At 43.3% G+C, this 72,089-nt stretch overlaps 1 long non-coding RNA gene across 1 annotated transcript; it reads left to right on the top strand.

The window, feature by feature from the left end:
• The first annotated feature begins 37,883 nt into the window (after positions 1-37,883).
• LOC120995734 lies at positions 37,884-65,913 on the top strand. Its single transcript, XR_005777658.1, has 4 exons — positions 37,884-38,031; positions 51,859-51,867; positions 64,580-64,586; positions 65,903-65,913. It is a non-coding gene; the product is annotated as an uncharacterized LOC120995734 (long non-coding RNA).
• Positions 65,914-72,089: the final 6,176 nt, after the last annotated feature.

The raw sequence follows: 72,089 nt of genomic DNA, 5'->3' as shown, positions 1-72,089 counted from the left end.
TCCTGGAGAATCCCTTTAAGCAATAATATTATAAAAAAAAATATGTCTGAAAATCCTATGTACTGTAGGTCAAAGGAGTTTTCCAGGAGTAGAATACTAATGGCCTATGCTCAGAATTGGTCATTAAAGGGAACCTGTCAGCTGCAAAAACCACCCAAACCGCCAGCAGTACCTTCAAATAGCCGGCAGTGTGTTTCTAATGATGATTTTCTTCCTGCAGTCAGATGCGGTAAAAGAAGGAAAAAACAATTTTTTTATCCCCTGAGTGCGCTATTTTCGAGTCACTCTTAAAGTCAAGCGGGCAGCGGCCTCCTTGCTTCAAGTCAAGGTAACCACGCCCCCTTCCCTGCCCCTTCGCTGTGACTGACAGCCGGCTTATCGGAAAAGCTAGCCGGCTGTCGGGCATAAGCGCTGTCAGTCACAGCGAAGGGGCAGGGAAGGGGGCGTGGTTACCTTGACTTGAAGCAAGGAGGCCGCTGCCCGCTTGACGTCGCAGAGCTTACTGGAGTGCTGCGGCCCCTTCAGACAGCTGATCATCAGGGGTGCTAGATGTTGGACCCCCACTGATCAGAGGATAAGCCATCAATATTAAACAACCGGAAACCCCTTTAAAGGCAAGATTAAAGGAGTTGTCCCATTGGTGTCTACGTTCTCTTTCAGGGTATATGGTCATTACAGAGACCACTGCTTGGGACCCTCCGCAATAAGCTAGAGATGAGTGTGGCTAGCTCTGGACCATTCATACATTACACTGACAGCCACTCATGTGAACGATCGCCATGTAATGCCACACTTCCCCTGCAGTGGCCGCTAATCCTCCTTTTCTTTCCCTAAGGAAATCCATGGGAAAGTTTGTCATCTAAGCCCAAGAAAGAGTTAAAAGAAGAGATGTGAACGTTTCAAAGAAGGGAGGGTGTGCAGCGGTAAGGCAAGGAGGGAGCGGTAAAGGCAAAAATGACACCAGCATTGACAGGACATTGACGAGCCTTCGTTATACTCGGCACCTTGTGGAACCGGTTCATTTACTTTCTCAGGTTAGTTGTAGGTGGAACACCGTCCTGTCCGAAAAAACAACTGGTTCCCTGTATCAGATCAAGTAAATTTGACAATTGTTAGAAAATTATAAATTTACTGCTGGGAATATGAGAAAAACCCTTCTTAGGGCTCATGCACATAACGTTGCTAAGCCGTTCCACACATTGGGGACCGTGATTTGCGGTCCCCACTGTGAAGATTCCGCAGATGGATCCAGACCAGTTCAACTTGAATGGGTCTGTGAACCATATGCACCTCAAAAAAATAGAACATGTATCATTTTTGCGGTGCGGAGGCACGGAGAGAAACCCCAGGGAAGCACGCCTTAGTGCCTCCGTTCTGCACTACACCTTCCGGACTGTGAAGTGAATGAGCCCTTAAATAGGAGCCGTCTCCTCTGCTTGCATTCGCCGTGTTATAACAATTCTGGAGCATCTATTCTTCTGGCTCCATGTTGTGCTGTTCCTCTGTTATTTCCACTAGAATTTTCTGAAATGAATTGCCAGCAGCTTGCAGTAAAGGTACAGATGGGTGTCACCAGTTGAGGGCGTGTCCCTATACAGTTTGACACCCGCAGCACTGATTGGAGAGTCAGACACACCCACTACTGGTAACACCCAGCAGTACTTTTACTGCAGACTGCTGGCAACTTATTTGTAAACTTCTAGCAGGAATAATACAGGAATGGCACAGCACAGAGCCATAAGAATAGATGCTCCAGAGTTGTAATTACACGGGGAAAGCAAGTAATTACTAAAGCAGAAATGTCAGGAGAGGGGAGAGGTCATCTTTATGTTTCCCTTAGAAATAGGTGACCAGATCCGTACTCTTAGAGCTCATTGAAGAGATTCACTATTAATGGGGTTGTCCACAAGTATGTAGGTAATGCGTAGAGACTGTATGATGGAGGCTTCTCCTGTAATATTCTTTGTGGTTCAATCCCTCACATCTTTGATAGATAGTTGCTTGCTGTCAGTGAATGGAAATGGTTTGAATTCTTGGCCAGACCCTCAGTGTAGAGACAAATGGATATTCATGTAGGTTACTCCTGATCAAAGACTGTTTACCGTGCACGTATGATAGCTATTATTTATTGTCATCTGGTGCCATCTAGTGGCGGATTTATGAAAAACATTTAACAAGACACATACAAATGACGTTTTGCTGCCATCTTGTGGTAGAAACATAGAATGTGTCGGCAGATAAGAACCATTTGGCCCATCTAGTCTGCCCAATATACTGAATACTATGGATAGCCCCCGGCCCTATCTTATATGAAGGATGGCCTTATGCCTATCCCATGCATGCTTAAACCCCTTCACTGTATTTGCAGCTACCACATCTGCAGGAAGGCTATTCCATGCATCCACTACTCTCTCAGTAAAGTAATACTTCCTTATATTACTTTTAAACCTTTGCCCCTCTAATTTAAAACTGTGTCCTCTTGTGGTAGTTTTTCTTCTTTTAAATATGCTCTCTTCCTTTACCGAGTTGATTCCCTTTATGTATTTAAAAGTTTCTATCATATCCCCTCTGTCTCTTCTTTCTTCCAAGCTATACATATTAAGGTCCTTTAACCTTTCCTGGTAAGTTTTATCCTGCAATCCATGTACTAGTTTAGTAGCTCTTCTCTGAACTCTCTCTAGAGTATCTATATCCTTCTGGAGATATGGCCTCCAGTACTGCGCACAATACTCCAAGTGAGGTCTCACCAGTGTTCTGTACAGCGGCATAAGCACTTCACTCTTTCTACTGCTTATACCTCTCCCTATACATCCAAGCATTCTGCTGGCATTTCGTGCTGCTCTATTACATTGTCTTCCCACCTTTAAGTCTTCTGAAATAATTACTCCTAAATCCCTTTCCTCAGATACTGAGGTCAGGACTGTGTCAAATATTCTATATTCTGCCCTTGGGTTTTTACGCCCCAGGTGCATTATCTTGCACTTATCCACATTAAATTTCAGTTGCCAGAGTTCTGACCATTCTTCTAGTTTTCCTAAATCCTTTTCCATTTGGCGTTTCCCTCCAGGAACATCAACCCTGTTACCTATCTTTGTGTCATCAGCAAAAAGACAAACCTTACCAGCGAGGCCTTTTGCAATATCACTTATGAAGATATTAAACAAAATCGGTCCCAGTACAGATCCCTGTGGAACCCCACTGGTAACATGACCTTGTTTTGAATGTTCTCCATTGACTACCACCCTCTGTTGTCTGTCACTCAGCCACTGCCTAATCCACTCAACAATATGGGAGTCCATGCTCAATGACTGAAGTTTATTGATAAGTCTTCTATGTGGGACAGTGTCAAAAGCCTTACTAAAATCTAGATATGCGATGTCTACTGCACCTCCACCGTCTATTATTTTATTCACCCAGTCAAAAAAATCTATAAGATTTGTTTGACATGATCTCCCTGAAGTAAACCCATGTTGTTTTTCATCTTGCAATCCATGGGATTTTAGATGTTCCACAATCCTATCCTTTAATAGGGTTTCCATTAATTTGCCTACTATTGATGTCAGACTCACTGGTCTATAGTTGCTCGATTCCTCCCTACTACCTTTCTTGTGAATGGGCACGACATTAGCCAATTTCCAATCTTCCGGGACGACTCCTGTTACTAATGATTGGTTAAATAAATCTGTTAACGGTTTTGCCAGCTCACCACTAAGCTCTTTTAATAATTTTGGGTGTATCTCATCAGGCCCCTGTGACTTATTTGTCTTCACCTTAGACAGCAAACTTAGAACATCTTCCTCTGTAAAGATACATGCATCAAACGATTTATTAGTCATTCTTTCTAGTGGAGGTCCTTCTCCTTTTTCTTTTGTAAAAACTGAACAGAAGTATTCATTAAGGCAGTCGGCTAGCCCTTTATTCTCTTCTACATACCTTCCGTCCTTTGTTTTTAATTTAGTTATTCCTTGTTTTAATTTCCTTTTTTCATTTATATATCTGAAGAATGTCTTATCCCCTTTTTTCATAGACTGAGCTAGTTTTTCTTCTGCCTGCGCTTTAGAAGTTCTTATAACTTGCTTGGCCTCTCTCTGCCTAATCTTGTAGATTTCCTTATCTTCATTGCTCTGGGTTTTTTTATAATTACAAAATGCTAGCTTTTTATTTTTAATGATTTGGGCCACTTCTGCTGAGTACCACAGTGGTCTCCTCCTTTTTTTGTTTTTACTGACAAGTCTAATGCAATTTTCTGTTGCCTTCAATAATGCACCTTTTAAGTAGTCCCATTTCTCCTGGACTCCATGTAATCCGTTCCAGTCTGATAAGGACTCATTTATGACTAATTTCATTTTTGAAAAGTCTGTTTTTCTAAAATCTAAAACTTTTGTTTTTGTGTGGTGGGACTCTTTCACAGTTCTTATATTAAACCACACTGACTGGTGATCACTAGATCCCAAGGTTTCGCCTACAATGACATCATATACCGAATCCCCGTTTGTGAATACCAAATCCAAAATGGCCTCCCTCCGGGTTGGCTCCTCAACCACTTGTTGTAGAGATAACCCCAGTAGGGAATTTAGAATATCTGTACTCTTGGTAGAACTTGCTATTTTGGTTTTCCAGTTTATATCTGGAAGATTGAAATCTCCCATAATGATAACTTCTCCTTTCATTGTCATTTTAGCTATTTCTTCAACTAGTAGATCATCTAGTTCTTTAACTTGACCAGGTGGTCTATATATCACACCTACACGAGTTACTGCATGGTTAGCAAACTGCAACGTAACCCAAACTGACTCTATGTTGGCCTCACCAACTTGTATTAGGTTAGATTTAATGCTATCTTTCACATACAGGGCCACTCCTCCTCCTTTCTTGCCTTCTCTGTCTCTTCTGTATAAAGAGTACCCTGGTATGGTTATGTCCCAGTCATTTCTTTCATTAAACCATGTCTCCGTAACAGCCACTAAATCTACATTCTCAGATGCCATTATTGACCCAAGTTCATTGATTTTTTTACCTAAACTGCGAGCATTTGTAGACAGGACTCTGAGCTTATCATTTCTTAACCTCTGTGCTTCTGACCTGTTCTGGCATTGTTTCGGGGGGGGGGCAATTGGACTCTTTTATTTTCACTCTTTTGCCCCCCCTTCCTAGTTTAAATACTCTTCCGCAAATTCTTGGAGTTGTTCACTAAGTACATTTGTTCCTTTGAGAGAAAGATGCAAACCATCTTTTTTGTACAGTTCCTTTCTATTCCAAGTAGAGCTATCATGAGAAACAAAGCCAAATCCTTGCTCTTGACACCATTTACCAAGCCATATGTTGAACTCCTTTATGCGCCTCTGCCTATCATTCTGAACATTATGCACAGGCAGAACTTCAGAAAATGAAATGCTGGATGCAAAATCCTGTACGTCATTACCAAGTGTGATAAAAGATTTTTTCACCTCTGACACTTCATTGCAAGCCAGGTCATTTGTCCCTAGATGGACAAGAACATCCACGTCCCCTTCCTGCTTTGCTTGCTTAACAATATTAATAATACGTCTTCTATCTCTTCTAGCAGTAGCCCCAGGGAGACATCTCACAAAACCATTTTCTTTAAGCTCCACACTTCTTATGATTGAATCACCCAGCAACAGCTGCTTCCTTTGAGACTTCACTTTATCTTTTTTGTTGCATACATTAGACATAGGAGTCGATGGTTTCACACCCTCTGTGCTTGAGTCCATATCCATGTTGTCCTTACATTCTGAGAGTGCTGCAAATGAATTATGGAGAACCACCGACTGTGGGACATGTCTTCTATCCACCACTCTAAGACTTCCAGAACCTACAGTAACCCATCTGCCATTTCTGGGGGTCCTCTGTGGCAGTTGCATTGCAGCAGTCCTAGCTGGAGTTTGTTTAACAGATAATTTAAATATTTCAGCTTTCAAAAATGCAATTCCCTGCTGCAGTAAGGAGAACTGTCTACAGATCTGACAGCATCCGAATCTCCAAAGAGTGGAACATGAAATAAATGCACAACAATTCCTGCACTGAACCAAGTCTGCCATTTTAAAGAGGAGAAAAAAAAAAAAAAAAAAAAAAAAAAAATTGTAACTTTAAATCAAACAAATCAATATCAATATCTGGTAGGAGTCAGATATTCTGTCAGATCTTAGCAGAAAATCTAGTTAAATACAAAGACTCAAAACTATCTTTTCTCATACATACTTACTGTACATATTGGTGGTAAATGTAGTTATTGGAAAGATTCGTAGACAATCAGAGAACAGCGGTGAAAGTGTGGATATCACCGAGCACCTACCTGTATAAGGTCACAGCTGGTAGGTCTACAGCCTCAGGACTCGTTCCTGCTCCAACCAGTGTGGAAGACTGTGCGCACCAATTAAACTGGGAAAGTAGCTAGTTAGGAATGTTGTCAATGGGGTCGTAACTAGAAACAGATTGGGACACATTTTGGCTACGGTCTAAGAGTTGCACAACAATACACACGCACATTCATACAGGCACATACTGTACATACTTACATACAGCAGGTAAGTTCCGTCATACTTAATGCTTAAAGGGGTTGTCTGGGATTTTAATAGTGATGACCTATCACTAGGGAAGAACTTGTGGAGGGACCAGGGGTGTTCTGGAGGGGCTGGGGGTATCCTGGAAGGGGGGGGGGGGGGTTGTACTGGAGCCAGCCAGTCCCCCTTTCACAGTAGTTATTAACCCCTTTCAGCAGTCCCCCCAGTGAAGGGGGGACTGCCGATGATGGGGTGAGTGGCACAGTTAGAGCTGGGCACTGGGCAGTGGCAGAGAAGTCCGCAGGTGCACACCCGTGACGGTCCCGTCCCATCATGATTTGCGCTCCTCTATTCCCAACTAGTTCCCGCCAGGCTCCAGCAGAAACCAGAATTAATTGGCCGGTGCAGCTTGATGTCACGTAAGCGCGCAGCCAGTCACAGTGTGATCCAAACGTGGCCCTGTCTCCTTAAAGTGACCATGCCTAAGCGCCGTGGCCCCGGACAGAGGACCAGGACTCTAAAAACCGGACTGTCCAGCCTAAAACTGGACGTCTGGCCACCCTGTGTCGGACCCCCGCCGATCTGAAATTGATGATCTTTCCTGAGGATAGGTCATCCATATTAAAAGCCCAGAGAACCCCTTTAGAAAGGGGCACAAGAGTTAAAAGGTAATTCACAAAAAGTGGTGTTACGCTGAACCTTTTTTAAAAAAAAAATGTTCTACATGAATGCATTTTCCATTTTTCCAAATCTGTATTAGATAGGGTGGGTTCAGCAACCTGTTCTTAAATTACAAATCCCTTTCACTTCTATGGCAGTTACTAGAACAGCGGAGTAAGGCTACGTTCACATCACCGTTCAGCCTTTCTGTTCAACGGAGCAGGAGAATGGAAAGCACGGATTTGGCACATAACTGGGCCGAACGGAACCTAAGGACCCCATAGACTATAATGGGGTCTGTTAGGTTTCCGCTCAGAAGAATATTTTGGAGTGGAGACAAAAGTAGTGCATGCAGGACCTCATTATAGCGAACCTTATCTAACGGCCCTTTTTATAGTCTATGGGGTCTTTAGGTTCCATTCGGCTCAGTTATGTGCTGAATTCGTCCTTTCCATTCTCCTGCTCCGTTGAACGGAAAGGCTGAATGGTGATGTGAACGAAGCCTCAGTGTGCATGCTGGGAGTTGTAGTTTCACAGCAGCTCAAGTGCTGAAGGTTGCTGATCCCTGATATAGTGCAACAGTCAATGAAAGGTTAAAATGATGTTTTAATATATGCAAATGAGCTTCTAGGAGCAATGGGGGCGTTGTCATTACACCTACAGGCTCCACTCTCTCTGCAACTGCCATGCCCTCTGCACTTTGATTGAGAGGGCCAGGCATGATCATAGTTACACTGCCTGGTCCTGTCAATAAAAGTGCAGAGAGAGCAGAGCCTCTAGGTGTAATGGCAACACCCCTGCTGCTCATAGAGGCTCATTTGCATATATTAAAACATAATTTTAACCTTTTATTGACTGTTGTACTATATCAGGGATCAGCAACCTTCAGCCCTCGAGCTGCTGTGAAACTACAACTCCCAGCATGCACACCTTTCATTTTAAAAAAATTGCAAAAAAGACACCCTTTCCCTCTCTCACTTTATCTGACTTCATGAATGTGGCGCTCATTCTGAATATCAGATTTATCACCAGGCATAAATACGTTGAGAATCTGTTTCCCTTCTATTACAAAGCTGTCTGCCTGCAGCCACCACTAGAGGGAGCTCAGTGCATAGGAATTTATACAGTTACCATTTCCTGGATGCTGAAATAATCAGTTTGCATTGAGCTCCCCCTAGTGGCGGCTGCATGAAAATGCACTGTTGTCTTGTCGAGAAAAGTTCAGCGTCAGTCTCTCTCCCTGTGTGCTCTGCCCCTATTAAAGTACGCCACTGGCTGGAGGCTGTAAATCGCCTTCTGTGATGAGAACAGGATCTTTAAGGTCACACAATGTACCAGAAAATTGACATGGAGCCTCCCTCACCTGGAGTTGAAAGGAGCCGCTCATTTGGACACAGGTAAAGAGAGGTACAGAACATGTAGTACCGCCCTGTACTGTAGAGAAGTGCTGCTAGACCGCCACTCATTCTGCAATGCTGTTTGGTTGGATCTCCTAGAGAAACACATGTATCGCAGATCAGCAATGTTTGGTATTGTATGTGGTTTCAATAACCCAGGAATGTACATTGTACTGAGGTCATTGTGACGTGGGGGCCACTGTACTTATATACCATGGGGCAGCTATACCGATGTACATTTTACACCCATCTGAATGGCTGAATGGTGTACATTTTAGAGGATGGCCTATATAATAGGCCAGATTGTCATAAAGTTGCTTAAACATAACTATTTTCATTGTCAAGGAGCCAAGGATAATAAAGAGCATATGATGTGCAGCAGCAGAACCACTACAAAGCGGCTCCCACAGTTTATTGCCTTCCCACATAGGAGCCAGCATGAAGAAAACAATGGAAATTGGGTTGTGTTAAAACAAAAATATCCCAGTGAAGACACTAATGTCATAAAGAAAACAAAAAGGGCATTTCAGGAATGGCATGAATTATAGAGGACACTTGTGAAATACGGTACGTACAAGTGCATCTCAATAAATTTGAATATCATTGAAAAGTTCATTTATTCCAGTAATTCAATTAAAAAAGTGAAACTAATATATATTCTATAGATCCATTACACACAAAATGTTCTATTTCAAGTGTTTATTTATTTTATTGTCGATGATTATGGCTTACAGCTAATGAAAACCCAAAAGTCAGTATCTCAGAAACGTAAAATATTGTGAAAAATGTATTATAGACTCATGGTGTCACACTCTAATCAGCTAATCAACACAGAACACCTGAAAAGGTTTACTAAGCCTTTAAATGGTCCCCTCAATCTGGTTCAGTGGGCTACACAATCATGGGGAAGACTGCTGAGTTGACAGTTGTCCAGAAGACAGTCATTGGCACCCTCCACAAGGAGGGGGAGTAACAAAAGGTCATAACTAAAGAAGCTGGCTGTTCACAGAGTGCTATGTCCAACAATATTGAGGGAAAGTTGAGTGAAAGGAAAAAGTGTAGTAAAAAAAGGCGTACAAGCAACAGGGATAACCACAGCCTTGAAAGGATTGTCAAGAAAAGGCCATTCAAGAATATAGGGGGAGATTCACAAGGAGTGGACTGCGGCTGGAGTCAGTTCTTCAAGAGCCACCACACACAGACATATCCAAGCTATGGGCTACAACTGTCGCATTTCTTGTGTCAAGACACCCATGACCCAGAGAAAACGTTACAAGCGTCTTAGGAAAAAAAGGACTGGACTATTGCTCAGTGGCCCTGTTTTCAGATGAAAGTACATTTTGCATTTCATTTGGACATCAAAGTATGGAGGAAGAGTGGAGAAGCACAGAATCCAAGTTGCTTGAGGTGCAGTGTGAAGATTCCACAGTCAGTGATGGCTTGGGAAGCCATGTCATCTGCTGGTCCACTGTGTTATATCAAGTCCAAAGTCAGCACGGCCTTCTACCAGACCACTTCATGCTTCCTTCTGCTGACAAGCTTTATGGAAATGCTGATTTCATTTTCCAGGGGAACTTGGCACCTGCCCACACTGCCTAAGGTACCAATACAGTTATCCCTCAAGATACAATGGTCTCAGGATACAATATTTTGAACATACCATGGTCTTTTCTGGCCCATCGTAAGTTGAAACTAGACTCAACATACAATGGGCCAGATTTATCATTAGCTCAGGTCAGAATAATGGAGTGAAAAAGTCCCAAAAAAGTCCCAAACGCTAAAACTGCGCACAAATTTGCGACTTTTTTCTGCTCTGCACTATGCTCGCCAGTTTTCTGAAAGTGGGCGTGTCTTCTTATGTAAATGAATCTCTAGACAGATTTACTATTGGGACTATTTAAAAAAGTCGCAAAAAAGTCGCAAAAAAGTCCCAATTTCACTCCAGTGAGGACCATGCTTATCTTATGAGACTTTTTAATAGAACATGCGACTTTTTCATAAAAACGTGCGACTTTTTCATAAAAACGTGCGACTTTTGTAAAGCTGCTTACTGACGGATAAACTGCTACCGTCAAACCACATTTATTACAGTCTTAAAGGGCCGATCATAAATCTGATTTGGCTAAAACTGACTTTAGCCATATGTAAAAGTGGAGTGAGCTGTCAGAGTAATGATAAATCTGGCCCAATGTCTCTGACCCAGATCCAACCAATCAAGGTCACTTCTCTGGTAAAATAGCTGGATTAGTTGCTAGTTACAAACTACAAAAAATGGCGTGGTGTCAAAAGGCAGGAAGTGCTCAACCCCATATGCAGTGGTACATCTATACCCAGGGGAGCAGATCCTACACTTGTGGCCGATTGCTAATGGTGATCCCCAGCAAAAATGCATACAGTGGAGGATGCCTGCAGCAGACCACAAGTACCACAAAAAGACATCCTACACAAGATAGAAAAATGTGTGGCTATATGAAATAAACATTAATAAGGAAGGTGCACTACTGTGGATGCAAACAAGCAAGTCTGACTAAACCCCCAAACTGGTGTTAGAATCGAGAATTTAGCCAATATATCCTTATATGAAGGACATGTCTGAGCCTGAGCACAGCGCCAAGGTATCTCAAGTAACTTGGAACCTAACGCTAACGTACCTGTGCCGTATGGGCAAAACCAGGAGCCAGTGGGCAAATTACAGGGGCAGATAAGGCCCAGGCCTCACAGGTTCTAGTTAGCAGTCATTCCTGAGTGTTTTATGTAAGGATGTATTTTATCTGTCTTAGTTATCTGCTTATTTTTCTTAGATCTTCATTTTCTCTTATCTTGAATGACACTTTGGGGCTTTGGAACTAATTACTCAACTTACAATGGTTTCAAAATACAATGGCTGTCCTGGAACCAATTAATATTGTAACTTGAGGGACCACTGTACCTGGTTAATTAACCACTGTATCACTGTGCTTGATTGCCCAGCAAACTCGCCTGACCTAAACCCTACAGAGAATCTATAGGATATTGTCAAAAGGATGAGAGACACCGGACTCAATAATGCAGATGAGCTGAAGGCTGCTAACAAAGCAACTTGGGCTTCCATGACACTTCAGCAGTACCACAGGCTGATCGCCTCCATGCCACACCACATTGATGCAGTTATTCATGTAAAACGAAGCCAGACCAAGTATTGAATGCATATACTATATACCAGGGCTGGCCAACCTGCGGCTCTCCAGCTGTTGCAAAACTACAACTCCCAGCATGCCCAGACAGCCTACAACTATCAGCCTACAGCAGGGCATGGTGAGAATTGTACAGGGTGGGCCATTTATATGGATACACCTTAATAAAATGGGAATGGTTGCTGATATTAACTTCCTGTTTGTGGCACATTAGTATATGTGAGGGGGGAAACTTTTCAAGATGGGTGGTGACCATGGCGGCCATTTTGAAGTTGGTCATTTTGAATCCAACCTTTGTTTTTTCAATAGGAAGAGGGTTATGTGACACATCAAACTTATTGGGAATTTTACAAGAAAAACAATGGTGTGCTTGGTTTTAACGTAACTTTATTCTTTCATGAGTTATTTACAAGTTTTTCTTTGTTTACAGCCATTGACATGTCGCCGAGGTTAACACGTGAGGAGCGGATAGAAATTGTGTTGATGTCTGGTGAACGCAGTAACCGGGTCATTGCAGCAGATTTCAATGCAAGACACCCTACGAGACCACCCATCTCCCATGCTACAGTTAGCAAACTGCTTGCTAAGTTTCGTGAAAGTGGTTCAGTGTTGGATTTGCCAAAATGTGGACGCATGAAATCTGTCTCTAATGAAGAAACATCAGTGGCTGTCCTAGCTTCATTCAGCAAGAGCCCACAGCGTAGCACTCGCCGCATGTCACTGGAGAGTGGCATTAGTCGAACATCCCTTCGGCGGATATTAGCTACTCACAAATGGCACCCTTACAAACTCCAGCTACTGCAGCATCTCAACGAGGATGACCCAGATCGGCACACTGAATTTGCAGAATGGGCAAAACAAAAATTGGAACAGGACCCTCAGTTTACGCAGAAGATTTTGTTCAGTGATGAGGCAAACTTTTATGTGAATGGTGAAGTTAACAGGATATGTATCCATATAAATGGCCCACCCTGTAGTTTTACAACAGCTGGAGAGCCGCAGGTTGGCCAGCCCTGTTATATACTGTTCAGTAGTCCAACATTTCTGCATTAAAAATCACTTTTATTGGTCTTATAAACAGTAATCAAATTTTCTGAGATGCTGACTTTTGGGGTTTCATTAGCTGTAATCCATAATCATCAACATTAAAAGATATAAACTCTTGAAATAGATTACTCTGTGTAATACCTCTATAGAATATATGAGTTTCATATTTAGAATTAAATTACATAAACTGGGGGCAGTGAGAAGGGGAAGTAACTCAAACTTCGTATAGACAAGGCCTCTACACAGACATCATGGCAGACCCCTGTGGACTGTATTTACTGTGGACTCTTTTTAAAACCCTCAACCCTCAAGCCCATTTAAAAAATTTTTTTGAATCATTTGGCTTTCACAGGCTTAGAGACATCTGATGGACATGGGTTCGTTTTCGTCTGATTTGGAGGGGAATTGTTTGCAGTGTTTTGTGTGTATCATTCCTTTGTGTTTACTTTTGTGTTTTCAAGTTTTCTTTCTTTCTGAAAACAGAAAATGTGGATTGGTGGTTTAATAATCATTGATCAGATTTGGCAGTCCATAGATCTTTGTGATCCTTAAAAATTAAAAGGAATGTGTCAAATGTTTTTCTACAAGTTAAAACCAGATAGCAGCACATCTCCTTTTCTTCTAACCTATTCTTATTTTCTGATTGATGATTTATTTATTCTATTTCCTGATCATGATTACAGGGGCGGCCATTTTGCCTGAGCTCTTGTTAACAGCATTTAATTAAGCATTACGGCAGCCCCATGGGCCATAGACACAATGGTCAGGAGGGACCTCATTGACTTCTATGTGAGAGTCTTCTAGGCATGCTCTGTGATGCTACTATTTTAGGGTACATATGATTTTTGGTTGCTCTATATTACACTTTTTGTGAGGAAAGGTAACAAGAAATATCTGTTTTGGCACCATTTTTATTTTTTGTTATTTACAACATTCATCTGACAGGTTAGATCATGTGGTATTTAAATAGAGCAGGTTGTCATGGACGCGACAATACCAAATATGACTACTTTTTTTTGGTTGTTTGTTTCAGTTTTACATAACAAAGCATTAAAAAAATATATATTATTCTTTAGTGTCTCCACATTCTGAAAGCCATAGTTTCATTTATTTTTTGGGCGACTGTCTTGTGTAGGGGCTCATTTTTTTGGGGATGAGATGACTGTTTAATTGGCACTATTTTGGGGTGCGTATGACTTTTTGATCGCTTGCCATTACACTTTTTGTGATGTAAGGTGACTAAACATGGCTTTTTTACACAGTTTTTTTTTTACGGTATTCACCTCAGGGGTTAGTCATGTGATATTTTTATAGAGCAGGTTATTACGGACGTGGCGATACCTAATATGTGTAGTTAAATGAAAGAGCAGGCACACCACCTTCTGGACAAAAATATGACAGTAATTTATTCCAATACAATAAAATAAAATAATATACTCAAGATAAAATGTGAGTGAATACTCAATACATCATAGATACTCAATACGTGATATAAGCATAAATCCAATACATGATAACAGTAATAAGAAAGTCAAATGACTGGTAGGGGGAATTCAAATAGAAAATGTCTCTGAATAAAAAGTGTCAAAGGTCCATTTCATCAAGGATGGAATCAATGTAAGCAGTCTCCTAATAAGGGACACAGCAGTGGCAGTAAGAAGGAAGTCCCACTATTTGATGTGTAGATTAGCAGCTCTGAATAAAGATCACCACCAAATACATCTCATAGACAGCCCAATATGGAAAATCGCACAGTGTGATATATTGCAAGGTGTTCAGCGATTCTGGATTGTCTCACTGAGACTCTTACCGCTTTGTTGTAACTGGAATATACGTTCGGTGTATCAGCATATAAGCCTACTCACGTGTATACTCGGGCATAGTATCCAGAAAGCGGGGAGTGAGAACCATTCACCAGAACGCTCACTTCACATGGTAGTAGCGCTCAGCTCCGTTGCTTGGTGGGAGTGTCTCGTAACTGTGGAGGTCAGATGTTCCAGTTAGACAGATCAGGTGGTCAGGTCCTATACAACAAATAAAGGCTGTGTTTCGATGCAGACGATTAAAACTTATTTTATGCGAAAAAGTTCTTCTATACTTTAGGACCGGACTGGTAGTAGATATGGAGAAGACGCAGAGAAGGCGCAGTTTGCTAGATGCGTTTCGAGGCGACTTGCCTCTTCCTCAGTAGCTGCAGAACTGCGCTCCTCAAGAGATTCTTATAGGGCTCTTGTGAGACCCAGTGAGCAGTGAACCCACCGTTACCCATCCATCAAGGTGTTGAGCCTCCCATTCGTTTATTTCATTCTAATATGTAGTGCATTTAATTTTTTAAATTTTTAATCAATGATACATTTTTTTTTCCTTTTTCCTTTTCCCCCCACTTTTTTTTACCTTTTATTTTGACCCAGACCCACTTGGTTCTTGAAGATCCTGTGGGTCTGATGTCTGTATAATACAATACACTATATAGTGTACTGTACTGTACTGTATTTTCACTTTACACTTAGTCTGATCATACTTCTGCCTTTAGCAGAAGCCTGATCAGACTTAGCCTTACCATGGCAAGCCAGAAGCCTGTGAAGGCGTCCGGTTGCCAAGGTAACCATCCCCCGCTGCCACAACAGAGCAGCGGGTGATGGGGAGGGAGGGTGGCCCCCTCCCTCTGTGATCCCGTCAAGAATCGGGGGCAGAAACGGCACAGCAGCCCCCGATGGGAGAGGGAGGGAGCTCCCTCCCTGTTAACCCCTTCCATACAGCGGTCCCTACGGACTGCGGCATGGAAGGGGTTAAACGGCTGACATCTGTGAGCACGGATGTCAGCCGTTTCAAGCAGAGTGTCAGCAATGTGCTGACACTGCTAACCGCTCGGCCCGCCCCCCCAGCACTACCCGCACCTCCCCCCCTGCACAGCCCGCAGGCACTTAAGAATGAGGGCTGCAGGGGGGGGGGGTTAAAAATAAAAAGTTAGGTCATTTTGAAGTTTATGATCCCCACGGTCACGGACCGCGGGGATCAGAAACTTCCTAAAGCGCTGCAAACCGCAGGTCTGAATTGACCTGCGGTTTGCAGCCATTGCCAATACGGGGGGTTCACAGGACCCCCTCGGCATTATCACAGAGTGCCTGCTGAATGATTTCAGCAGGCACTCTGTCCCAATCATCGCCCGCAGCGCGGCGGTGATCGGAAATACACAGGACGTACCTGTACGCCCTGTGTCCTTAAGTACTGGGACAGCTTTATCTTTAACATTGTAAATCACAAATCCATGACTTCCTGGGATGGAAGATCTTCTGGCAATATGTATCCCTCAACCCCTTTTAACAAATAAAAACTCGACCACGTGACTTGGTGTAAAAAGGCCGTAGCTTAAGTTTATTAACAATATTAATCAAAACATTAATCCACCAACATGTAACTTTTCAAAACGTGAAGGGATCCTAGAAGGCAATCCAAGTGAACCATGTTCGCCCCACGCGAACCTCCTCTTACGATCCAGGTTTAATCCAACTTTACCCTCGTCCGCACTCACCGACCCAAGGGCACCAACTCCTGGAAATTAAACCCCTGCCAGGCTATTAGCCCAAACAGGATCCCCCAGCTTTCCATTCACCACAACATCCTAGGTGCACGCCGCAAGAGATGGAGCCATGCACCTATCCAAGTTTTGCCTCCCAGGATCCTTCCTCTACCTGCTCACTACAAGAGCAATTTAACAAAACCACCAAAAACATAAATTATGGGAGGGTGGGTGGGAAACTTCTCTACACTTTCAGACAGCCTAAAACTCCTCCCATCCAGCTTTAAGTACCTGGCGCGAATCTACCGCTCCACCTCCCCAAAACTCCTCCCCCGCAACCTCACACTCTCACAGTATTAACCCCATGTGCCACAATCTTCCACCAAAGTCAAGCCGCATTTCGCTACGGCTGCGCCCCGCTCAATTGCTTTTCTGAGGGCACCAACTCCTGGAAATTAAAACCCTACCAGGCTATTAGCCCAAACAGGATCCCCCAGCTTTCCATTCACCACAACATCCTAGATGCACGCCTCAAGAGTTGGAGCCATGCACCTATCCAAGTTTTGCCTCCCAGGATCCTTCTTCTACCTGCCACCAGACAAATATAGGGGATACCTTATCTATGTTTGTCCCTCCAAACCTTGAACGCCATTTCCAAACCCTCCTGCAAGCCCAAGGTCCACATATCAATCCCAATCTCATTCAAATGAACCCCATCCTGCCGTAAAAACATAGTGGATGATGCCTTCAAATCCTTATGACGCACTACAAAACCACCCTGACGCCTCACAAAATGGCCCACTTCCTTGTTAACTTTTGCCTGTACCCTGTTCAACTTATCAACCGACCTCGCCATCCTCCATGCTCGCCACGCAAAAATGTCCGACCATACTACTAACAAACCCGGAAAATCTGCCAACAATCTCAACACATCCAGCTTGATGTCCCTAATGACATCCCTAGAACGGCGGACGGCCAAATCATTTCCACCTGCATGTAAAACCACTATATCCGGGGGACGATCCAACGATGCATAAAAACAAAATTCCGGGAGCACTCGACCCCACAACAAACCTCGTAAACCGATTCAACGCACCTGCAACTCTCCCACATCAAAACCCAACTGCCTACCGTTCCTGCGCATATCCGCTCTCTGGTCCCCCAATACACGTAAGAGTGACCAAAAATCCAGGCTTAACACGGCGCAGGCCCTGAAAGAAATAAAACAGAAAAGCAAGTCAGCGATATAACACCCAAACCAATACCTTGAGATTCCACAAATACCACCAACTACTAACAGCCGCTCTCCAACTTCTCGCTATCAAACAACAAATGTGGGCGAATGTATGAATGAAAGCTTGCAGACTCCCTATGCCTATCTGCCAAATCACATCCTTCCCCAGGCCCCACCTTCCGTGGCTGCCCCGATCCTGAATGAATGAGATGCAAATTCATTCGCCGCCAATATCCCGGCTGCCAAGCATTTCCGAAATATCGCAACAAACTGAAAGCGAGACAAAGCTGCCCAATTCTGATTTATCAACAAAGGCCCAGAGATATCTGGCCGCACAGCCAAGAGATCATCAACACATCGAACAGGACAAACAACTGACCCCCCCCCATCGACCTCAACACAAAGTGCATCCCCTTACCCTCCGGGTCTGTTTTTGATTGCCGCAAAAAACACCGTAACCTATCTACACACCGCACCACGTCACCAAGCTACAAACCGCCTAACCCAAATTTGCTCAGTGCAACCAACTTCGACACTCTAAACGCACCAAAAAACGCCAACGAAAACGCAGCCCGAAACAAGCACACTTTATAACCTGACACACATATCACGCCCACCTGAATGCATAAACGTTGCAACAATTCGTAAGATACCGGGCGACGCCTATCCCTTGTAAGGGTGCTCCGCCAGTAACCCTTTAACGCTTGTCGCACCAGAAAGCATTTCGACACGTCCATCAAACCCCGCACACGTAGCCAAAATGCAACTGCTGAAACCCTCTAAGGGTACTTTCACACTAGCGTTTTTCTTTTCCGGCACTGAGTTCCGTCCTAGGGGCTCAAATCCGGAAAAGAACTGATCAGTTTTACCCCGATGCATTCTGAATGGAGAGAAATCCGTTCAGGATGCATCAGGATGTCTTCAGTTCAGTCTTTTTGACTGATCAGGCTTTTCAGAAAACCATAGCATGTTGTATTTTTACCTCCGGCCAAAAATCCTGAACACTTTGACTGAACGCCGGAACCGGTCTTTTTCCCATTGACTTGCATTAACGACAGATCCGGCGCCGTGTGTTCAGTCAAACCGGTTCCGGCTTTTGCATGTTAAACCCGAAAAAAGTGAAAAAAAAGTTAAAGTCCATAAATGGCGGATCCGTTTTTTCCAATGCATTTTGTCATTGATCAAAATCCTGATCAGGATTCAAATGTAATCCGTTTTCAGACGTTTTTCCGGATCCGGCGGGCAGTTCCGGTGTCGGAATTGAACGCCGGATTTAAACAGTGCTAGTGTGAAAGTAGCCTTAGCCACTACTGAATAAGACAAACCCTCACTAAATGCCAAACCTACCCAATAAATCAGTAACATCCGGTAGTCATCTGCCGTACTGCAACCCCCACGTACCCGTACTCACGGATTGCCTAATCAACGCTGTGGAAACCCCAATGCCACACTCCAGAGCTACTGAGGACAAGGACGCCCCCGCTCGACAGCCTCCGGCACCAATCAGCGAAAACGATCCCACTGAAAACAAGAGAGCGCGTCAGCTACTAAATTCTCCACACCCGGCAAATGGACAGCCACAAAGAACGCATTCAAAAACAAACCTTGCTAAACCAAATGCCGCAGCAAGCGAATCACCGACGTTGAACTGGCTGATTGCGAGTTAATAGCTTGAACAACCCCCATATTGTCACAGCAAAATCGCACTCGCTTATTCCGAAGCAAATCCCCCCATAATTCCACCGCCAAAACAATAGGAAACAGCTCCAGTAATACCAGATTAGAAAGGAAGTCTGCCTGCTGCCATTCATCGGGCCACGCCCTCGCACTCCATTCACCCTGACAAAAATGCACCATATCCGCAAGATCCAGATGCGTCAGTGAAAAGTTCTATATTTCGACATTAGAAATCTGCCCTCCCATCCACACCGACCTTCCATTGTACTGAGACAAGAATTGCTCCCAAACTGCCAGATCCACCCTCACCTCTGCAGACAATCTCACATAAGGAGAAAGGAGCCACCACCCCTGCCGTCGCCCTGGCCAAACGCCGACAAAAAACCCGGCCCATAGACAAAATCCTACATGCGAAGTTCAGCTTACCCAATACAGACTGGATCTTACGCAACTGTGCCTTCTTAACCCTCCGCAACCTCCGCTACCAGGTCACACAATTTCTCCTCAGGCAAATGACATTCCATCCTCATCGTATCAATGACAATGCCCAAGAATTTCACAGAGGTCGTTGGGCCTTCGGTCTTCTCCAGCACCAACGGGACCCCAAACATCGCCGCCACCCGTTCCATAGTGTGTAGCAGAATAGAACAGGTATGATCGCCAGCCGGCCCCAAAAACAAAAAATCATCTAAGTAGTGAAGCACATATTCCCTACCTGACTCCTGCCTGACCACCCATTCCAGAAAAGAACTAAAAGTTTGAAATAACGAACAGGAAATTGAGCAACCCATAGGTAAACAACAATCAACATAAACTTGCCCTCCCCATTTAAAACCGAACAGATGAAAACAATCCGTATGTATAGGGAGCAAACGAAAAGCAGCTTCTATATCTGTTTTTGCTAACAACGCGCCCTGCCCCAAACGCCGAACCCACACGACCGGTGTGTCAAAAGACGTGTAGGAAATGGAACAAAGCTCCTGATCTATCCCGTCATTCACCAAACTCCCTGGCGGATAAGGCAAATGGTGAATGAGCCGAAACTTATTCGGCTCCTTAGGTACCAACCCCAACGGCGATAAGCGCAACCCCAGCAGAGGAAAGTCCAAAAAAGGTCCCGCAACCCTGCCTGCCCGAACTTCCTTATCAATCTTGTCTTGTACGACTCCCGACCTAGCAAGCGCTGAAACTAAATTTCGAACATTACCCCAAGCCCCAACTGACGTGCAAGGTATCCTGAAACCCTCAACAAATCCCTTCCGCAACAACTCCGCTGCTGCCCTCCTAGAATACCTATTTAGAAACTGAAGCATCTCTTCCACCCTCACCGGCATCAGACCTCTTCTGAGCAGCCTCCTGTCCTTTCCCTCTTCCCCTCTTGAAACACCAACTAAAACTATGTGCTCCCCCGCATCCGGAACATTCGTGCTTAAATCGGCAGTCGGAAAGGAACAGTGCCCTTCGTTAAACTGCCAACAGCAACCTTTTCTTCCACCAGAAGGTGACTCTGCTGTAGCAGTACCTCCCTCCTGACGACCCACGAAAGAGCAGAGCACCACCCTTAGGGGCCGCCAGGAGCCGCATCCACAGACTAATTGTCACCACCAGACATCTGAGAAGCTCTGACAGACGTTCCTCAGAACCTCCCACTTGAGGTTTCTTTTGTTTTGCTTTAGTTTCCTCATCTCGTTAGCCTCTCTCAGCTGTCATGTAGTTGCACTGATTGCATCCCTTTAAATCCCTTCCCATACTGCATCACTTTGCGGTTTATACAACTTCCTGGAGTGTATGCATGCTGGATGCTACTACTGAGTCTTCTACAGATAAGTTTTGTTCATTCATTTGTATTTTCCTGTTTGCTGGATCCCAGGTGACCCTGACTCCCTCCGTATCAAGTGTAGGGAGCTGGTGGTCGTGTCCCCTCACTATTATAGGGTGTTCTGGGGTTATACAGTCGAAGTACGAGGATATGCGATCTTCTACCATTGATAATTTTGCATAGGCTGAGCAGTTAGGGAGAGAGCCAGGTCTATTGCAGGGCTATCCCTTTGGTTCCTTAGTTTTGGATCCAGTCAGTCGGATCTTCCTTTTGTGTCTTTTAGTTTGCTGTATACCTTCCATGACACTAATATCCTTGTGGTCCCACCTTAAACTAGGGCATACTGCCTTGCGCTGACGAAACTGCTCGTCATACCTCAACCACCCCAATCCGCCATAGGCTCTATACGCCTCGCCAATTGAGTCCATATAACCAAAAAGCGCGGAGCAATGCTCCGGTGCTTTTTCGCCAACTACACTCGCCAATATAGCAAAAGCCTGTAACCAATTTGCAAATGTGCGCGGAATCAAACAATACCGATGCCTCTCCTCCTCCTCCCGCTTGCTCTCGTCCAGCTCCACCCTATCAAGATTAAGCTTCTCCAATGGTAAGAACGAGACAATTTCTACATATTCATCCCTATATATCTTCTCTCTCACCTCTGGCCTCAAATGAGCCCCCAATGGCCCCTCAAAACACACATACACCTCCCCTTTCGCTGCATCCGCTAAACGCACCACATCAGTCGCCCCCGCCTTACCGGAGCTAGTAGTCGCCTCCACTACTGCTGCAGCTGACGGCGAAACTACCACTGTCTCAGTAACCACAGAGGGAATGCTACACCCCCCAGAAACCCCCAAACGCTTCTTTACCATATTTGATCCCGAACCAGCCCTATCCATCGACGCCCACACCGCCACAGGTGACGGCCCAGCTCCAGCCGTCGCCAACAAAACCGCCAAACCCTCCAATAATTCCTGCACCGCCCTAATTCCGCCTTTTATCATTGACACGCCAGACACCGCGACATCACCCACACCCCCACCCCTCTGCACCCTGTTCTCACCTAGCTGTCCCTGGGGCTGTATCCGCGCAGCCGCAGACCTCCTTCCTTCATTCTCCTGAACGACACTGGAACGGATAGCCGCCAAGGCCGGCCCAGCCTCTCTTCCCTTCGTCGCCTCCTGTCCATCTTCGGAATCCTGAGAAAGTTTGCCTTTTTCTTCTGAACGCTGCGACGGCGGCCCGCCTCCTCGTCCATCAGGAGCGGGGTCACGATCTTCCCACATAGTCCGGCCCACTGGTAGGCAGCTCTCCACCTCTAAATGTCCTGGCTGCCACTCTGGTCCTCAAATGGCTCCCTCCCCCCACTGCTGCAGAGGAGGAGCCGCAGAAGCCTCACTCCTCTCTCGTCTCCTGCAGTACCTCCGGCTACCTGCAGATGGCCCCGGCGCTTCAGAAACCTCCGTCTCAGCTTGCCTGACATCGCTCCTGTCCGCAACTGCATTTTTCTACTGACTCTGCTTTAACCCCGGCCGCCGGTCCCGCGCTGCCACTCCATCGCAAGGTGAGTTCCTGGCCCGCTCCCAGCTCACAGGTACCTGTTGGGTGGCCGCCGCTTCCTTCTGAATAGCCGCTTGAGATGAAGGAGAGCCCGACAGGATTCCTCCCAACTCGGCTGCGGGCAGAACAAGCGCCACTGCCGCGCTGCCAAGCTGGAGGGTCCCTAGGGGTCTCCTTAGGAGCCGCTGGACATGCAGCGTATTATATGGGCTTAACCGCATTGGTGGCCTAGATCTCCTAGCCCTCGACTCCACGCCTGGGGCCACCACTGCCTGGCTCCCCCTCTGTAAAGCTGCCCGTAATGTTTCCCGCATCCACTGAGCACCATCTCTGGCCGCTGCAGTCCTAACCTGTTCAATAAGGTGATCAATGGAGGACATGTTGCTCGGCAAACTTCTCCCCCGCAACCTCACACTATCACAGTATTAACCCCATGTGCCACAACCTTCCACCAAAGTCAAGCCGCATTTCACTACGGCTGCGCCCAGCTCCATTGCTTTTCATACTTAAAGCTTGACAAAAGGAGTTGGAGTCTCCTGAAATATGGCTTCATGCATGCTCTGCATGTGGACTCCCTCTGTACACATGCTTTAAAGGCTATGTACACCTTCGAGCAATTTTATTTATTATTGTATTTTACTTATTTTGGGCTAAAAGTCATTTTTTCAATTGATCTTTATTAAAAATTTTCATCTGTGTGTGGTAAGGTGAACAGAAAAGTGTATGGTAAAGTCCTGAAAGGGGTGTATATCCCACCCAGCTTCCTCAACTGGGTGAGTTATATAAAATCCAGAAGGTTAAAATGGTCTCAGCAATGTGAGACAGTTTTGGTAAGTTTATGGGCTGGATTTTATTGGACTGGGAGAAGGTAGGCTTGGTAGAGGGACCTCCCCAGTCCACCCCATTCCGGGGCAGGTTTTCCCCTACCCTGAGGGATCCTCAGCTGAAGCCAGCTGGGATCCTTAAGGGGAAATAAAACACAGTCCAGGCCGTCAGTCTGGGGAGAGTGATGCCTGGGAAAAGTTTAGGAAACTAGCTGCCCTGCTGGCTAGAGAAGGCCGGATTAAAGATATGAATTGCGTTCAATAGGTGAGCCAGGGATATCTGTTGTGTATTAGGTAGAGCCTGGACCGGCAGATGTTTATTTTGTTTGGTTTATGTTTTACCCAGTGAGTTATAACTGGGTTTGCCTTTATTGCCGGAGTGTTATAAAAGCAAAATAAAGCAACGTTTGGACTTTAACCCTGTGGTCTGCAAGAGAATCTGTCATCGCCGCCCTGCCTGAGAGTCTAACCCCTTACAATTGGTGGAGGATGTGGGCAATAGCAAGTTGCTAAGGGCAACGGCGTGACAGTTGGTGTATTAATGTCCTGGGTGAAAGCTGCTGCAGCGTTACAAAGTTCATCGGATACCATGGAGGAAATGATGAAGATGTTTTTGCAGGCCAGTCTGGAAGAAAAGAAAACATATGCCGAGGATAGAAAGAAACACGAAGAAGTCTTACGTGTCCAACAACAAGTTAATGCGCAACAACAACAGGCCATGGCACAGCAGCAGGAAACCAATCGTTTACTGCTAGAACAGATTGCTGTATTAAGAGAGACTGTTGCAGCTCCAACCCCGCGTGTGGAGGTAAGCCCCCCAGAGACTTTGAATGTGAGGAGGGCTGTGCAGCAGTCCTTGCAAAAACTGACACTTGATGATGATATCGAGGCCTACCTGACCGTATTTCAGAGGGTGGCGGAGAGAGAAAGGCTGCCAATAGCAGAGTGGGCAGAGGTCCTTGCGCCCTTTTTGTCCGGCGAACCACAAAAGGCCTACTATGACCTCAGGGAGCAGGATGTCCGGGACTATGCCAAATAAAAATTGGAGATCCTGGCTGGTTTGGGCGTTACACCGGCTGTTCATGCCCGGAGGGTCCACACATGGAGCTACACCATGGACAAGTCGACCTGATCCCAGATGTTTGACCTCCTCCATCTTGTACGGAAGTGACTGGAACCTGAGTCTTCTACACCGGACCAAATCGTGGTGAAAGTAGTGGTGGATCACTACTTTAGAGCCCTCCCGGCGGAGTTGCAATGGTGGGTCGGACATGGAGACCCCAAAACTGCGGATCAGCTCGTAAACCTGGTGGAAAGGTTCCTGGCAACAGAGGACTACCTCCGCGATGACCCTGCCGCACCAACACTTCCCTGGAGTACCTGATCCGTGTCATCCGTGGGTAAGAGAGTTCCGGTTGTTGGGGGTGTGTGGAAGGGTGCAAGAGGGAATTAGGCTCTAGAGGTTGGCCGTGGGCATAAGTCTGAGTCTCCCCGGCAGTTTGTACCTGGAGAGGTCTTCTCACCTAGGAGACCCGGGGCTCCCCAGTGCTGAAGCTGCCGTGAGTGGGGACACATTGCTGCCTATTGCCCTCTGACCTCAGAGTCCATGCAGTGTGCAGGTAGCCGGAGACAGTCGCTGTATGCGGTGCCAGTGTGTGTGTCCTCACCAGGACTAGAGACTGAGCCGCAGATGTGTACCCTGGTGATAAATGACTGCTCCGTCAGGGCTCTGTTGGACTCCGGTAGTCTGGTCACCTTAGTGCATGCCAGCTTTGTGACTGGGAATTACAGTCTTGTGAAAAAATTAGGACACCCTTTGAAAGCATGTGGTTTTTTGTAACATTTTTAATAAATGGTTATTTCATCTCCGTTTCAACAATACAGAGAGATTAAAGTAATCCGACTAAACAAAGAAAACTGAAGAAAAGTCTTTTCAAGATCTTCTGTAAATGTCATTCTACAAAAATGCCTATTCTAACTGAGGAAAAAGATGGGACACCCTTGCCCCTAATAGCGAGTGTTACCTCCTTTGGCTGAAATAACTGCAGTGAGACGGTTCTTGTAGCCATCTACCAGTCTTCGACATCGGTCTGAGGAAATTTTACCCCACTCCTCAATGCAGAACTTTTTCAGCTGTGAGATGTTTGAGGGGTTTCTTGCACGTACAGCCCTTTTCAAGTCACCCCACAGCATCTCAATGGGATTCAAATCTGGACTTTGACTTGGCCATTCCAGGACTCTCCATTTCTTATTTTTCAGCCAATCTTTGGTTGATTTACTAGTATGTTTTGGGTCATTGTCATGTTGCATGGTCCAGTTCCGCTTCAGCTTTAATTTTCTAACTGATGGTCTCACATGTTCTTCAAGCACCTTCTGATACACAGTAGAATTCATCGTGGATTCTATGATGGTGAGCTGACCAGGTCCTGCTGCAGCAAAGCAGCCCCAAACCATGACACTTCCACCTCCATGCTTCACAGTTGGTATGAGGTTCTTTTCTTGGAATGCTGTGTTTGGTTTACGCCAAACATGTCCTCTGCTGTTGTGTCCAAATAATTCAATTTTGGACTCATCTGTCCAAAGAACATTATTCCAGAAGTCCTGGTCTTTGTCAACTTTATCGCTGGCAAATGTCAGTCTGGCCTCGATGTTTCTCTTGGAAAGTAAAGGTTTCCTCCTTGCACACCTCCCATGCAAGTTAAACTTGTACAGTCTCTTTCTGATTGTAGAGGCATGTACTTCTACATCAACAGTAGCCAGAGCCTGCTGTAGTTCTCGAGATGACACTTTAGGGTTTTTGGATACCTCTTTTAGCATCTTGCGGTCTGCTCTTGGGGTGAACTTGCTGGGGCGACCAGTCCTGGGCATGTTGGCAGTTGTTTTGAAAGCCCTCCACTTGTAGACTATCTTCCGGACAGTGGAATGGCTGATTTCAAAATCTTTTGAGATCTTTTTAAATCCCTTCCCAGACTCATAGGCTGCTACAATCTTTTTTCTGAAGTCCTCTGACAGCTCTTTTGCTCTCACCATGGTGCTCACTCTCACTTCAACAGTCAGGAGCACACCAAACTAAATGTCTGAGGTTTAAATAGGGCAAGCCTCATTCAACATGCAGAGTAACGATCTACTAATTATGTGCACCTGGTGTGAGCCAATTTAAGAGGGAATACATGTGAGGGTGTCCTATCTTTTTCCTCAGTTAGAATAGGCATTTTTGTAGAATGACATTTACAGAAGATCTTGAAAAGACTTTTCTTCAGTTTTCTTTGTTTAGTTGGATTACTTTAATCTCTCTGTATTGTTGAAACGGAGATGAAATAACCATTTATTAAAAATGTTACAAAAAACCACATGCTTTCAAAGGGTGTCCTAATTTTTTCACATGACTGTATGTGCCGGACAAAAGAGTAAATGTGCTGTGCATCCATGAGGATGCAAAATCATGCCGGGTGGCTTGGGTTAAGCTGGAGACTCCAGAGGGGATTGTAACCTATGAAGTCGGGGTCGTAAAAAGACTTATGCATGATATGATATTGGGCCGGGACTTTACCTTGTTTTGGAAGTTGTGGGAGAAGAAAAACACTCCTGCAGAATCTGTGCCTTCTCCTTCAAATAATCATTGCTGTGAGTTGCTCATTGAAAACAATGGTGCCGATAAGGTGCAAAGTGGAGATGTCATGTTAACCGAAATGTCTGGTGAAAAGGTGGGGTTATGTGACGTACCTGATAATGACACTTTTCCATTGTAGGTGTTAGCCGGGGAAGATGAAGCTTCCCCAAACGGGGAAAATGTGTTGGACTTAGGGGTGTTTCAGGGTAACTTTTTGGTACGGAGTAATTGAGAGATCCCACTCTCATGAGTGCTCCCGTAAATGTTACCGTGATAGATGGTGTACCACAGGTACCAGAAGCTGACCAGAAATTTCTGCATTTTTCCATGAATGGAAACCTGCTGCATCGAGTTAACAAATGCAACAATGAAATTGTGGAGCAGCTTCTGGTGCCAAAACCCTATAGAGGTATGGTATTAGATCTCGCACATAACCATGTACTTTGGGGTCATTTGGGTGTTAGCAAAACACAAGAGAGGGTACTACAAAGATTTTTCTGGCCTGGAGTGTACAAGGAAGTAGAATTATACTGCGAGTCCTGCCCCACCTGCCAGATAAGTGCCCCGACCTCACATTTTCGTAGTCCCTTAGTGCCTCTGCCCATCATTGAGGTACCATTTGAAAGAGTCACAATGGGTTTGGTGGGTCCCATTGTTAAGTCGGCTAGGGGACACCAGTATATTTTGGTTGTGTTAGCTTATACCACAAGGTACCCTTACGAAACATGGCGTCCAAATATATTGCCTGGGAATTATTTTTCATGTTCTCCTGCACGGGGATCCCTAAAGAAATTCTCACGGACCAGGGTACCCCCTTTATGTCGAGGGTCATGAAAGAATTGTGCAAGTTGTTCAAAATCACCCAGATACGTACTTAGGTATATCACCCCCAGACAGATGGGTTGGTCGAGAGGTTTAACAAGACCCTGAAACAGATGTTAAAAAAGTGGTAGAAAAGGATGGTCGGGACTGGGACTGCCTCCTATCATACCTTATGTTCTCTATTAGGGAGGTGCCCCAGGCTTCTACAGGGTTCTCGTCGTTTGAGTTACTATATGGCCATCACCCACAGGGTTTACTCGATGTAGCTAAAGAAACCTGGGAGACTGAGGCTACTCCCTATAAGAGCATCATCGAACATGTGGCTGACATGCAAGACCGGATAGCGACCATGATGCCCATAGTTAAAGAGCATCTGCAAAAAGCTCAGGAGGCTCAAAGCAGAATCTATAACAGGTCTGCCAAGGTAAGGGACTTTAATCCCGGGGACAGGGTCCTGATTTTAGTTCCCACTGTAGAAAGTAAGTTTCTGGCAAAGTGGCAGGGTCCCTTTGAGATTGTGGAAAAAATGGGTGAGGTGAACTATAAGGTGCACCAACCAGGAAGGAGAAGAACCTTCCAGATTTACCACGTAAATCTGATAAAGCCATGGAAAGATCAGGAGTCATTGGTGGCCAAACAGACTATGATTAAGGAGGTGTCATCACCAATTCCCCCGGTAAAAATTAGTGAGGCACTGTTAGTACCCCAGAAACAAGAAGTAAAGGAGTTTCTACAGAAAAATAGAGTAAGGTTTTCTGACCTACCAGGCCGTACCCACCTGATAAAACATTACGTGAGAACTGAGCCCCACAGTAAGGTGAATCTAAAGCCCTACAGGATGCCAAAAGCACACAGAAAAGGTCAGGCGCATGCCTGAGTTAGGGGTCATTGAGGAATCTACCAGTGAGTGGTCAAGCCCTATTGTCTTAATCCCGAAGCCCAATGGGACTTGGAGATTTTGTAATGATTTCCGGAAGCTAAATAAGGTGTCAAAATTCGATGCGTACCCTATGTCCAGAGTAGATGAACTAATTGAGAGGCTTGGGAAAGCGAGGTATATCACGACCCTGGACCTTACAAAAGGGTATTGGCAGATGCCATTATCAGATGATGCAAAAGAAAAGACTGCATTCTTCACTTCAGAGGGGCTGTTCCAGTACACAGTGATGCTGTTCAGGTTACATGGAGCCCCCGCTACATTTCAGAGGTTGATGGACCTAATCTTGAGGCCACATCATGACTATGCTGCTGCTTACCTTGATGACGTGGTAATTTTTTCATCTGATTGGAGAAGTCACCTGTGGAAGGTACAGGCCATGATAGACTCCATTAGTGATGCTGGCCTAACCATAAACCCTGAGAAATGTGCAGTGGGTCTAGAGGAAGCAAAATACCTGGGCTACATTATTGGTAAAGGGCTGGTTAAACCCTAGATCAATAAAGTAGAGGCGATACAAAACTGGCCTAGGCCCTTAAAAACAAGTCAGGGCCTTCCTTGGCATAACAGCGTACTACTGCCAGTTCGTACCGAATTTTGCCTCGATGGCAGCACTATTGACTGACTTAACGAAAGGCCCTAAGTGAATAATGGTGAAGTGGACCCCAGAGGCAGAAAAGGCCTTTCAAAGCCTAAAGTCTGCTCTCTGTCAACAGCCAGTGCTCATTTCCCCAGATTTCGGAAAAGTGTTTCTGGCCCAGACTGATGCATCTGAGGCAGGCTTGGGAGCGGTCCTGTCACAAGTGATAAATGGGGAGGAGCACCCAGTGATGTACCTAATCAGGAATTTAACCCCGGCAGAAAAAAAATTATGCCATAGTGGAACGAGAGTGTCTAGCCATTAAATGGGCTCTGGAGTCACTTAAATATTGCCTGCTGGGTAGAAATTTTTTGTTGGTAACAGATAATAATAACAGGTAACAGATCCTTTACCTTGGATGAAACAAAACAGGGAGAAAAACGCAAGAGTGACCAGGTGGTTTCTCTCCCTGCAAAATTTTTATTTCAAAGTTGAACATAGGCTGGGGAAATTACAGGGGAACGCGGATGCTTTGTCCAGGATACACTGTTTGTTGGCCAAAAATATCCAGACCTCTGGTCTGGAGAAGGGAAGGGGGGGGGGGGATATGTGGTAAGGTGAACAGAAAAGAGTATGGTAAAGTCCTGGAAGGGGTGTATATCCCACCCAGCTTCCTCAACTGGGTGAGGGAAATAAAATCCAGAATGTTAAAATGGTCTCAGCAATGTGTAGGTTGGTGAGACAGTTTTGTTAAGTTTATGGGCTGGATTTTTTTTTTGGACTGGGAGAAGGTAGGCTTGGTAGAGGGACCTCCCCAGTCTACCCCATTTCGGGGCAGGTTTTCCCCTAGCCTGAGGGATCCCCAGCTGAAGCCAGCTGGGATCGTTAAGGGGAAATAAAACACAGTTCAGGCTGTCAGTCTGGGGAGAGTGATGCCTGGGAAAAGTCTAGGAAACTGGCTGAAGACCGTATTAAAGATGTGAATTGCGTTCAATAGGTGAGCCAGGGATATCCATTGTGTATTAAGTAGAGCCCGGACGGGCAGGTGTTTATTTTGTTTGGTTTATGATTTGTGGTGCGGGACTTTCACCTTACCCAGTGAGTTATAACTGGGTTTGCCTTTATTGCCGGAGTGTTATAAAAACAAAATAAAGCAACGTTTGGATTTTAACTCTGTGGTCTGCAAGAGAATCTGTAATCGCCGCCCTGCCTGAGAGTGTAACCCCTTACATGTGTTTGAGATACAAGGGTTAAAACTGTTTCCAGAGTATCATTTCTGAGTCCTGTCATCCTGTCAGCTAGTGGCTCATATGAATTCTTATCTCTAATCTCCTGACCATTATAAACACTTATTTAAAGGCTATTTACACCTTTGGAGGCAATTTTTTTATGATTGCATTTTATTCATTTGGGGCTAAAAATCTTTTTTTTCAGTTGGTCTTTATTAAAAATATTGAGCCGTTCTATCACAAAAGGTTAACTGTTTTTCTAGCTGTGTGCATCCTACTTTCACTTTAGAGGCTGGAAGAAGTCATAACCACTTATTTAAGCCACATTCTTATCAGTAAGATAAGTCCTAAGCTATAATGGGTGTTTTTTAAGGTCTGAGAGCAGAGATAAGGAGCCCATCAGCTGAGCTGCTTGACGGAAGAGGGAGAAAAAACAGGTCCTGCTAGTAAAGCATCTCAGCTCTGTACAGAGAAAAGGACTCCATATTTTTAATAAAGACCAACTGAAACAAATTAGGTTTAGCTCATAATGAGTACAATGCACTAATAAATAAATTGCCCCCAAAGGTGTACATTTCACCCTTATTCTTATCAGTTTGGTAAAAGGTTAGCTATAATGAGTGTTTATGAGTGCCATTCTTGGAAGTTCCATAGTGGTGAATGGAGAGCGCAAACGTGCATGCACGACCACCTCTCCATTCACCTCTATGGGACCGCCAGAAATAACTGAGTCAGCGCTTGCCGATTTATTGAATTCCCATAGGGGTGAACGAAGGGTGGGTGTGCTTTTCTTCACTTCACCTACTCTATCTGACATTTATGACATATCCTAGTGAGTGTCACGGTCCCGCCTGTGACAGGGACTAGAAGATCGAGGAGACTAGCTGCACGTGATTGACAGCCTCTTTGGTTTCACTTTTCTGTGTTGTTGCTGGGGATGACCACACCTCTTGTCTCAGGTGTAGCTTAAGTGGTCATTCCTTCTCCTCTATTTAGTCCAGCCTCACCCATCATGATATGCAGTTGATAGCTCCTTGTTTGCGGAAGTCCTGGTGTTGGTTCTCTGAGTTCCTGCTCATCCACATACTTCTGGAAGTTAAGTTTGTCTTTGTTGTTTGTTGTTTTCCCCTACCTTCTGATATTAGGCCTGAGGGGGTCTCCTATTCCTTCATCTGGGAAGGAATAGGCCATCCGTGTCCTGACAATAACTGCAGGACCCTGTTAGGGTTAGATAGGACTTAGGTTCCTGCGTATGAACATTCCTACCTTCAAGGTCTGTTCATACAGATCGCAGTCAGGGCTCGGCATAGGGACTCACTAGGTGTGACTATTTCCCTTTCCCTAGGTTCCAGTCCCAATACCTTTTCCCTTCCCTTCTGTGTTCAGTGTGGAGTGTATTTACCACACAGCGCCATGACAGTGAGATGCCATCAATGTCTGAGAAACGGAATACCTCTTTAACACAGACTGAACTAAGACACAAATCATATCACAAAAACAGGGGCATCTCAACTTGTGGTTCGATGATATAGTCGGCGCCTGAGCACTATGGATCTGCACTGCTCAGCAAGCAGCAGGAAATCTAGTGCAAAGGTGCTGACTTTTGGAGGCACTGCACAGGTGCAGAAGACAGGGCAAGTGTCACCGCCAGTTCTGTGAGAAGGTCTGTTAGACGTTCTTCTCTACCTCTTGCATGACGTTCTTTGTTTTGGTTTCACTTTGTCATCTCCTTTCCTTCTCCCAGCTGTCACCTATTTACACTAATTGTCTCCCTTTATATTCCCTCCCATACTGCCTCACTTTGTGGTTTATACTACTTCCTGGATGAGTTGTTCACTGCTGGAGGCTGCTACTGCTGATTCCTCAGATAAGTGTTTTTCCTTTATTTGTGTTTCCTTGCTGGCTTGATTCTAGGTGACCCTGACTCCGTCCGTATTAAGTGCAGGGAGCCGGTGGTCGTGTCCCCTCACTATTATAGGGTTTTCAGGTGTCACACAGTATTAGGTACGTGGGCATGCAATTGTCTACCATAAAGACCTTTGCATGGGCATAGCAGTCAGGGAGAGCTCTAGGGGTTTTATAGGGCTCACCCATATGCTCCTTAGTTTGGGATCAAGCCAGTCGGATGTTTATTTATAAGTTCCAGCTTTCTGCAACACCACCCGTGACAGCAAGATGAGATGTCTTACTCTGTCAATCAAATGTCAGAGGGGAGTGTTCTGATCTCTGGGGCATAGCTTTAGTGGTGCTCATAGTGCTACAGCACACCCCTCAGTGCTCCAGCTTTGTAATTTGCATGTCTATAAAAGTAATGATTTTTATGCATTGGTAATACCTATAAAATGAATAAATATATTACTTTCTATCAGCATGACCAACATTACCTGGATTAGTAGGGTTGATCAAGCTGGGTTTCCACATAGTGACAGGCGACATGTAGCCGTTTAACGTGATTCTTGGCCACTTGGCAAATTACCTCACTGCAGCCAACCGATTTTATGTAGGTCTAGGCCAACTTGAGTGGCAGCGAAGCTCAGGACAAAGGAGAATGGTAGAGAGCAAAAGGAACAGAAGAAGGCCAAATCCTAAATGTTGTATGTGACACCACTGTTTACGGGTAATACATGGATGAAAGGATGCGTATCTTACATCTGTGGTTGTAAACAGTTGTCTTCTCCCATAAAACTGAACAAATTATCGTTAATTCTTGTAGCATCACCCTCTAATCTTACAATGATTTCTGCCAAGATAACACCCGCCTTTACACCTTGTCACTCATCACCTGTGTCAATTACACCATATATGGTTTGGTGACCTTCTATAGGATGACTTGGCCTCCTTTTAATTAAATTACCGATACTATCTGGATGGAGTCATCATGATGTGAGTAATCCTCCGAAGACATTTTTAATAACCACTTTCTAGTGACTCATATAATTGGAAATGTGGAAGGATGATACAGTTGACCTGGCTGCGGAGTCGTATCAAGCTGTAATTCGTGAGTTAGTGATGCTCTGTAATTTGACATGGCTGTGTAATTATTGGTATAAAATCTATCGTCTTGCTATTCACGTGGAGTTGGGCAGTCTTTATGGATTTCTATGCGTCGTGTGAAAGTAACAAATTCGGTATTTACTAATCAGTAAATCATGGCGCCGTTCTGTATTATAATAGGCTGTACATTTGCTTTACTGGTTCCTATTTACATTTAGATGGAATAACTTGCACTCAATTTACTAACTGCTGTGAAATGAGCAAGATAGCAGATTAACATATTTGATTCTGAAAAATCCCTTAAAGAGCATCTGTCATTTCTGGTGAGCTTGCCTCTATTGGCATATGTGTCCCTGTGGGACAGTAGACACGAAAGACGAAGCCCATATTATATGACAAGTAGATTATTGATTGACACCTACAGCTTAACCCCTTAAAGGGGTTTTCCGGTTTGCATCAACATCCTTTAAAATAATCATTTATGAAGGGAGCTGTAATTTTGTAATGTATTTCTATTACCGTTATTGCTCCTATCCTCCGTTCTGGGATGTGGTCACATGACCATATCCATGCAGCTCTTTAGCTAGCGCTATATGCATTATGCACATGTGCAGTGGACACTCATATATCTGCGCATGGGATAAATACTTTCAGCACTGATGCAGAAGAGTGCTCAATCCAATCAGTCAAATGAGGGAACCTGAACAACATGCAAAGTTGGTGTAAGCAATCTGAGCCTGAATAGCAAACTGGTCAATAAATGGACAATACTGAGGAGAACACTTGTAAAGCTCCGAAATAGGCGGATACGGCTGCTTTTCAGTCCAACAAATTAGGTTTTCATTAATCCTAAAATAAGAACATTGGAGAGGAAACTACAAAGATGTTCAGTTGTACTTCCCAGTAGTTTACGTCCCCAGTCATTATATCATCAGAAGGTTATCCTACCTCAAAAGGACTGATAGAAGAGTAAAAGTGGGACCGGTCAACAATTTTATGTGTATGGTGTATTCCGTCTCTCCCCGATGGGTGACGTTGGGAAAAAGAAGGAAACGACATGTTGAATTTCAATACTTAATTGCTTTGCTCTCATTGAAGATAAGTGACCACCAGAAGATCCTGCAGTGGTTTACTCCCTTCTCCCTAATGAGAACATGTGGATCGAGATGAATAGATGTACAGTAGGTCGAATGACCAACTTTACACCTAGACAACAGCTTTGTCTTTAGAATATGTAGAATATTAGAAACTAAATAGAGCCTTCTAACCAAGTATTTTATACATTTATTGTATAATATTTAAGAATTTAAGCCTAAAATTTAACAAAAATACAAACACCAGCTCGGAAATTACCCCTGCACATCTATATTAAATAACCACATGTGATAACACACCCAAAATTCCCTTGTGTTAACCTGGCATTAGCTTACTTTACGTTATGCCATGGGCAGCAGTTGGAACATTTGCACTGTTTAGACTTGCACGCCTCTTGATTAGAGGCTGGAAATTAACAAAATATCCGGTAAATGAACGTATTTACCATTTTGCTGGAGGCCCACCAGATGTCTGCTAGCTTTGACAGGTCCCTTGAGTGCACACTTGTGATGGTAAGTAGGCAAGACAATAAGTCTATGCTTGTTGTACATGCAGTGAACTCCTTCAATTACCTGTGGTTGACATTGTACATTGAAAAGCCTCCGGTAAGATGAAGGCATCATTAGAAACTTAGTCAAATGGGTTACTACTGTGCATCATGTGGCACAAGAAGATGCAGTGTAATTCTACGTGGTTCCAGTTTACAGTGGGAAAGTCTAGTGACAAAATAATAAAGTCCGCTAATGATCTTTTCAGACCTTAGAGTGATGAAGTAATTAAAAAAGAAAAAAAAATCCACAAAAAATAACCCTCCCTCCAAAAACATTCTCCATGCAAATTGTGTTTGTACTATTAGCCAAGAGCTGATTACCCAAAATTGGTCACAAAATCACAATAAGCAAAAAAGTTATGGCCCTTAAAAAAGAGCAAGTGAAAAATGACAAAATTATGCCTGGTCTTGTAGATCTAAATTACCCTGGTCCTGAACTTTAATTGTAATGAAAAAAGTCACCCAGAGCCTTCGTGGAACGAATTCTCCAGATTATCATATTGTAAAGCTACTATATCAATTGGATTTGGTCTATATGGTGAATTATTTCATTAGTATTATCCGGAGGGGCGCTTTATCGTCCAAGCGGCAGTTCTTAATGATATTTGCTATGTTCTACTTTTTATATATAACCCTCCACCAGTGGATTTGGGCATTCGGAGACTGTCTTTATTGTTTGTGTTAGATTTTTGTTATTTAGTGATCTTTTTAGGTGACTTTAACCTGGTACTGAACCCCTCCCAGGATAGATTGTCTAGATCCCCTACTGAGGTGCATGATGCCACCTCTTCGCCTTTCTTATAACAAGGACAAATCTAGATTCCCCTCCAAGGTGGGGGAAATAGAGAAGAGAAAAAGAAAAGGGGGCGCACAATAGGGTAGTATGTTCAAGCAGATAAATTAATATAGTGAGAAATATCCAAGCTCACCTTGTGGAGTTGTGCTCATGTAGGCACAACTCTACTGTAGACTTAGTAAAGATAAGACCTTTATACCAGGACTACAGCCGCAGATTGTATATTCTTTTGTATGGGATGTCCAGTCCCCCAAAAGGTATTTGTAGTGGAAGAAAAAAGGCTCTGCTTCGGCGTGAAATCACTGGTGAAGACGGTCTTAATGGATGAATTATTTTTGTTTAATAGAAACAACGCTTTTCGGGGATCAGAATCTCCCCTTCATCGGGTTTCACAATGATCATCATTGTGAAACCCGATGAAGGGGAGATTCTGATCCCCGAAATGCGTTGTTTCTATTAAACAAGAAGAATTCATCCATTAAGACCGTCTTCACCAGTGATTTCGCGCCGAAGCAGAGCCTTTTTTCTTCCACCTCTTCGCCTTTGTCATGGTGGCTGAAGAAGATTGAGTGGCAGGATGCTTGGAGATTTTTCAATCCCTCCACTTAAGAATTCACCTGCTATTCTCCTACTCATAGGTCACCCTCCAGGATAGATAATACGTTTGTTTCTCTGCACACCCTCCCTTTCATCAGCTTATGCTCATGACCCTACTGAGGGCAAACGGACTCACTGGCAATGTGGCCAACACTCCTACACCCAGCTGCTGAGTCTTAAGTTAAAACACCACATTTTCTTTCAAAAACCCTTCAGGTTTGAGTTTGATAATCAATTATCTAAACTATTGGCGTTCCTTACCAAGGAATAAGCGGCCCTTCCTGCTATTTTGAGTCCTCGCGATGTTCAGGGGAGTCGAGCAGCTCTGTTGACTCTATCTCCCAATCCTTTCATGTCTTTTATTCCCAATCCCAACTTCATTCCTCTCATATAATAAATCCCCTGAGGAAATAAGTGCATACGGGGAATCTCTTAATGGATACATAGCTTAGTCTTCTGGAAGCACCTCTCTCTGTAGAGGAGATTGAGAGAGCCCTCTCATCACTAGGCTCCGGACCTAGATGGAATTCCTGTAGATGTTTTTAGACGCTACTCCAAAGACTTATGCCCCCAATTTCTTTTTGTATATAATAATAGCATTGAAAGAGGGATACTACCTTCCTCATTTTATGTGATGACTATCATAGTACTGCTCAAACCCAGAAAGGATGCTTAAGAATGCTGGTCATACAGACCTATGTCTTTACTCAAATGTGATTACAAAATGCTGGCTAAGGTGTTAGCACTTAGATTAAACAAGGTCATCTCCTCACTTATTCATGCTGACCAAGTTGGCTTTATGCTTGGTAGGTCTACCTCCACAAATATTAGAAGAGTGCTGATCCATAACTGTATTATACATGACTCTACTGGAGATTGGTTCGCAAATAAAGACCGGCACTCGCTGATGAATATTCTTGTAGGTTTATTCAGTCACATATTCCATCATAGTGACGCATGCGTTTCAGCAAATTATATGCTTTCATCAGACATGTGTAAATACCTTACCACTAGCTCTGATATATATACAAAAGGAAATTACATCACATTGTTACTAAAGGCTTCTCCCACAATCAGGTGTCTGGGGAGTGTGTGAATCAACTCAATCAAACAGGTGAAGAATATTATCAGAAACATCTAGTTTCATCACAGAAAAAACAGTGCAAGATTATCACAGAAATAATCGTATTACATGAAGCTACTGACATTATAATCTCTATTGAGACCTTTTTGGATCCATTGTTTGCAACCGATGGATCCAATATGCCTCTCTTTTCAAAAGCAACTTATTTCGGTCTCCACCGCGTCGAGGTAAAGTAACGCCCTCTATGACCTGGTAGCGCAATTGTGCTATAGTGTGGCCCTTTTGATGAAAGTGGTATGGTAGTGGGAGTAGCAAATTCTCCTTTCGGATTGTCGATTTATGTTTACTAAGTCGATCTTTCATTCTCATGGAGGTTTCCCCCACATACAATAAACCACAGGGACATTTAAGAATATACACCACAAATCGACTATCGCAGGTAAAAACCCCTCGAATAGGGATTTGTTCACCTGTATGCGGGTGTGAAAGATAACCACCCTTAATGACATTAGAACAATTCACACAATTTAAACATGGGAATGTGCCAAGTCTCGGGGTGGATAAAGTCATCTGTCTAGAGCCAATCTTATTACTGCCTATGTCCGCTCTGACAATTTTATCACGCAGATTGTCTGCTCTTTTGAAACACATCATCGGAGGTCTCTTGAATTCTTCAATTTGGGGGTAAGATTTCGAAATTATCTGCCAATGTTTATTAACTATACTTTTAACCCTTTGGATCCAGGGGTGATATTTAACCACCAGTGGGATCCGTATTGTTTTAGTAGGTTTAACCTCGTGTGGACCTGCCAGTCTATTTCTCTGTTCATCCAGTAATCTCCTAGGGTAACCCCTCTCTAGAAATTTTTGAGTAATTTCTTCTAAACGTATTTCTAGTGTATCTGGATTGCTCACAATCCGCTTGACCCGCTGATACTGTGAAAATGGAATAGATTTTTTTGTGGGTTCTGGATGACTACTGGTGAAAGAGAGTAGACTGTTCCGGTCTGTGTTTTTGATAAAAAGGTCAGTGTGAATAAGCCCATCATCCCCTAGTAAGACCCAGGTATCTAAGAATGAGACCTTTTTTCTATCAGAATGTACAGTAGAGGAATTACAGTTTACTGTACATTCTAATAGAAAAAAGGTCTCATTCTTAGATACCTGGGTCTTACTAGGGGATGATGGGCTTATTCACACTGACCTTTTTATCAAAAACACAGACCGGAACAGTCTACTCTCTTTCACCAGTAGTCATCCAGAACCCACAAAAAAATCTATTCCATTTTCACGGTATCACAGTATTCCATTTTCACAGTAATAGCTCTCTTTTATCAATAGCTGTGACCAGTGGAGTACCTTCAAAGCAGTCAGACCACACAACTGCTACGAGCCTAAGGAGGACAGGGCACCCGGCACTGAGCTTCTTCCTTTCCTGACAAAAAGAAAATAAAACCTGTATTTTCAAGCAACCACTACTAGAGTGAGCACAATTCAAACTAATGATTTCAGCTTAACTATATAAAGTGTCTATGCACTGAGCTCCCCCTAGTGGTGGCTGCAGGCAGCCTGCTTTGTAACAGAAGAGAAGCACATTCATCAATGTGTTTTTGACAATTGTCTGGTGTAACTGTATACAATTCCTATGCACTGAGCTCCCCCTAGTGGTGGCTGCAGGCAGCCAGCTTTTTATTACAATTAATACATTTTAAACTTAATAAAAAGTTTATTAAGTTTATATATCTGGGGCATCTCATATTGTATTTTGCATTACCCTGGAGTGATCGTTGAATGCTTACTGGGAAACTTGGTGGAGCGAGGGGGCCCTAAGAGATCTGCCAACCAAAATACTTTTTAGGGTAACAACCCAAGTACAAAAACACAGAAATATAGTGGCAATACTGGAGGAGCGGCTCAACCCCTAACACTGTAGCGTGTTTTACATTGGGGGAGCAGCCCCACCGCATGTGGACCGCAGCAAACGACTATCCCCAGCAAAAAATGCATACGGTGGAGGATGTCGGCGCGGTCCACATGCACCACAAGGGCATCCTACACAAAACCCTTTGCCATGCTGAGTGACCGTGACGTGGTGCAATGATGGGCTCCGATATTTTCCTGACAGGAATATATTGGCGAAAGTCTCAGCTTTTAATATCTGCATTTATGACTAGCCAGTATAATCAGTGGCATATCCGTTTGGTGCATTTTTTCTGTGATTTATATGATTGTATTTACATCCGCACAATGCTCCGTTTTGTGTAGGATGCCCTTGTGGTGCATGTGGACCGCGCCGACATCCTCCACCGTATGCATTTTTTGCTGGGGATAGTCGTTTGCTGCGGTCCACATGCGGTGGGGCTGCTCCCCCAATGTAAAACACGCTACAGTGTTAGGGGTTGAGCCGCTCCTCCAGTATTGCCACTATATTTCTGTGTTTTTGTCTTGTTCTATATGTAGTGTATGTGCCGTTACCTGGCATTCAAACACACTTTTGCACCTGGTGACCTCCATCACAGGGTCTGATATGGGCGTGGCTTGCAGTCTTGGCTTTGTTCACATTGCACTAGTTGTCCTGCTAGGCGTTTGTGTGGAAGCCTGGCTGGGAGCTGGATTACATCACCTTCAGACCGTGTTCACACCACAGGTAGCGTAGTGGTAGGACCCTTTGCCATGCTGAGTGACCGTGACGTGGTGCAATGATGGGCTCCGATATTTTCCTGACAGGAATATATTGGCGAAAGTCTCAGCTTTTAATATCTGCATTTATGACTAGCCAGTATAGTCAGTGGCATATCCGTTTGGTGCATTTTTTCTGTAACAACCTAAGTACCCCATAAAAATGCAACATTCATGAATCAATGTGCCTCCTGTATAGCACATACACATATATAATTAGATAGTGCATGTATTTGCTTTGCTGTATCTCGATGGTTGCCATATTCCAAATAGCACCATCCAGTGCCAGTGGTTAGGTTATCCTCTCCCCGAATAGTTTGGAAACATAGATGTAACCCTTCGCTGCAGTCGTTCTTCATGCATTGAACTATGGTAAAACAATTAACGAGATAAGAATTACTTTTTAATGAGCAAGATCGACAACCATTTACAGTTGGAATAATCAGCCCGGACGCTCATCTCATTAGTTAATGCTTTTCTTCTGAAAAGTGCTAATCCAGATTTAGTCCCTTCGAGCTCCAATTACCAGTGCTGCCTCTCCGTTTAATTGTCCTTAGACCACTGTAGCATGTCTCTGACTGCTCGCCATTAATTAAATGGTCTGAATTTTTTTTTCGCTGTGTCATTAGATGAACCAAGTTTTTACACACAGGACGGCGCAGGCACAACAAGCCACTGAGACGAATGCTTTTGTTTGCAAGAAAGATGGAATTTTGCATTCACAGATAATCCAATTAACCCTTTAGTTATTCGGTTTTTGGACACCTCTGACAGCCGACAGAACAGATAAAACCTGAATGATAAATTAAGTAATCCATATCTCTGCCCCCTGTACCTATGTATTCTGTGAAAAGTAAAAATCTGACACATTGTTATAATCCCAACCAGAACTTCACAGGTATGAGCACCTTCATGCAATTTTGCATCATAATAACATAGTAACATACACTGCCTGTCCCAAAAAAAAGTCGCCACCCAAAAAATAATGTCACACACTCTAATATTTCGTTGGACCGCCTTTAGCTTTGATTACGGCACGCATTCGCTGTGGCATTGTTTCGATAAGCTTCTGCAATGTCACAAGATTTATTTCCATCCAGTGTTGCATTAATTTTTCACCAAGATCTTGCATTGATGATGGTAGAGTCTGACCGCTGCGCAAAGCCTTCTCCAGAACATCCCAAAGATTGTCAATGAGGTTAAGGTCTGGACTCTATGGTGGCCAATCCATGTGTGAAAATTATGTTTCATGCTCCCTGAACCACTCTTTCATAATTTGAGCCCGATGAATTCTGGTAGTGTCATATTGAAATATGCCCGTGCCATCAGGGAATAAGAAATCCATTGATGGAATAACCTGGTCATTCAGGTAGTCGGCTGACCTCATTCTTGGAGCCCATACTGTTACAGAACCTAGACCTGACCAACTGCGGCCACCCGAGATCATAGCACTGCCCCCACAGGCTTGTACAGTAGGCACTAGGCATGATGGGTGCATCACTTCATCTGCCTCTATTCTTACCCTGATGCGCCCATCACTCTGGAACAGGGTAAATCTGGACTCATCAGACCACATGACCTTCTTCCATTGCTCCAGAGTCCAATCTTTATGCTCCCCAGCAAATTTAATCCTTTTTTCTGGTTTGCCTCACTGATTCGTGGTTTTCTTACGGCTACACAGCTGTTCAGTTCCAATCCCTTGAGTTACCTTCGCATTGTGCGTGTGGAATTGCTCTTACTTTCACTATTAAACATAGCCCTGAGTTCTACTGTTGTTTTTCCTCGATTTGATTTCATCAAACGTTTGTGATCGCCGTGCGAGATTTCCCTGCGGGTGCAATGCGTGAGGTGAACTCATTGCACCCGCACTGAATCCGGACCCATTCATTTCTATGGGGCTGTGCACATGAGCGGTGATTTTCACACATCACTTGTGCGTTGCGTGAATATCGCAGCATGCTCCTCTTTGTGCGTTTTTCATGTAACGCAGGCCCCATAGAAATGAATGGGGTTGCGTGAAAATCGCAAGCATCCGCAAGCAAGTGCGGATGCGGTGCGATTTTCACGCACGGTTGCTAGGTGACGATCGGGATGGGGACCCGATCATTATTATTTTCCCTTATAACATGGTTATAAGGGAAAATAATAGCATTCTGAATACAGAATGCATAGTACAATAGGGCTGGAGGGGTTAAAAAAAAATAGAAAGGCCGCAGGTATCAGAAACCTCAAAGTGCCCATATTTTTGAAAGTTAACCCCCCCCTGCAGCCCTCTGTGTTTTTGTGCCTGCGGGCGCAGCGGGGAGGGGGATTGCGGGTGGTGAGGGAGGCGGACGGGAGGCGTGCGGCAGTGTGGGGGGGCGGGTGCGCGATCTTCCGCCCGCCCCCCGTTTATTTTCAGGATGGCCGAGCGGTTGAATCAGAGTGTCAGCTCATTGCTGACACTCCGATTCAAATGGCTGACATCTGTGCAGATGTCCGCCGTTTTAACCCCTTACATGCCGCGGTCCATAGGGACCGCTGTATGAAAGAGGTGAAAAGGGAGAGAGCTCCCTCTCCCATCGGGGGGCTGCTGTGCCTTTGCAGCCCACGGACAGGATGGGGTGACAGAGGGAAGGAGCCCTCCTCCCTCCCCTTCCCCGTCTGCTGTGGCAGACGGGGAAGGTTCCCATGGCAACAGGACGCCTTCTCAGACATCCTGCTGTCCATGGTGCTGAACAGATCTGTTCTAAAGGCAGAGATCTGTTCAGACAAAGTGTGAGTGAAATACAGTGAAGTACACTATATAGTGTACTGTACTGTATTATACAGACATCAGACCAACTGGATCTTCAAGAACCAAGTGGGTCTGGGTAAAAAAAAATGTTAAAGTGAAAAAAAAACAAAAAAAACAAACAAACACATTTATCCCTGATTAAAAATTAAAAAAATTTAATTCCCTACACATGTTATATATCACCGCGTCCGTAACGACCCGATCTATAAAATGGTCATGTTACATTCCCCGCACGGTGAACGCCATAAAAAAAATAAAAATAAAAACTATGATGAAATTAAAATTTTGCTCACCTTACTTCCAAAAAAAGGTAATAAAAGTGATCAAAAAAGTCGTATGTACACCAAAATAGTACCAATCAAACTGTTGTCTCATCCTGCAAAAAATGAGCCCCTACATGAGACAATGGCCCAAAAAATAAAAATAACTATGGCTCTCAGACTATGGAGAAACTAAAACAAGTTTTTATGGTTTAAAAGATGATATTATTGTGTAAAACCTTAATAAATAAAAAAAAGGTACACATATTAGGTAATGCCGTGTCCGTAAGAACCTGCTTTATAAAAATATCACATGATCTAACCCCTCAGGTGAACAACGTAAAAATAAAAATGGTGTAACAAAAGCCATAATTTTGTCAACTTACTTCCAAAAAAAGGTAATAAAAGTGATCAAAAAAGTCGTATGTACCCGAAAATCATACCATTAAAACAGTCATCTCATCCTGAAAAAATGAGACCCTAACTAAGACAATCGCACAAAAAAATAAAAAAAACTATGGCTCTCAGACTATGGAGACACAAAAATGATTTTTTTTGTTTCAAAAATGATATTATTGTGTAAAACTTAAATAAATTTAAAAAAGTAAACATATTAGGTATCCCTGCGTCCGTAACAACCTGCTCTAAAAAAATAGTACATGATATAATCTGTCAGATGAACGTTGTAAATAATAAAAAATAAAAACGGTGCCAAAACAGGTATTTTTTGGCAAATTTTCCATTTTAATCAATTTTTTCCATAACAAAGCAAGGGTAAACAGCCAAACAAAACTCAATATTTATTGCCCTGATTCTCTACTTTACAGAAACACCCCATATGTGGCCGTAAACCTCTGTACGGGCACACAGCAGGGCGCAGAAGGAAAGGAATGCCATATGGATTTTGGAAGGCAGTTTTTGCTGGACTTGTTTTTTGACACCATGTCCCATTTGAAGCCCCCCTGATGCACCCCCATTTAAGAAACTACACCCCTCAAGGTATTCAAAACAGATTTTACAAACTTTGTTAACCCTTTAAGTGTTCCACAAGAGTCAATGGCAAATGGAAAAGAAATTTCAGAATTTCTATTTTTTGTTACTCTGCTTCACAAAAAGTGTAATATAGAGCAACCAAAAATCATATGTACCCTAAAATAGTACCAAAAAAACTGCCACCTTATCCCGTAGTTTCCAAAATGGGGTCATGTTTTTGGAGTTTCTACTCTAGGGGTGCATCAGGGGGCTTCAAATGGGACATGGTGTAAATAAACAAGTCCAGCGAAATCTGCCTTCCATAAACCACACGGCGCACCTTTCCCTCTACGCCCTGATGTGGGGCCGTAGAGTGGTGTACGACCACATATCAGGTGTTTCTGTAAACCGCAATAAGGGCAATAAATATAGAGTTTTGTTTGGCTGTTAACCCTTGCTTTGTTAGTGGAAAAAATGGATTAAAATTGAAAATTTGGCAAAAAATTTAAATTCTGAAACTTCATCTCCATTTGCCATCAACTCTTGGGGAACACCTAAAGGGTTCATAATGTTTGTAAAATCAGTTTTGAATACCTTGAGGGGTGTAGTTTCTGGAATGGGGTCACTTTTGGGTGGTTTCTATTATGTAAGCCTCACAAAGTGACTTCAGACCTGAACTGGTCCCTAAAAAGTGGGTTTTTGAAAATTTCGGAAAATCTTCAAGATTTGCATCTAAACTTCTAAGCCTTGTAACGTCCCCAAAAAATAAAATGGCATTCCCAAAATGATCCAAACATGAAGTAGACATATGGGGAATGTAAACTAATAGCTATTTTTGGAGGTATTACTATGTATTATAGAAGTAGAGAAATTGAAACTTGGAAATTTGCAAATTTTTCCCAAATTTTGGTAAATTTGGTATTTTTTTATAAATAAAAAAGATTTTTTTTTTACTCCATTTTACCAGTGTTATGAAGTACAATGTGACAAAAAAAACTATCTCAGAATGGATAAGTAAAAGCGTTTTAAAGTTATCACCACATAAAGTGACACTGGTCAGATTTGCAAAAAATGGCCAAGTCCTTGAGGTGAAATAGGGCTGAGTCCTTAAGGGGTTAAAGTAAGTCCACCAATAGTTGGTATAGAGTCAAAGAAAAGTGTCCATCCCTGCACCAGATTTACCATCCAGCCTGAGCCCCGGTGATAAATCTGGGCAGTTGGTAAGTTTTGTTTTGTTGCAAAAAATTGCAAGGAAGTTCAAGCATCTGACTAAAATATCAACCCACGCAAACCGTTTATCCACCTTAATGCAATAGATTTTAATGTGTATGATGTTCACACACGTCTACATCTACATGCAACACAATGTCTTTAAAAACAATGCATAGCCTGATTTTAAAGGGAACCTGTTGGCAGATTCATGCAGCCTTATCAGCAGGCTGCATGAATACTGATAGGCCCCTTTATGACAATGAACCATGTTTTACTCTGAAACACTTCAGTTTACCTCTCTTTACAACTGTATTTTGTGCTGAAATGCCAGGCTGTTTCAGATAAACATATTTCTTTGAAATAGTGAAGCCTGTCAGTAGTTCATGCTGCCCAGGTTGCCTTTGACATAACATTTTGGAAGAGCTAACAGTGTCAATCAAAAAAAGTGAATATATTCCCTGAAAGAAGATGAATTGCAATAGCTTTGCCTATTTTTTTTTTTACAGCCAAGACTACCTTTCATGCAACTTTGGGGCAAACAAACATTTTTGATAAAACCAAATAATGCTCCAATCCCAGCAGATGAAACTTACACACAAAAGACACTATAAAAATGATAGATCAATTGTTAATATACCATATATAACTATACATGTACAGTACTTCACTACCAACTTCATAATACAATGTATATGCTGGCCTACACCCTCGTGCAACTTTGTATCAAATAATTACTTTCAGCAACAATCAAAAATTCAAATTTCAAACAAAATCCCTAACTCATAAAACAGTCCCATAAAAAACATTTATTAAAACCGGCGTTTTAGATGCAGGTCTTAATAAGCCCCTGCGCTGGCGGAGGATCTGCTGAAGTTATGTAGATGCGCCGGCTTTTACATAACTTCGGAGTATCCAGTGCCGGTCTCAATGTAAGCTGTCTTACATTCAGACTATTTCTACGCCTAAAACAGGCGTAGAAAATGATGAATGAGATGGGCCTGCCAGCTCGTCCGCTTCCTCGCCCACGTTACACCAAGTTTTTTTTTTTTAATCAGATATCTCTTTATTATCAGTTCTCAGTCATTTTATATAACATTAACATGACATTTTTTTTGTAGACAGAAGACATATACATTATCAGTCATATATAATATGTACAAACCGGATTCCAAAAAAGTTGGGACACTATACAAATCGTGAATAAAAACTGAATGCAATGATGTGGAGGTGCCAACTTCTAATATTTTATTCAGAATAGAACATAAATCACGGAGCAAAAGTTTAAACTGAGAAAATGTACCATTTTAAGGGAAAAATATGTTGAATCAGAATTTCATGGTGTCAACAAATCCCCAAAAAGTTGGGACAAGGCCATTTTCACCACTGTGTGGCATCTCCCCTTCTTCTTACAACACTCAACAGACGTCTGGGGACCGAGGAGACCAGTTTCTCAAGTTTAGAAATAGGAATGCTCTCCCATTCGTGTCTAATACAGGCCTCTAACTGTTCAATCGTCTTGGGCCTTCTTTGTTGCACCTTCCTCTTTATGATGCGCCAAATGTTCTCTATAGGTGAAAGATCTGGACTGCAGACTGGCCATTTCAGTACCCGGATCCTTCTCCTACGCAGCCATGATGTTGTGATTGATGCAGAATGTGGTCTGGCATTATCTTGTTGAAAAATGCAGGGTCTTCCCTGAAAGAGATGACGTCTGGATGGGAGAATATGTTGTTCTAGAACCTGAATATATTTTTCTGCATTGATGGTGCCTTTCCAGACATGCAAGCTGCCCATGCCACACGCACTCATGCAACCCCATACCATCAGAGATGCAGGCTTCTGAACTGAGAGTTGATAACAACTTGGGTTGTCCTTGTCCTCTTTGGTCCGGATGACATGGCATCCCAGATTTCCAAAAATAACTTCAAATCGTGACTCGTCTGACCACAGAACAGTCTTCCATTTTGCCACACTCCATTTTAAATGATCCCTGGCCCAGTGAAAACGCCTGTACTTGTGGATCTTGCTTAGAAATGGCTTCTTCTTTGCACTGTAGAGTTTCAGCTGGCAACGGCGGATGGCACGGTGGATTGTGTTCACTGACAATGGTTTCTGGAAGTATTCCTGAGCCCATTCTGTGATTTCCTTTACAGTAGCATTCCTGTTTGTGGTGCAGTGTCGTTTAAGGGCCCGGAGATCACGGGCATCCAGTATGGTTTTACGGCCTTGACCCTTACGCACAGAGATTGTTCCAGATTCTCTGAATCTTCGGATGATGTTATGCACAGTTGATGATGATAGATGCAAAGTCTTTGCAATTTTTCGCTGGGTAACACCTTTCTGATATTGCTCCACTATCTTTCTGCGCAACATTGTGGGAAATGGTGATCCTCCACCCATCTTGGCTTCTGAGAGACACTGCCACTCTGAGAAGCTCTTTTTATACCCAATCATGTTGCCAATTGACCTAATTAGTGTTAATTGGTCTTCCAGCTCTTCGTTATGCTCAAATTTACTTTTTCCAGCCTCTTATTGCTACTTGTCCCAACTTTTTGGGGATTTGTTGACACCGTGAAAATTGGATTCAACTTATTTTTTCTTTAAAATGATACATTTACTCGGACTAAACATTTGATCTGTCATCTACGTTCTATTACAAATAAAATATTGACATTTGCCATCTCCACATCATTGCATTCAGTTTTTATTCACAATTTGTTTAGTGTCCCAACTTTTTTGGAATCCGGTTTGTAATATATGCATTATAAAACACATATCTACAAAAGACATGGCATGAATCTTCGTAGAAACTCAGGTATCAAAGACATCTTCAATGTGATTGCAACCATCATCCATTAACAAATAAACCCAAAACCCCACCCCCCACACAAACCCTACAAGAGCAGGACACATTTATAACAGTCTTCCTTCATCATCACTCCTGGGGTGTCGGCACCGCAGTACTCATTAGTAAACCATCCTCCAGCATCAATTTCCAACCACCTATATGTCTATAGAGCATCACCATCCAGCTTCCATCTTCCCATACAGCCATATTTCAATTCCAAGTAAGCCAGTCACCAGCAGGCTTCTGTACATATACCACATATATACTACCATCTGTGGCCTCTCCCCTTCCTCTCCCCTTCTCAGATTCACTTCAGTATCATATGTAGCCTCCATCTGCACTGCACTCACCTAGTACATATAAAACTCCTTGTAAGCGCCAACCAGGAGCTACAACACCCAGAATTATCGATCCAGCTGCCCCAGATCGCTTCAAATTTGGACAGACACTTCCTTTTTTGATAGACTCCCCTTTCTAAGCGAATCACCACATTTAATCTGGCAACATACTCTGATATATCAGGGGGTATGGATTGGATCCAATGTTTTCCTAGCTTGATATAACATCCTTCCTATTCCAGTAAGTATAACAGATTGTAGATTATTTTCTGGTATCAAGCCCAATATGCACAGTTTGGGATCCAATTTAAGATTAGCACTATACACCTTGTTCACTAGGTGTAGTACCACCCTCCAATAGGATATTCAGTGATGAGCACGACCACAGCATGTGCAATAGATCAGCCTCAGCACTTCCACACTTCGGACAGGCCGGGCTATCTCTGTAACCTATTTTATGTAAAAACACTGGGGTCTTGTATACCCTGTGTATTAAATACAGGTGGGATAGACGTGCTGCCTCACTAAGGGATAGAGTAGGGGTAAGTTCCACTACCTCCATCCACTGCTCATCCATGAGTTCACCTAGATCTCTTTCCCACTGGCGCCTACTTGTTAGTGGATATCCTTTAAGAAAGTCCTCTAATAGGGCTTGATATACCATGGAGATTGCTCCCTTTACTGATCCAGCAGCAACCACTATATTTAATGTCTGATTTGATATAAACGTCACCGGGGCTATCTTAGATTGAGCTTCTAAAGCATGTCTAAGTTGCGGATATCTATAGAACTGTGAAGAGGGCAGCTCAAATTCAGAGCACAATTGTTGGTATTGTTTTAAAATTCCATTAGAATAAATATGGCCTAAATTCCACATCCCTTTATTATTCCATTGGGAGAATCCATTCAGGTCATCCAGTTCCTGAAGTGTGGGATTATGCCATAGAGGCGAGATGTTCATTAACCCCGTTATCCCTAAAACACTCTTTGCCTTATTCCATACTTTCCTCATATGAGTAGCAGGGTTGGAATGTTTCCCATTTCCCCTTTTATTTCTCCTTCAATAGCTGCCAGCGGGGGAGACCTATTTGAAGCCCATTTCATCAACCGACCACTCTTCCCTCCCATGTTATCTAATACCCCCCACCCTTTGAAGTGTTGCAGTTGGGCCGATAAGAAGTATAGCATAGGATTGGGTAAAGCCAGGCCACCAGCTTCCTTATTCCTTTGTAGGATTTCATACCTTATTCTACCTCTATTATTTTTCCATATAAAAAACCGGAACAGTTGCTGTATTTTATGGAAAAAATGCACTGGGATCCATATGGGGGAATTGTGTAGAATATAAAGCAACTGAGGCATGAATATCATTTTTAACAAATTGCCTCTACCTATCATAGAGAGAGGCAATTTATGCCAGACAGCAACCTGTTATTGGGAATGTAATCTGCAGGGTTCATCGATACAGTTACTCCAAGATATTTAAAAGAACGCACCACCTTGAGTTCAGAGAAAGTAGCATGAGTGGTATGCACTTGAGAAGATATTGGGAGAATTACTGACTTATCCCAGTTTATGAGAAGTCCAGACTGGTCACCAAACTGCGATATTATAGAGATTATAGAATCTATGGATTCCACTAGATTACCTACGTAGATCAGCATATCATCTGCGTATAGGGATACGCGTTCCTCACTAGAACCCCTCACTAGCCCTCTTATCAGTGGAGTAGATCGCAAAAGGCATGCCAATGGTTCAATTGCTATCGCAAATAGTAAGGGAGACAATGGACAGCCTTGTCTCGTCCCCCTTTCTAGTGCAACTGTGGGTGATAGTTGACCATTCACTCTAATTCTAGCTCTGGGCTCACAATATAGAAGCTTGACCCATTTTAAAAAACCTGTTCCAAAGCCCATCCTAGTCATGACCGCCCACAAATATTCCCACTCAACACTGTCAAAAGCTTTGGCAGCATCAAGTGAGACTACTGCAGCTCTACTATCCTGACCTTCCCTCCCCTCCAATTGGAGATTTAAGAACAGGCGCCTGAGATTCAACGCTGTGGATTTTCCAGGCATGAACCCAGACTGATCGTCATGAATAATAGTTTGAATGACCCTACATAATCGATTAGCCAAAACTTTGGCCAGAAGTTTCACATCTACAGTCAGGAGTGAGATGGGCCTATATGAGTCCACTAGTGAAGGGTCCTTGCCTGGCTTAGGTATCACCACAACTATTGCCTCTCTCATGGAACAAGGCAATCTACCTTCGCGGTATGCATTTTTAAAGACTGTTAAAAGATGTGGAAGTAGTAATTCCCCATGCTTTTTATAGAATTCCCCAGGAAGACCATCCCCACCAGGTGCTTTTTCATTGGGCATGGAATTCAACGCCATCTCCAATTCCTCCAGAGTTATGTCCTCCTCAAGAAGTGAGCTATTCTCCATAGATAAGGCAGGGATACTAATTCTCTCAAGGTAACCAGCTCTATCGGATTCAGTAGTGACCAGTCTGGACCTATACACCTCCCTAAAGTGAGTGGAAAATTCTCCCAGGATATTCTCATCTCCTGTTACTAGTTGTCCACCAGTTCCTCTAAGCGAGGCTATACAGGAAGGACCATTTTGTGCTTTAGTCACTGTAGCTTACAGGTGTCCTGCACTTTCCCCTTCAGCAAAATATCTCTGAGTCATAAATAGGCGTTTATCGTCCGCTCTAGACTGTATGTGTTCCCTTAAAAGCTTCTGGGCTTCCTTCCACTGTGCTTCATTAGGCAATGTGGGTTGATCTATATACCTGGCTTCTAATTGCGTAACTCTATCTGATAGCTCCCTGTCCAGAAGACTACTCTTAGATTTCCTAACACTAATACGCTTAATGTACAACCCTCTGACATACGCCTTCAAGGTATCCCACACCACAGCCCCCGATGTCGAGCCTATATTAATAGACAAAAAAATCAGTAATAGCTTTAGAGATATCAGTTCCTGTATCCACTATTGATAACCAAAATGGGTTTAAACGCCAGATGGGTCTAGGAGCACATATGTGTCTCCCCTCCTCCAAGGTAATCAATAGTGGGGAAAGGTCAGATAAACTACGGGGCAAATATGAGATCTCCTTTGTTAGGGCTACCAAGGATGAGGATCCAATTGCTAGATCTATTCTGGACAAGGAGCTGTGCAATGCTGAGTAATACGAATACTGACGCCTATCAGGGTATATGGTCCTTCATATGTCACATAAATCCACTTCCAACATCAATCTCGCCAGAGAGGTAGGAGCGGCCGTATATGTTCCCGACCCATTGTGGAATATATCCAAGAGGCCATTAAGATAGGTATTGAAGTCTCCTACAATTAATATAGGGACTAGCGGAAATTTTGATGTAAAGGTAATAATCATCTTCATAATTTCAGCTGAATATGGAGGGGGAACATACACCGCCACTAAAATAATCCTAAACTGAAAGATATAACAGTCTATGCATATAAATCTTCCATCATCGTCAATATATGATTCCTGGGCACTAAACAGAATAGCTCTATGCACTAAAATGCTAACACCTCTGGCATGTGTGGAGTATGTAGAGTGGAATTCACACCCCACCCATGCTTTATGTGCTAATTGTGACTTATCAGCAGTCAAGTGGGTCTCAGACAAACATACAATAGCTGGCTGTATATCCCTCATAGCATGAAAAATAGCTGATCGTTTAGACGCCAATGACATTCCTCTCACATTCCATGCAAGAATATTAAAGGAAGACATCATGGTAACTCATAAGCAGATATAGAGTTCGGTGCCGACAACCCCATAGGAATCTCCCACTGGTAATAATACTGAAGATAGAGCCTGCCCTTACACCCCCCCCCTCCGAACTGTCCCCAAACTACCCTGAACATTCTGCTATTCATGAACCCAGTAAACAGGGGTACATCATAGACATTTAAAGTGAACCTAACCGTCATGGGTTAACAATAAAGGCACAGGAGATAGAACAAGTGCCTAACTAGTATATGCGCTACAACCTGGATGCGCAAATGTGTTTGCTCACCCAACCTCCCTCCCAACCACATATTAACCCATACAGTGTGAAACAGAACCAATGAAAAGCCAGCATATAAAACCTCCCTTCTCAGGAAAACATAAAATAATCCCACAATACTATATCTGGCACTGCGGAGTGTCAATCAAAAGACACTAGTAAAACAAGAACAGTTCCAGCAAAGATATCACAGTCTCCTCAGGTATTGTTGCCACGCTGATCATTTTCATGAGTGTCCAGCCATTGACATGCCTCAGACGGATCTTCAAACATGTGCGTGGATCCATTCGCCACCACCCGAAGCTTTGCCGGATATAACATGGAGTAAGGCCACTGCAATGATCTCAATTTTTTCTTTACTTCTATAAATTTTGCTCCCCTCTTCTGTATGTCAGCAGAAAAGCCCGGGAACATAAGAATTCGGCTGTCGCCAATTTGAATGTCGGGGTTATCCCTGGCTGCTTTAAGTATGACCCGGTCCCTGTAGTGTAAGACCTTAATCAGGAGAGGTCTCGGAGGCGCCCCCGGAGGCGGCGGGCGAAATGGCACCCGATGTGCCCGTTCTATTGCAAAGAGTGGGGATAACTTTTCTTTCCCAATAATGTCCACCAGCCACTTTTTCATAAATGAGACAGGATCTGAACCCTCAGTGCGCTCCGGTATTCCAATAAATCGCACATTATTCCGTCTCAGACGGTTTTCCAAGTCATCAGATTTTGATATAAGTAGGGATACGTTATGTATAACACGCTGTAAGTCCCTTTTATTAGGCGGTAGCTGGTCCTCCATGTCACTAACGCGACCCTCCAACTCCCCCACTCTTTCTTTAAACTGTCGCATGTCCTGTCTTATCAATAAAACGTCCTCCTTAAGGCCTCCCATATTGGCATTTAGAGACGTGAGGGCTGTACTGCATTGCGCCACCATCTTATACATGTCTGCAATGGTGGGTTCGGAAATGGGTGCCGCTTCTGGCGGCAACTCTGGACCCACCTTCAGCCTTGCTACAGATGCATATGAGGCCGCTTCCAGGGGCTCCGCTCCTCCAGCCTCACCGGACATCCCAGCATCATTCGCTGCAGCTGCTGGGGTGCGGGCATACTTCCCCAGCTTCGCCACCACATCAGAGAATTTAGTAGTTTGCACGGCGCCATTTTGTTTGGTCGGCGTGTCCGTGCCGCTGTCTTTGCTCTCCTTCTCCCTTTGCTTTTGACGGGTCATATCGTGACCGGAGCAACCCCTATCGTCCAGGGAGGCTTCTGATCAATGTCGGTCCAGTCTGAGGTCAGGTAGGAAGCGGGTAAGTGATTAAGTGCAGGATACTGTCCAGGAGCTCAGCGCCATGCGTCTCTCTACATCGGTGGTTAGGCCACGCCCCCTACACCAAGTTTTTTAGACCTGGCGTGCTCGGAAAAATTCGCAGATTGTGGCGCAAATAACTGTTGCACTGCTATCTGTGCCAGAAATATAGGCGCATTTCTGATCAGAAATGACCCCATAAGTATATAATGCACTTCCAAATGAGTCTGTGATCATGTAATTAATGTCGCATGGGAGCTAATTCACACAGACTCTCGGCTGGACTATTCGGAAACAACCATTAATGGCAACAATGTGATTAAGTGTCATTTCTGACTGATGTAAAGACCCCTTTCACACAGGCGAGTGTTCTGCGTGGGTGCAATGCGAGAGGTGAACGCATTGCACCTGCACTGAATCCGGACCCATTAATTTCAATGTTTTTCACGCTTCACTTGTGCGTTGCGTGAAAATCGCAGCATGTGCTATATTCTGCGTTTTTCACGCAACGCAGGCCCCATAGACATTAATGGGGCTGCGTGTAAATCGCATAGCATCCGCAAGCAAGTGCGGATGCAATGCGATTTTCATGGATGGTTGCTAAGGAGACGAGGGATGAGTGACCCGGGACCCCATTTACTTTATTATTTTCCATTATAACATGGTTATAATGGAAAATAATAACATTCATTAATACAGAATGCTAAGTAAAATGTCCCTTGAGGGTTAAAAAATAATAAAAACATTACTCACCTCATTCACTTGATCGCGCAGCCGGGATCCTCTTCTTTGTTCTTCTTGAAGGACCTGCAAAAAGACCTTCGATGACATCATCGCGCTCACCACGTGGTCAGCTCGGTGACGTCAGCGCAGGTCCTTTTGCAGGTCCTTCAAAAAGAACAAAGAAGAGGATCCCGGCTGCGCGATCAAGTGGATAGGTTGAGTAATGTTTTTAGTATTTTTTTTACTCTCAATTGACATTTGACTTTGCATTCTGTTTTAAAGAATGCTATTATTTTCCATTATAACCATGTAATAATGGAAACTAATAAAATCTACAGTCCAAACCCGAACTTCAGTGAAGAAGTCCGGGTTCGGGTCTGGGTACCACATTTGTTTTTTTATCACGCGTGTGCAAAACGCATTGCACCCGCGCGATAAAAACTGAACAACTGAACGCGAACGCAGGCAAAACTAAATGACTTTGCCTGTAAACTCGCTCAGTTTTCACTAAATGCAGACGCAACGCATCCGAACCCAATCCGGACACACTCGTCTGCAAGGGGCCTAAGGGTACGGCAACACAGAGCGACCATGATGCGGTCAACAACTGTGTGGCCAATTAGCCTGCAGCTTCCTTAGATTTAAATAATGAAGACCACACTGTATAGTTGGTCTTCATTGTTAATGGCCTTGTGGTATTGAAGATGCCGCACGGCCATTAACAATGAAGACCGACTATACAGTGTGGTCTTCATTAGTTAAATGAAAGGAAGCTGCAGGCTAACTGGCCACACTGTTCTTGATCGCAGCATGGCCGCAACCTGACCGCATCATGGCCGCTCCGTGTGACCATACTCTAAGGCCTCTTTCACACCTTCCTGTTGACATCCGTGGCAAGATGGTTAGTGATTCATTCATGAAGATATCAATGAGATCTGCTAAGCTGAAAATTATTATCCAAAGCTTCTCCTACCAATGGTCTATAAAAACTACGAACAAATCACGGATGGCATTCAGTTGTTTCTGTGGTTTTCATGGACCCATAGACTGTAATGTGTGTGAGGGATCCATAATCAAAGAAAAATTAGGGCACGCTTCTATGGTGTCACCACAGACCCCCAATCTATGGAAAACCACTGACGTGTAAATGCACACATTAAAGGGAATGCATGTGTGAGTGGTCTGTGGAGACCATGGACAGCAAACAGACACGATTGACTGACTTGTGAAAGAGGCCTAAAGATTGGGTACAGACTTTGGAGTTTCAGTGGTGCTTCAGCGTTAGTTTGGTGCTACTTATCTCCACTATTTGGATGCTGGCAATAATCATCTAGGTCACACTCATCAACAAGATTATGTAAATGTTGTTGATTAGATGAGCTTATCTTTACTATCTGCCACATTTTCTTTTTTACAGGGAATGGAAATTGGGCGTGACCAGAATCTTTGTGTTTCTGAGAGTTGGACCATCACTAGCCTTTTTGGGAATATCTTATAACCTACAGTATGTATAAAACATTTTTTCTTTCAATAATAATAATAAAAATAATCATCTATAATTATATAACGTCTCCTCTATTTTATTGGTTATGTATACAACTATAGTATAGCATTCAGGACTACCATGTCTTTTTTGAGCAACAAGGTTCTTGGTTCCTATTCATTTGTGAAGGTATGGTTTGAAGTTTTGGATTTGACATGAACTGTTTCCAGCCTTGGGATCACTGCCTGCCCGGTGTATGTCCATCATGCTGCATGACCTGGGATTTGTATGACCACACTTCTGTTCTTTGATTTGGTACCATGCTTTAGAAATGCCAACTGAAAGCAGTCAACAGCCAGAGACTTCTCAGGGGGACGAGACCCTGGGAACCCTGCTCAAAGTCCATATCGCTGTAAGAAGTGTTTTAAGATAACAAATAACTAAAATACCTAAGATTCTGACTCGGTTTAGCACCGAAGACAAATTTCATACTGGGCCCACACTTTTGCTCAGGAACCTGAGCATGAAATTCAGAAAGGAAAAATGTGGAAATACTGCTTTTAATATCCTGATTTTGACGTAGATATGGACAGGGCAGATGTAAATCAATAGTTTACTGTGACATTTTTGTAGCATATGTAGTTTTGTTTCAACCTTGAAGTGTGTAGGAGGCAAGGGTTCACAATGAGACCGGAATCACATATGCAGTTTTTGTGTCAAAGCCCATGTTGGATACAAACGGAAAGACGGATATTTCTCTCTTATGTATAAGTTTGGGTCTTTGGCTCAAAAAAGCTGCATCAGAAACAGCCACAAGAACTACATGTGTGATAACAGCATGACTCTTTTTGACCCTTATGTGACCTATCAGAGATAATTGAGAAAGTAAATCATAATAAAAGCACTTGTTATTTTCAAAGCCATACCCAATGTTTTCAAACTACAAGTGGTATTCTAGGATTTCAGCAAGCATTCCTAATTCTTTTCACATTTTTCTAATCACCGTCTGAAATGTTGAGTAAGTAATGATATGTTACAGTCATAGACACCGGTGTGGGATACTATTGTCTCATGACAATACAATAATTATGCAGCAGTCTAAGCAGTCGGACAGGTTAGGACTGTTCAACTGGAACATGGACCTGTAATAAAATGTGAAAGATCACAACATGAAACTGCTAAAGATAATGGACATTAACAATACTTCACGTGATGGCCACCAAGAAGCCATGGACCAAATTGTACTGTACTCCAGAAATTCTGTCTACTTCTTTACCAATTAATATTACTTCAGTTTTAGGATTAGAGTTAGTTTGGTTAGGGTAAACTATATAATCACTCCATGTTTGGGGTTTCATGTATTCATTTTTGTACATTCTTCCTAAAATGGTATGTTACGTGTAGACCTCAAATGTACAGACTAGTATACCATGGTGTGGACTAAGTACAGTCCTGATCAAAGGTTTAAGACCACTTGAAAAATGGCAAAAAATCAAATTTAGCATGGCTGGATCTTAACAAGGTTCCAAGTAGAGCTTCAACATGCAACAAGAAGAAATGGGAGGGAGACAAAACATTTTTTGAGCATTCAATTTAATGAAAACAACAAATAAACTGAAACAGGCTGTTTTTCAGCTGATCAAAAGTTTAGGACCACACCTCCCAAAAAAAACTAAACCCCCCCCCAAAACAGAAATCCAACTTCCAAACATGAACTCAGTAATGAGTAGCTCCGCCGTTATTGTTTATCACTTCCAAAATTTGTTTCGGCATGCTTGATGCAAGCGTTTCCATGAGGTGAGTGGGAACATTTCTCCAAGTGGTGAAGACGACCGCATGAAGGCCATCTACTGTCTGGAACTGTTGTCCATTTTTGTAAACTTCCCTTGCCATCCATCCCCAAAGGTTCTCAATTGGATTTAGATTAGGGGAACACGCAGGATGGGCCAAAAGAGTGATGTTATTCTCCAGGAAGAAGTCCCTTGTCCTGTGGGCATTGTGTACTGTAGCGTTGTCCTGTTGAAAAACCCAATTGTTACCACACAGACGAGGGCCCTCAGTCATGAGGAATGCTCTCTGCAACATCTGGACATAGCCAGCGGCCGTTTGACGCCCCTGCACTTCCTGAAGCCCCATTGTTCCACTGAAAGAAAAAGCACCCCAGACCACTATGGCGCCCCCTCCACTGTGGCGAGTAGAAAACATCTCAGGTGGGATCTGCTTGTCATGCCAGTAACGTTGGAAACCATCAGGACCATCAAGGTTAAATTTTTTCTCATTAGAGAATAAAACTTTCTTCCACCTTTGAATGTCCTATGTTTGGTGCTCTCTTGCAAAGTCCAAACTAGCAGTTCTGTGGCGTTCAAGGAGACGAGGTCTTTGAAGACGTTTTTTGTTTTTGAAGCCCTTCAGTCTTAGATGCCGTCTGATGGTTATGGGGCTGCAGTCAGCACTAGTAAGGGCCTTAATTTGGGTCGAGGATCCTCCGGCTCTGTGCTGATGAAATTTTTTGGGGTCTTCCACTTGACTTTTTTGTTCTATAACCCTCAGGATCATTTAAGAAGTCTTACTGCGTCCCACCTCAGCAGCGATGGCGCACTGTGAGAGACCCTGCTTATGCAGTTCAACAACCTGACCACGTTCAAAAAAGGGAGAGTTTTTTTTGCCTTTGCCATCACAACGTGTGACTACCTGACAGAAAATGACAATGTATCCACATCTTTGCATAGATTTGGCCTTTTAAAGGCATGTGGTCCTAAAATTTGGATCAGCTGAAAAACAGCCTGTTTCAGTTTATTCATTATTTTCAATTAATTGAATGCTCAAAAAATGTTTTGTCTCACTCTCATTTCTTCTTGTTGCATGTTGAAGCTCTACTTGGAAACTTGTTAAGATCCAACAATGTAAAATAATATTTTTTGCCATTTTTCAAGTGGTCTTAAACTTTTGATTAGGACTGTACTAAGGTCTCCAGCAGCATTTACTCAAGCCATACCTGGCTCCAGCTCTCCCTTCTTTCCTGGCTGCCCGGCCACTGGACTAGCATTGTCCCTCCCCACTAGTCCACTTATCGGCTAGGAGTATCTTGCTTTGCCTGTAAGGCACACGTGTGCACTCCCTCTGGTCCTTTGAGGTACTTAAGGCAAAGCAAGATACTCCTAGCCGATAAGTGGACTAGAGTAGAGGGCCACTTTGAGGTACTTAAGGCACCTTTCCCTATGGAAAAGTGCATGAGCAATAGTTTCTAGTCTGCTAGTGTCCTGCAAAGATGTGCTATTCTATGTTTGTCACCCGTGTACCGACTTCAGCCTATTTGCCAAATTTGATCCTTCGCTGCCTGAACTGACCTCTGCTTGATAACCATACTGACCCTGAGCTGCTCGCACTGATCTCTGATTGTTTATTGGATTGCACAAACTCTGGTTGCCCTTTAACATGGCCTTTCCCTGACTACGGTTTTGCCTGATCCCTTGGTGCTCCCCACTGGTGTCTCCTGAACCCCATGGATCAGCTGTCACCTGAACAGAGACTACTCCAACAGGTAGCATCTTGATGGTTCCCCTGCAGCAAAGTCCTGATTCTTGTATAGGGTTTAAAGGGTGAATACCAGGGGACTGCCAGAATAACACCCTTAGGTCTAGCCCCAACCAAATCTGATGATTGTGGATGTGGTTTTCAGAGCTGTCAGAAAACACTATGCAGATGTGAGACATACAGTTAGGTCCATAAATATTGGGGCATCGACACAGTTCTAACATTTTTGGCTCTATGCACCACCACAATGGATTTTAAATGAAACGAACAAGATGTGTTTTAACTGAAGACCGTCAGCTTTAATTTAAGGGTACTTACATCCAAATCAGGTGAACGGTGTAGGAATTACAACAGTTTGCATATGTGCCTCCCACTTGTTAAGGAACCAAAAGTAATTGGACAATTTGCTTCTCAGCTGTTCCATGGCCAGGTGTGTGTTATTCCCTCATTATCCAAATTACAATGAGCAGATAAAAGATCCAGAGTTCATTTCAAGTGTGATATTTGCATTTGGAATCTGTTGCTGTCAACTCTCAAGATGAGATCCAAAGAGCTGTCACTATCAGTGAAGCAAGCCATTATTAGGCTGAAAAAACTAAACAAACCTATCAGAGAGATAGCAAAAACATTAGGTGTGGCCAAAACAACTGTTTGGAACATTCATAAGAAGAAGAAATGCACCGGTGAGCTCAAATGCACCAAAAGACCCGGAAGACCACGGAAAACAACTGTGGTGGATGACCGAAGAATTCTTTCCCTGGTGAAGAAAACACCCTTCACAACAGTTGGCCAGATCAAGAACACTCTCCAGGAGGTAGGTGTATGTGTGTCAAAGTCAACAATCAAGAGAAGACTTCACCAGAGTGAATACAGAGGGTTCACCACAAGATGTAAATCATTGGTGAGCCTCAAAAACAGGAAGGCCAGATAAGAGTTTGCCAAATGACATCTAAAAAAGCCTTCACAGTTCTGGAACAACATCCTATGGACAGATGAGACCAAGATCAACTTGTACCAGAGTGATGGGAAGAGAAGAGTATGGAGAAGGAAAGGAACTGCTCATGATTCTAAGCATACCACCTCATCAATGAAGCATGGTGGTGGTAGTGTCATGGCGTGGGGATGTATGGCTGCCAATGGAACTGGTTCTCTTGTATTTATTGATGATGTGACTGCGGACAAAAGCAGCAGGATGAATTCTGAAGTGTTTCGGGCAATATTATCTGCTCATATTCAGCCAAATGCTTCAGAACTCATTGGACGGCGCTTTACAGTGCACATGGACAATGACCCAAAGCATACTGCAAAAGCAACCAAAGTGTTTTTTAAGGGAAAGAAGGGGAATGTAATGTAATGGCAAGTCAATCACCTGACCTGAATCCGATTGAGCATGCATTTCACTTGCTGAAGACAAAACTGAAGGGAAAATGCCCCAAGAACAAGCAGGAACTGAAGACAGTTGCAGTAGAGGCCTGGCAGAGCATTACCAGGGATGAAACCCAGCGTCTGGTGATGTCTAGGCGTTCCAGACTTCAGGCTGTAGTTGACTGCAAAGGATTTGCAACCAAGTATTAAAAAGTGAAAGTTTGATTTCTGATTATCATTCTGTCCCATTACTTTTGGTTCCTTAACAAGTGGGAGGCACATATGCAAACTGTGTAATTCCTACACCGTTCACCTGATTTGGATGTAAATACCCTCAAATTAAAGCTGACAGTCTGCAGTTAAATTCAATTGAGAATACGGACTGGCACTCTGGTGTGTGGATGAATGATAAGTTATTATAGTGCTTTAAGTGATCACAAATATTTTAATAGCAATGATAAAAAGACAATAAAAATCACGATAAAAAACACAATAAAAACAAAATTTAAAGAACACAATGGTCTGTAATTTGAGTGAAAAAACACTCCAGCAGCACACATATAGAGTTCTTTGGAATAATGAAGTTCTTTTAAATAATACCTATATTGGTATAGGTTTCTATATTGTTCTCATAGAATATAGAGACTGCAGTTGCTATGAGTAAAAAACCCGCTATTTCGCATATAATTGTGGGTACCGTCTATTCAGAACGGATCCTTAGTGGGGGTAGATAGTCCCTGTTTTGCTGGTAATAAATGTCCGGACCTGGTTTCAACAGGTAATTGCAGATAAAGTGCTGTTTGCACTAGATGTAGGTAAGTAGATGGATCTTACCTTCTCCTTTTAAGTTTCGGCTTAGTATTTCCGATATTTCGGCTTACATACCCAGTATTAAGATCGCTGCTATGCTTCTTATCCCTGCACGCTCATGCAGACGCCGGCTATTGAGTGAGCTATTCCTTTAAATTCCTATTTAGCAGTCTGCAGTTCAAGCACATCTTGTTCGTTTCATTTTAAATCCATTGTGGTGGTGTATAGAGCCAAAAATGTTAGAATTGTGTCGCTGTCCCAATATTTATGGACCTGACTGTATGTTGAAAAGACAATGTTGGTTTATGTTTGACCCATTAAATATTTGGAGGCTTGATTTTCCTAAACAAAAGTAATTTTCTGATGTAGACCATTAACACGTGAATCTTGACATTGGTCAGTACACATGGGGGTCATTTATGATGAGAAGTACACAATTTTTTGGCGTACTTTTGTCGCAGATTTGGTTGCAAGGGGGACTTGTGGGCGAATCTGTGGCTTTTCCCCTCTTACATCACTTTTACGATGTGGCAGAAAAAGGAGCCGTGACGTGGGCGGGGAAGGGGTCAGGCTGGCCTGTCTCATTTATTGTTTTCTACCCCTGTTTTTGGTGTGGAAAATAACTTAAATCTATGATTTAAGCAAGCCGCACGGCCAGCGCCTCTGCACGACTTAGACGCATCAAGTGCCAGCACAGGGTTATTGATACCGATGTCTAAAACGTCAGTCTTAATAAATGACCCCAATTATCTATAAAAGTGGGCATACAAATTAGTAGGCTGGTGGTTTAACACATTTGGAACTAACGATCATTGGGTGAACAATTGTTTTGCATTCTCATTTTAGTCCATTACAGTCCTGGGCACACACAATTAATAAAACTGGGAGAAGGATGAGTGTTCGTTCTTGCAATGATGATCTTTCTTTAAATGAAAGATCTTTTGTCTGACCATTGGACAAAATTTTCAAACTGAAAGGACTTTTTAGACAATGATGGTCTAACATCGTTTGGCTAAAACTTTCATTTCACCGAACAAACGATATTTTTTAATCAACTCTAGGCCGTGTAAAATCGCTTTACATGGACCGATCCACAGACATTTATTGGGAACGAACTGAATTGAAAGTTGCCTGATCATCTGAGGGGAGAGCTGCATTTTGAGGCCACATCCATATCCTCTGCACAAATGATTTTGTATGCCGCATAAGATATGTGAAAGAAGCGTTTTGCTCATTCATTTCATTCATAATTGCCCTGATCCTCGACCTCTGTAAAAGGGACCTTCGTCACAGGCAATACAGCAATGGCCTAAAGGGAAATGGCTTTGTTTTGTATAGCAAGGGCCACAAGGAACAAGTTTTGTATAGAACAGTTTGTTTAGATAAAGGGAGGGATGGAGGCTGTCTTCAGGTAGGGCTACCAGACCAAGTCCCGAAATTCCCATAGATAGATTTATTGAATTAAGTAATGCAATGGCATCTTCACATTATGGGATCGAACTGGTCTCGTCATCAGTGTAATATGCATCGATGGTGTAAACATCCTAATGGGAACAGGTCCTGTAATGTATAGAGACCATTGCATCTTGAAATTCAGCAAATTGATCTACCTGAATTTCTGGATATCCCAAATCTTCAAACTGGCAGCTCTGTCCAAAGAGGGTATCATTTTCTTCCTTTTCCTGAATGTACTGTGACTAAGCTTCTGGATGAAGAAATGACCACCAACAGCAGCAAAACCACACTCGAATACTTAAAAAGCTTGTCTAGGTGCTACACCCTTAGGATAACTAAGCAAGGTGAGCACCTTCATATTAGGAGGGTCTTTCCACCGTCTTCCATTTACCATAAAGCACTATTTCCTTCTTTTTTTTCTCCAAGTTATCCAGTGCCATTGTATAAAACACTGGTGGAGACCTAGAGTTTTTTCTGTATATGTAAAACTGTTGACCAGGGGATTTTCATTATGCATTTGATTTAAGGTGTACCTATCATTTCAGGTAACTTTTTAGAATAAGCCACGGCACTCAAATAGCTTTTCAGATTTGCAGATTACTTTATTTTAACAGCCAGTTAAAGGGTTTCTATCACTTGGTATGACATAATTAGCTGTCAGACACTAGCGATCCGCTAGTGTCTGCTCTGGCCAACCATCCTAATATAATAGCTTTTGGGGCAGCCGTTTTGCTAAAAAAAGAACTTTTATAAATATGCTAATGAGCCTCTAGGTGCTATTTGGGCGTCATTAGCACCTAGAGGCTCCGTCTACCTTCATAAACAGCCGCCGCCCAGTGCGTCCCTCCAGCCCGCCCATGTCCTCCGGAATGCGATCCTCCGTGTGACGCAGCGGACGAATTCTCGCGTATGCGCCATGCGCGTCTGTATTCGCCGCATGCGCAGTGAATGTCTGACCGCTTCCCTGCTCAGACATCTCCACTGCGCCTGCGCCGATGATGTCATAGTGTTCCAAGGAACAGGCGCAGTGGAGATGTCTGAGCAGGGAAGCGGTCAGACATTCACTGCGCATGCGCCGAATACAGACGCGCACGGCGCATGCGCGAGAATTCGTCCGCTGCGTCACACGGAGGATCGCATTCCGGAGGACATGGGCGGGCTGGAGGGACGCACTGGGCGGCGGCTGTTTATGAAGGTAGACGGAGCCTCTAGGTGCTAATGACGCCCAAATAGCACCTAGAGGCTCATTAGCATATTTATAAAAGTTCTTTTTTTAGCAAAACGGCTGCCCCAAAAGCTATTATATTAGGATGGTTGGCCAGAGCAGACACTAGCGGATCGCTAGTGTCTGAGAGCTAATTATGTCATACCAAGTGATAGAAACCCTTTAATTGGAAAAAAAAATGCATTTTAGGAGACATCTAATTACAATGTAATCATAGGGGACATCCTCAGCATCTAGATGAAAGAAGGTTTTATCATCATAGCTGGCTTTCTTTACTGTAAGAGCAGTGACGTTATGGAGCTCTCCTCCACAAGATATTGTGTTTGTTGATGCATTGGACACATTCAAAATGGGCCTGCATGCCTTTACTAAGGTAGTAATAAAACACATTGGGATTTATTCTGCTTGACAAACTTGGAATTTGAAAGGACTCCCCCCAACATGGGGCTATTGGCATCTGTCTTATAGGACCTTTTGCCTTTCTCTGGATAATAGAATGGACTTAAAGGGAGTTTGTCATGCTGAACAATAGTTGCAGGCAGCATGTCATAGAGCAGAAAGAGCTGAGCAGATTGGTATATAGATTTATGGGAAAAGATTTAGTGTAACTTGAATTTCATTCATTTAAATTCCTGCTCATTCTGGACTTTGTAGGTGAGGAGACGGTCCTTTCAGTGCTTGACATCCTACCCTCTAAGACTTTTCATAGAGAAAGAGCTGTCAGTCACTGATAGGACTGGGTGCCCTGCAGTTTAGTATAATTTTCAGATTTTGTCTCTTTTTTCCCCTCACATTGTCTGGAAGACATTTTTGTTCCTTTTTTGTGGGTGGCAGCAGCTCATTAAGCACCTGCAACCCCCAATGTACATGCATTCAGCTCATGTTAACCCCTTCCTCCCCTGCATAGAAAATAGTCCCTCACACAGTAATAGTGATTCCTGTAATAAATAGAACTATGGCGCGCAATGCAATTTTTTACTCCTCTGTCTATAGAGATAGATATATCCTGCTATGATTTTACAAGTAGGGACTAATGAATTTACCTGTTCTGGACACATGGCGTACCGGTATGTCATGTACAGTTCTGATCACCGCCGCCCGGCGGGCGGTGATCGGAACCCGGTGCCTGCTCAAATCATTGAGCAGGCATCTTGGCTCAAGGCGCCGGGGGGTCCTGTGATCCCCTCATTGCGGCGATCGCAGCAAACTGCAGGTCAATTCAGATCTGAGGTTTGCTGCGTTTCTGGGTTATTCGGGTCTCTGGGGACCCGATAACCAGGAACAGGATGGTGATCGGTGGTGTGATAATACACCACCAATCACCATCCTGCGATCCTGAGAGGTGATGGTGACATCATCTCTCAGGATTGCTCTCATTGGTCAGCTGAGCGAGCGGGTCATTGAAATTATTGCAGCGCTCCTCTCCACCTCCTTTTGTGTCCGGGAGCCGATCCAGAGCTGCACGATCTCCAGCCAGCACTCCAGAACCCCAGCACCCCCATCTGTGCCCCAGCACCACCCAGGTATTTAGGGAAAGGTTGGGTTAGGCAATTTTTGTTGCATCACCCTAAATCGGGTGTCTGGGGTCCACAACAGGGACATTCCTTCAGTTCTATGAGGCAGTCCTCAAAGACCTGATCTTTTCTGAACGGGAAAGAGCAGGCCGGAGTACCTCGGGAACTGGAGGCGCCCGGATCGTCCCTGGCCAACACTTTCCAGGTGTGGTCCCCCATACTGGAAAGAAGGGACGGACCCAAAAAAGGTGCAGAGTGTGTCACAGGAGGGGGATATGGAAGGACACCACTACTCAGTGTGACACGTGCCCTGATCATGCGGGCCTCTGCTTTATTGCTTCAGGGAGTACCACACTTCCATGGAGTACTAAATTTATATCCCAATTTAGCCACTGACAATTGGATAAAAAACTGGTTCTCAGACTTGAGACACAAAAACTAAAAATAAAAAATAATATATAGTAAAACTAAAATAAATAAAAAAGTAGACATATTAGGTATCTCCGCGTCCGTGAGAATCTGCTCTATAAAAATACCCCCCCAACCCCTCAGATCAACACGGTAAAAAATAAAATATAAAAACGGTGCAAAAAAAGGTATTTTTTTGCCACCTTACACCACAAAAATTGTAATAGCAAGCGATCAAAAAGTCATATGACCCCCAAAATAGTGCCAATAAAACCGTCCTCTCATCCCTCAAAAAATTAGCCCCTACCTAAGATAATCGGCTAAAAACTAAAAAAAAAAATACTCAGACTATGGAGATGCTAAAATGTTTTTTTTTTTGTTTATAAAAAGATTATATAGTGTAAAACATAAATAAATGAAAAAAATTATTAGGTATCGCCGCGTCCGTAAGAATCTGCTCTATAAAAATACCCCCCCAACCCCTCAGATGAACACGGCAAAAAAAAAACGGTGCCAAAAAAGCATTTTTTGGGCAAATTTTCAATTTTAATCAGTTTTTTTTCAAATAACAAAGCAAGGGTTAACAGCCAAACAAAACTTAATATTTATTACCCTCATACTGCAGTTTACAGAAACACCTCATATGTGGTTGTAAACTGCTGTATGACCAAACGGCAGGGCGCAGAAGGAAATGAACGCCGTATCGTTTCTGGAAGGCAGATTCTGATGGCCTTTTTTTTTGGCACCATGGCCTATTTGAAGCCCCCCTGATGCACCCCTAGAGTAAAAACTCTATAAAAGCAAACCCATCTAAGAAACTACACCCCTCAAGGTATTCAAAACTGATTTTACAAACGTCGTTAACCCTTTAGGTGTACCACAAGAGTTATTGGAAAACGGAGATGAAATTTCAGAATTTCTATTTTAGGTAACCTTGCCTCACAAAAATGTAATATAATTAAACAAAAAATTATATGTACCCTAAAAATAGTCCCAACAAAACTGCCACCTTATCCTGTAGTTTCCAAAATGGGGTCACTTTATGGAGTTTCTACTCTAGGGGTGCATCAGGGGGGCTTCAAATGGGACATGGTGTAAATAAACCAGTCCAGCAAAATCTGCCTTTCAAAAAACCACACAACGCACCTTTCCCTCTAAGCCCTACCGTGTGCCCCTACAGTAGTTTACGGCCACATATGGGGTGTTTCTGAAAACCACAGAATCGGGGCAATAAATATAGCATTTTGTATGGTTGTTAACCCTTGCTTTGTTACTGGAAAAAATGGATTAAAATGAAATTTGAGAATTTAAATTTTTGGGCAAATTTTCCATCTCCATTTGCTAATAACTCTTGTGCAACACCTAAAGGGTTAACAAAGTTTGTAAAATCAGTTTTGAATACCTTGAGGGGTGTAGTTTCTTAGATGGGGTCACTTTTATGGAGTTTCTACTCTACAGGTGCATTAGGGGGGCTTCAAATGGGACATGGTGTAAATAAACTAGTCCAGCAAAATCTGCCTTCCAAAAACCATACGGCGCACCTTTCCCTCAACGCCCTACTGTGTGCCCGTACAGTAGTTTACGGCCACATATGGGGTGTTTCTGCAAACTACAGAATCGGGGCAATAAATATAGCATGTTGTTTGGCTGTTAACCCTTGCTTTGTAACTGGGAAAAATGGATTAAAATTGAAAATTTGCCCAAAAATCTAAATTCTGAAATTTTATCTCCATTTGACATTAACTCTTGTAGAACACCTAAAGGGTTAACGGCGTTTGTAAAATCAGTTTTGAATACCCTGAGGGGTGTCGTTTCTAGAATGTGGTTATTTTTGGGTGGTTTCTATTATGTAAGCCTCACAAAGTGACTTCAGACCTGAACTGGTCCCTAAAAATTGGGTTTTTGAAAATTTCGTAGAAATTTCAAGATTTGCTTCTAAACTTGTAAGCCTTGTAACATCCCCAAAAAATAAAATATCATTCCCAAAATGATCCAAACATGAAGTAGACATATGGGGAACTTAAAGTAATAACTATTTTTGAGGTATTACTATGTATTATAGAAGTAGAGAAATTGAAACTTGGAAATTTGCTATTTTTTCCAAATTTTGGGTAAATTTTGTATTTGTTTATAAATAAAAATGTTTTATTTTTTTTACTTAATTTTACCAGTGTCATGAAGTACAATATGCGACGAAAACACAATGTCAGAATGGCCTGGATAAGTAAAAGCGTTTTAAAGTTATCACCACTTAAAGTGACACTGGTTAGATTTGCAAAAAATGGCCTGGTCCTTAAGGTGAAATAAGGCTGTGTCCTTAAGGAGTTAAAAGGCCTTCTCCGGGAACTAAGAAAATAAAATTACTGAAAATATTGCTTTATTATAAATATATTCCCAAATACCTTTCATTAGTGATAATGGCTCGTTTTGTCTAGAGACCAATCATTAGGGGTAGAGATGAGCGAATCGAAGCTGACGAAGTAGAATTAGTTTAGAATTTCAGGAAAAATTCGATTTGCAACAAATGCGAAATTTACCCCCCATTCGTGGTAACGAATTGCAATTTTCCAAAAATGGCGGCTACACGTGTGAGGACTGAGGACATGGGGCGGGATCACCCAGATTGACATTCCTTCATGCAGCCGATCACCATCCAGCCAGCCCTGTGATGTCACAGCCTTATAAATACAGCAGCCATCTTAGAGTCAGACATTTTCCAGTGTTCAGAGTGCATGGACAGACGTGTGAAGGCGCTAGGGACAACAAGTGGAAAAACTATTGTAGGAAAAAAAGACAGAAAAAACTATTTATAAAAGTGGAGGGAAAGGATAGGGTGGAATCATTTCACAGCATCTTAAAACAGGGATAGACATCAGAAGGCGCTAGGGATATTGATAGGAAAGTGATTTACAAGTGCAGGGAACGATTATTTGGGGATCCAAGTAGCCATTAGACAGCTCTGTCATTCCAGCTATTTGTTATTGGGCTGCAAGTCTTATTTGAAAAGCCTTTAGAGGCTTATATCTTAGTATCTTATTCAGTACTACAAGAAAAATATATACGCATTTCACTTCTGCAGTTATTTCTGGTGGAAGGGTATAGGGGTGTATTTCAGTAAAAAAAGAAAAATATATACGCACTGCACTGTTGCATTTATTTCTGGTGAAAACGTATAGGGGTGCATTTCAGTAAAAAAAGAAAGATATATACGCACTGCACTGTTGCATTTATTTCTGGTGAAAACGTATAGGGGTGCATTTCAGTAAAAAAAGAAAGATATATACGCACTGCACTGTTGCATTTATTTCTGGTGAAAACGTATAGGGGCGTATTACAGTAAAAAAAAAGAAAAATATATATGCACCGCACTGTTGCAGTTACTTCTGTTGAAAGCATATAGTTGCGTATTTCAGTACTTCAAGAAATATATATATACGCACTTCAATCAGATTCTTAAATTTTTTTCTGGTCACAGCGTATAGTGGCCTATTTTCCGTCCTATAATAAATATATATTCTCAGTTCACTGCTGCAGTTATTTCTGGTGAAAGCATATAGGGATGTATTTCAGTACTTTAAGAAAACTATATATGCACTTCACTCTTTAATTTTTTTCTGGTCAAAGCGTATAATGGCCAATTTCTGTGCGACAAGAAATATATATTCTCAGTGCACTGCTGCAGTAATTTCTGTTGAAAGCGTATAGTTGCATATTTCAGTACTTTAAGAAATATATATACGCACTTCAATCAGATTTGTACATTTCTTTCTGGTCAAAGCGTATAGTGGCCTATTTCTGTCCAACAATAAATATATATTCTCAGTTCACTGCTGCAGTTATTTCTGGTGAAAGAGTATAGGGGTGTATTTCAGTACTTCAGGAAAACTATATACGCTGTAAGAAGGCCCAAGGGTCCGTCATTGACGGAAGGTATGTGTCACCGAGATTCCTGGCCTCAGTGAGGTAAGAGCCGGTAATTTTAAGTGGCAGTGGCAGTTAGTGCTGACTGACACTATTTGTTATTTAGTATGGCTGTAGAGCCGATCCGGGCCGGCTCTTACTGGGAGCAGCCAAAGTGCAGGGTGGGTGGCTGCTCCCCACGTTCCAGGCCGGGTTTTGGTTTGGGATATAAAAACCCAGCCAGCAGTCTCAGCTGAGTGGATTATCCTCCACTTCACACTGAAGCTGTGGAGACGCTGTGGCTTTAGGATCTGCATGAGGTGTGCCATGCTAAAGGGCTGAGATCAGCATTGCTGGAATACAGGCCCCCTAAAGCCTGCAGTGGATGGCTGATGAAAAACTGCTAACCAGGTGAACGATTGTGTTCTGTGGACTTTCCATGGTGTGAACATACACCAATACTGCGAACTGTTATTTTGTTTTGCCTTTTGTGTGAATAAACACTGAACTATTTAAGTTAAAGACTTTGTGATTGCCTCTATACTGAGTCTGCTAAGCTGCCTACCAGAGCAAACCCCCACATTTGGTGTCGGATGCGGGCAAACGCAGTGAGGCTGGCCTGAAGGCCGAAAAGTTTTTGTTTTTTCCCCGGGCACGGGTGTATGTCTTTTATCAAGCCGGCAAGGTTACAACCCGTATCCCCTGACACAATGGAGGCGGTCGTGAAAGCCCTCATGGAGGCTAACTTGCAGCAGCGGGAGGAAAACAAGCAGCAGCAGGAAACCAACCAGCTGCTATTACAGCATGTGATGGCATTACAAGCGGCAGGAGCATCCCAGAACGTCCACGATGCCCGGAAAGCTGTTTGTGCGGCGATCCCTAAGATGACCCAATTGGACAACGTTGAGGCGTATCTGGCGGTGTTCGAAAAGGTGGCCGTGCGGGAGAAGTTACCCCGAGACCAATGGGCTGAGGTCATCCTGGCGTCTGGACCCCAGCAGGTGTTTTTTGACCTACCAGCTGACCAAGTGGCTGACTACCTGACCGTGAAAGGTGAGATTCTGGCAAGACTGGGGGTTAATGTATTGGTCTGGGCCCAGCGAGTGCGTCAGTGGGAATTTACCCTGGCTGAACCCCCCAGACCGTGGTATTATGATCTGCTACACTGGCTGATAAAATGGCTGCAGCCTGACGTACTGAGTCCCACTGCTATGCTGGACCGCCTGTTGGCGGATGTGTTCTGGAGGGCTTTGCCGTACCCTCTTCAGCACTGGATCGGCCAGGTGTCTCCTGGTAATGCTCTAGAGATCGTCGACCTGGTGGAGCGCTACGAGGCCACCAGAAATCTGCAAGGGGGTTCTCTTGGGAGGGGGCCAGTCAAACCCCGGAAATCTCCACCCCAGGCCCGGCAACTGGTGCCAGCCATACCCGTCAAAAAGTTTAAAAAAAAGGTTAAAAAACAAACACCAAAATATTATGTTTAAGTCACCCCCTTGCCCAATTTTACA

Source organism: Bufo bufo, chromosome 1 (genome assembly GCF_905171765.1).
Source record: "Bufo bufo chromosome 1, aBufBuf1.1, whole genome shotgun sequence".
NCBI classification, from domain to species: domain Eukaryota; kingdom Metazoa; phylum Chordata; class Amphibia; order Anura; family Bufonidae; genus Bufo; species Bufo bufo.
This window is presented reverse-complemented; position numbering and strand designations above follow the sequence as displayed.